At 41.9% G+C, this 72,089-nt stretch overlaps 1 protein-coding gene and 1 long non-coding RNA gene across 13 annotated transcripts; one reads left to right on the forward strand and one right to left on the reverse strand.

Moving 5' to 3' along the window:
- Positions 1-2,057: 2,057 nt before the first annotated feature.
- LOC144313073 (uncharacterized) lies at positions 2,058-40,274 on the reverse strand. 7 transcript variants are annotated; one of them, XM_077896380.1, is made up of 8 exons: positions 39,703-40,274; positions 38,580-38,701; positions 26,386-26,421; positions 22,565-22,724; positions 20,803-20,870; positions 7,568-9,993; positions 4,292-4,447; positions 2,058-2,238 (listed from the first exon to the last, which is right to left on the reverse strand). In XM_077896380.1, the coding sequence occupies exons 1-4, from the start codon at positions 39,750-39,752 to the stop codon at positions 22,660-22,662; spliced, it is 273 nt and encodes a 90-aa protein (XP_077752506.1). In that variant the 5' UTR covers positions 39,753-40,274; the 3' UTR covers positions 2,058-2,238; positions 4,292-4,447; positions 7,568-9,993; positions 20,803-20,870; positions 22,565-22,659. The 7 variants fall into 7 exon arrangements, 5 of the variants coding, with proteins under 5 accessions (XP_077752506.1, XP_077752502.1, XP_077752504.1 ...); XM_077896376.1 differs by lacking the exons at positions 20,803-20,870; positions 38,580-38,701; positions 39,703-40,274 and adding exons at positions 14,278-14,523; positions 29,965-30,127; positions 30,806-32,234 and having other exon boundaries at positions 22,565-25,663; XM_077896378.1 differs by lacking the exon at positions 20,803-20,870 and having other exon boundaries at positions 39,703-40,082.
- LOC144313074 (uncharacterized) lies at positions 39,767-56,444 on the forward strand. 6 transcript variants are annotated; one of them, XR_013378801.1, is made up of 8 exons: positions 39,767-40,466; positions 40,803-41,060; positions 41,583-41,875; positions 42,383-42,626; positions 43,933-44,094; positions 44,516-44,642; positions 45,376-46,997; positions 47,538-48,879. It is a non-coding gene; the product is annotated as an uncharacterized LOC144313074 (long non-coding RNA). The 6 variants fall into 6 exon arrangements; XR_013378796.1 differs by having other exon boundaries at positions 39,772-40,466; positions 40,830-41,060; positions 47,538-48,877; XR_013378802.1 differs by lacking the exons at positions 45,376-46,997; positions 47,538-48,879 and adding exons at positions 55,081-55,772; positions 56,065-56,444 and having other exon boundaries at positions 39,778-40,466; positions 40,830-41,060.
- The last annotated feature ends 15,645 nt before the right edge of the window (positions 56,445-72,089 follow it).

The following is a 72,089-nucleotide window of genomic DNA, read 5'->3' on the forward strand; positions in this document are numbered from 1 at the left end:
GAAAAAGAAAAAGAAAATGGATTGTATAGTCCGGTCAAGGAGCTCAGGTCTAATAATGAACTGCCTTTCTTAGATGTTTGACAGCCACACTGGCAGCAAGACTAATGTGTTGTGAAACCTTATCTTAAAAAGCTGTTATTGCTGTACTTCCCAAAGACCACAGCTCAGTATTGAGATGAACATGGATATTCCCACTCTTTCAACTTCATTGGGTTTTTGTGAATATTGAGTGAAAAACAGATATGAAAGAGTTTTAAAGATTTCCTAAATATAAGATGATTTTGTTGTTAGAACTAAAGATTATGCTTGTTTTCTAATTGTAAGAAACAGGGTTCCATGACAGTGACTCCCACTTGTCCTCCAGAATTGTCCTCCTTCTTCTCTGCATATGGCAGCTCAGCCTCATTTGTAGTTACAAGTATTGCCATGCATTTAAATTTAAGTCCAACTTCCAGACCAAGGTCCCAATTTCATGGATGCACCTCAATCTGCAATCTTGTCTCCTTAGTGGCCCTGGAATCCTTTGTGACCAACTTTGCCCCAGGGAGTTGATGGCTGGCCAAGGGGAGGATGGTATAACAGAATTAGAACCAATCTGGATCCCTGAATAAGGAACAGTGTGGAGCCCAGCCACCTGCCCATCTGGAATGCTCAACTAGGTCTGTTACGTGGTAGATACATAAATATGAACTATTGGATTATACTCTACAGACAGGATTCTCCTATCTGAGTATTAGTTCCAGGTTTGCTGCTAACTGGATGATATCAGACAGGTGGCCTTTTCCTGAATTTCTAAATTGAGAGCATCTGGCCAGATCAGTTTTTAACAATTGTGATTCACAGAACTCCAATTATCACATTTTTAAAATTATTTCAGAGGGCAGTTTGAGTGGAAGAGGGAAGAATAGGGGCCAAAGGAAGAGGAAAGCATGAGAATCACCAGCCTGTTGGTTTACAGATGCCCTCATTAACTCCGTCATCGGCCAGTGCAACTCTCTGTTTTACACATTGGGCATCCAAGGAAACATTTGAGCAAAGAATTCTGCAATTAAAAATATTTATAGAAAACCACTAAGCTATAAAATCCCCCAAATATATTACTTTCTGAAACCCTACGCTTGCGGGTATTTAACATTGTTCCTCATTAGTGGTGATGGCTTTTTCTTTGAAACATCTGTGTGCTTTTCCTCATTTGTCCTTTGTGATCAGTGACATATTTCATAAGTGATCTAAGTTACTCATAGAAGCCATGATTATAAAATGTAATTTTCTTTGTGCAAATTAGCTAGGCTATCCAGGGATCTATGATATGATCTTGACCTCATTAATATTGTACTTGAACCAACTCAGATAAAAAAAGTAACAAGACATATCTTGATGCATGTAATGAGGTCATCAAAATCTGTTTTGGTGTCTTTTATTTTTGTTTTGGAAGAATCCTGGATGAGGGGCAAAACTAATGGTTCCATCATGTATTAATGTCTTTTTGACTCAATCCTCTATCCCATGTCTCTTGTAACGGTGTCCACTGCATGTCAATCTGCTGTATTGGCAAAACCTTTCCTTTACTCATTGATAATCAAAATGTGATCAATCTGGATACCCAAGGTTACTTTCAGGATGTAAGATTTCTTGGGTCCAAATTTCATTCTTCTTGATTACGCAAAATGACACTCACTCATAAACTTATGTCTAAGACTCAGTCTTTACACTCATACACTTCATAAGTAGAAAGTCTTATTTTTAACGACTTCTTAATACTCCTTCTGTCTTTAGACATTCTTAATTATCCTTCAATATATTTCTTTTAAAACTCTAACCCAGAATTGACAACAAAGCTCAATCAAAAATGGCAACTCAAACACCCACAGCACCCCCAGCCAATCCCATAGGATTTAGTCCTTAATGATATACTATTTTGTATCAGATTGTCATTATAAAAAGTCATATAAAAATACAAATACAAAAGCAATGGTGTTCATTTATGTCATGAATTAAATGCCATGGGATTTCATGTTCTTTAGAACAATAAATATCATTTATTTCAGTTGTCATAACTTTGAACTACAAGAATCAGAAAAGTCTATTAATAGTAGATTAATTTAGGGGCTTATTTTCTCAGGAAGCCAGACGTCTGGAATTAGCAGCTCTAGCGTGGGTTCAGCAGCACCATAGGGTCAAGGTTGGCTTCTTTGGACTTCATGCCATTTTCATCCTGGGCACAAGAAGGTGGCTCAACTACAGGCATCACATCCATGTTCAAGGAAAATCAGGGGGTAGAAAGGTCAGTGACAGTGACATGTTCATCTTGTTAGATAAGCTTAAGCGTCCCCGTAAGACCTACAGCAGACACGTACGAGTCTTTAGGAGAAGTACGCCTAAGGACCATCCCAGCCCGGCCAAAACTGCAGCCAAAGGAGTGGCTACATTTTTAGGTTTTCAATATTTCCCTCCGCAGCCCAACATGTTCTCATCCCTCCCAATAAACGAACTGTCGCCAAAGCAATTGAGGTAATTGTGCATCCATTTAGATTTTCTAAAATGCATCTTTATACATATGTCTTCCTTTCACTGCAAATGTTCTCATGATTATCATGAAATGTAACCTCTCAGGAAATCTGTAGCAAACAGAATCCTAAGAGATGACAAGGTGCCTGCCTCCAGACAGCACCGGGCTCAGCCTGCGTGTCACTCCCCTCATGAGGCTAAGAATCCGGTGACAGAGGAAATCCAAAGAGATTCTCTGCACAGGTCTGATCCCATGTGAGCCCTTTAGAAGGGGCTAGGTCTTCCTAAAGTCACAGAGATCCTGAATTTGGGGGGCAGTGTGGGAAGGAGAGTCTCCCTGGCTTCAAAGAAGGGGTCCAGTGCCAGAACTTGAGCCACAGGCTGTAAACCAATAGGTCAGCGGGCTTTCTTTTAAGGTGCTGAGATTGTGGAAATGTGTTACCCATCTGATCTTCACCAGTAAGTTCTCCACATCACGAGAGGAAGAAATGTCTGTGTGTGAGTGTGTGTGTGCATGTGTATAGCACGTGCACATGCATGTGCTCGCCCGTGAATACGGCTCAGTGGAACTACAGCAGCGAGTCTGCCCCCATCACTGCTCCACACCCGCACTGTAGGTCACTGACCCCACAAGCACAGCCTGCCCCCCCCCATCTGCCCACATCAGACAGACAAGACCAGTGCATCACCTCAGGCAAAAGGTAGGGGACACAGGTATGACAGGTGAGCCTCCATCACACTCTTGGTCCCCAGGGCCAGCAACACAGAATTCCTGGGGACTGATTTGGGGGAAAGACATCTGGGGAAGAAGGTGAGCTCAGGAGTCAGAATGGCCCAGAGTTAAGAACAGGCGATGAGGGGGGGTGGGGAGGGTGGTGCTCTGGTGGCTCAGGTCGTGATCCCTGGGTGCCTCCCGCCCAGGTCGTGATCCCACATCCTCCCTGCTCAGCAGGGAGTCTGCTTCTCCCTCTCCCTCTGCCTCTCCACCTGCTTGAGCTCTCTCACTCTTTCTCTCTCCAATAAATAAATAAAATCTTAAAAGAAAAAAAAAGAAAAAGAACAGGTGAAAGGGAAAACTCCACAGGATTTCCTCCTGCTGCCCAGAAAGACAGATAAAAATACTAAAACAGAAAAAGAGAGGAAAGAAAGCAGATAAAGAAGAAGGTCAGAGGATACAAATTCTGATTTGTGTGTGTGTGTGTGTGTGTGTGTGTGTGTGTGAGCCAAGAGCAGCTGGACCACCATGAAGTGGGCTGCAGCTCACTTTTCCCCAGGCAACCATGAAAAGTCTCATCCAGCCCGTGGCTGGCGCAGAGGTGTCCCAGAACACAGCCATCGCCATGTGCTCCATGGCCAAGGTCTTGGTTGGCGACATGTAGGAGGGGCCCTGGACGTGTGTGGGGGGTGGGGGGATGCAGCCCCCACCGCAGCCCGAGCATCCGAGGCAGGAGGTTACTTTGAGGTTATGCTCCGAGGAGCAAATCCCGAGCACCGAGCACAATAAAGACCCTGCTCTTCCTGACCAAGGCCTGGAAGAGTCCGTTGCGAAAGGAGTAAGCACTGCGTGCAGACCTCCTACCCCGAGACTCGGTGCGCTGCGGCTTCTGTATCTCAGGCAGGGATGGATTGACCTGGATTCTGATGTATTTCTGAAAACTGGGATATGAGCCCCCCGAAAAGAGGCACACAGCCTGTTTGATGCCTTGAGTTAGTGCGGGCGCTCCTTAGGCTTGCTGAGCCACCTAAGGTTAGATAACAGTGGAGGCTCAACTTTGGTACTTACCGTTTTGAACATGTGTTTGCTCTGTGTGTTTTGGAAGTCAGCAGCCGTAGCCCACAGGAAATACGTTTGTCAGTTCACAGTTATCATGAAGTCCCAAATCCCAGGGCTCCCCTCCTGTCTTCTGCTGTTCTCCAGACAATGCAGAGGGGCTGACTTCTGGAAGGCAAGATCGGGTTCTTGCTTCAATAAAGAGAAAACACGTAAGCCCAAGAAATGCCCATGGCAGAAGGGGTAAGAATTTTAGAAAAGAAAGGACTTTCTCGCTGCCTTCCACTTCCAAAGTGGAGTGATGGCTCTTTAATTAATAGAAGATAAGCTGTCTTTTATGCTGCTCTTTTATTTCCCCCCAAAGATATAATTTTTGAAGGGTCCCAATGTCATCATCACGTTCCTTTGGTCTGTGAGCTGTCCCATGAGGCTTCTCCAATATTAAGGTAACTTATGAAACTATCACATACGATCAGGACTTAGTTCATTTTCTGAAAGCCTCCCCATCACATATAGTTACGGAGCTTAGCACCCTGATTTTGCCCCCCTCCACAGCAAGCATAAACCTGTCCATTTATAGCTTAAACTTGCCTGCTTTGTGTACAATTTTACCTTCAGTTGGCATAGATCTTAGGTCTTTTGAAGACTGCACCCTAGATGATATGCCTTTTAGTATAGTGGAACTAAATTGCTTGAACTGGTTACATGCTGTGTACTTTTTTTTTTCTTTTTGGGAAGGTGGCGTAGAGTATGAAGCTTATCCAAGAGTGACAGTAAAGTATTCAAAATGACACTGTCAAGTTCAGTCTCTTTATCTGTTAAGCATCGTTTTGCCAAAATAGCGCTAGCTAGAGACCACCTATTTCCTAGAAAGTCTCCAAACGTGCATTATGAGATGGACTTTGAGAAGGGCCATGAAGCCCCAGGGGAGACTTTTATCGGAGACGGCACACAATAAACTATTCACGAGGCCATTCCACAGATTTCTCCAGGAATGGTACCAGATTAGACAGCTTTCCTTTTTGAGAATCACGGGTATACAACATTACACATCAAAAAGTACTGGAATGTGTAAAAATGCTGGGCCTTTTCAGCAAAGCCATCTTTCCCTTCTGAGAAAATAGTGCTGCCATCCTGCTCCTGGGCTGACCTCTGAGAGCTTCATGGGAACTCGCTTCTATCTTCGGTGGTTGAGTCATACTCGGACTTGGCCACACATTGGGACCCCATCATTGCTGTCTGCCAGACGATGACCCCCACCTCCACCTGCTTGGGCTAGTTCTCCTTGCCTCCAGCTTCCAGAAAGCCGTGAGCATAACTTGTCCACCCAGAAAACATCTTCTAAGACTTCGCCTCCACGCCTGGGAGAGGAATGAGCTGAAAGCAACATAAAGATTGAGAGAACTTGAATCCCTTACTTCTTCCCTTGCTCCAGCACTTTATTTCTTGAGACCGTCCTTGCAGCTTCACGGGCTCTTCCAAGAACGATAACCTCCATCTCTCTCCCTGTTTCCTGCTCCCCCGTATTATAACCATTGATGTAGGGAGTTTACAGGATACTATGGTGTGAAATAGAATTTGCGGATTCCTGCTAAAGCCTGACAACCTACCGTAAACCAAACACTAAAACAATTACAGTCTGCGACAGGTCCCAACTTAAAGGCAAAGAATAAATGTAAGAAGAAACAAAATAATATTTTGTGTGGAGGGACTTCGGGCTTCAGAAAGGGAAAAGTGGAGGTTTTTATCCATTCATCATGTGGGCTGCACTGCAGGCCTGTTAGTCTTTTTGCCTGGATTCTGCAATTCGGGGGGCATGTTGAAAAATCAAACTGTCCGAAATAGCACTAGGGATGTCTAAATTATGCTGTGAATGTCAATACAGGTTTGAGGATAAATTTCATATTTTTATTTTGTAATGATAAAGTACTCTTTTATATGACACATGCTCAAGTTCGATACGGAATGATCTTGCGACGCCTGAGAAGCCTGCCTAGACTCATAGAGACGACGGTTTTCCTCCTGCTGCTGAACTTGGGTTTTGATTTCCTTAGGGGATTCTCAGTAAAATGACAAGAATTGAGTGTATCCTGATAGGATATTTTGAGATAAATCCTGGTCCCTATAGAAACACTAGCAATGTCTATCACACAGCATAGATGCTCAGAGAGCCGTAACACAATGGCAGTTATTTTTCAAGTGACTTTGGGGGTGTGACTTTTTCCACTAGTCATACATGAGGCTCCAAGACCATCGAGGCTATCGACCGCCAATGCTACTATTAAGCCAAGGCAAGTCTCAAATGGGCTTCATTGCACACCTTTTCTAGGGGGAGTCGACATCAGAGTTTTCAGAAACATTGGAATCTGGATAAATCCATGGCAGCCTGAGATGTAGAAGCTACACCACATGGAGTCTCAAGGGATAAGTCCTGCAAGCAATAGGACCTTCCTGGCTTTGACCGAGAACATTGTCTTTTTGTGCTTGGTGTTGGGGATTTGCCCCTTGGAGTTTAATCTTGGAAGAGCCTCCCTCAGATTCTTGGGTTGCAGTGGGGGGTGCTTCCCCCCACCTCTTAAAGAAAGAGAGAGAGAAAAAAAAAGAAAGAGAGAGAGAAAGGGGCAAGAAAGGAGGGAGGGGGGAAAAACGAAGGAAGGAAGGAAAGACAGACGTAAGAACTGAAAGAAGGGAGGAAAGGAAGAGAAGAAGGAGTAAGGAAAGTATTGCATGGCTGTTTTCCAAAACTTTAACAACCTTTTTAAAGACCCTTTTAAGATGTATCCTACTACACACTCAAAACTTTTTTCAACAAATACATTTTGAACATTTTTCTACACTCTAGGCATTATGGAGGAAATAGTATAAAAATATGCATACAATTCAAATCCTCCCTTTCTAGAGATCAAAGATCGGGTATTTTGAGCTACTGTGAATTTTTCTATTCTAGTCATAATGAGTCAATAGTGAGAAATTTTCTATTCTAGTTGTTCCTTAGCCCCCATAGCCTTTCAGGAAACCAATCAGTATCTTAATGGTTGTAAGTCCACTGTGCGGAGTATCAAGCTTCTACTTTCTATTTGCTTTGTGCTCTTGCACTGCTGTAATCATAACACAGATATTTAATGAACACATATAGTTGAAAATGTCTAAAGTAGTCAGAGTCCATAAGCTTTTCCCTTTATTTTTACAGAATTTCTTGTTAGGTATAAAATAGGTATCAACAGAAGTTAGAGCACTGTGATGACTCTAAATAAATCCAGGGTTAAAAAAAAAAATCACTGTGCTTACGAAGCTATTTTCATGCCTCCTTTTTTTAGCTCCACAATACGAAGGAAGAAAACTATTTGGAAAAGAGAGTTTCCTTCTTGGTAGAACATAGGGGTCAATGGATTAGAAAGACTCATTCCAACTCTTCATTCTTCTGGATGTGAATTAGTCCTGCTCTTTCCACCTGGAAAGATCAAGACAGAAGAAAATGGAAGAGAAAAAAGAAAATAAGTGAGGAGGGGGACTGAAAAAAAAAAAAAAAAAGGAGATATCCTCTAGAGTAATGGGCATGTTCTTAGAGATGGAAACCCAGAATTTGAACACCGCCCTGAACTCTGTTTCCTCATTCTTCCCACCCAATCCATCCACCTCCTCTAAGCCATGGTATAGAGATCCCTAACAGTGCTGACTGAGCTTTCCCCTGGCTGGTTCATTTTAAAACTCTCTTCCCATCCTTACATAATAAGAATCAGCTGGAGACATCGGCGTCTGCAGGATTTATGCTTAACTCATTTTAGGCATTGGGCATGAGATCCAAGGAGGTGACAATCACAGCATACCAGAAACCCTGTGTGTTTATTCCTAATGGCTTTCATGTTGTTGACTGTAGGATGTATTTATGGCAGATGGCACGGGGGCAGTGACTGTTCTATCACCAATACAACTCCCTGGGATATAAGTAAGACCGATTTAGATGTAATGTCTTGAATAGCTGGTTGACTTTATTTTTTAAATTTCTATTTAGGTAACATTAGTGGGTATTATTAAAAGAGAAAAAATATCACCCAGCTAAAACAAAATTAAGTGGAGGAAAAAGAGACCAACGGATTTTCCAAAATACATCGATGTTTAATTTTTTAACATTTTGGATTACCATTTATTTTTCTAGTATGTATTCAGTGTTCACTGACATTACAATGCTATTCCTCTCTCAGCACATCGCTTTTCCATATAGATATATGATAGATAGATAGATAGAAAGAAATCCATCTTGGACCATGAAAATCAGCTGAAGAAGTTTGTATCTGCAGGGTTTATATAAATATCATATATATGACAATATATGATACATTTCATATATGTAATAAAATAAACCATATATATCAGATGTAAGGTCATTCAGTTCCTACCCATAAATCTGTACCCACATTTTCCCCTACTGTTTTGTCACAATGACACGAATCTATAGGGTATTCTTTGCCCAGGTCCTAAATCCCATATCATCCCAAGGACATCATTCATTTCTATATCTCTCTTCCCACCCCTTTCCTCTCTACTATGTCTATCCCATAAGCAATCAAATGCTGCCCATTGTCTTCTGTCTTGAAAATGAGTTAACTCCACTCTCCGCCTATGTCCCTGTGGCTATTGCTAATTCTCTTCTCACTTAAGAACTGGGCTAAAAAAAAAAAAAAAGAACTGGGCTCCTTCTATAAGAACTTCCATTTTGTTAACTGCTATGCATTCCTAAGTCTTCCAAAATCTTCTTCCCTTCCCATGCCACTGAAACCTCTCTTACGTCTCAGTAACACTTGACAATGTTGACCACTCACTTCCTTCCTTTAAAAAAACCCAAAGTTTTCTTCCTGTGACTTGTGGGCCCCCAAGCCATTCAAGGTTGTTTTCCCTCTCTCGACATACTTCTCAGTCCCTTCCTGAGCTCCTAGTCTTCTTCTTCCAGCTCTCCGAATGGGTGCCAGCGTCCCCAGAGTTCCTCTCTTAACCATCATCTTCACTCCTTTCACTCGTGCTCCTGACAACTTCATTCATTCTTGCCTCTCTATTACTGTCTCTATGCTCATGGATATTCCTTCTTGTTTCTCCTTTTACTTACAGTTCATAAATTTCAAAAAACAAGAAAACACACTCAAAAGAAGAATAAAAGATTATTCCACACACTATAGCTGTGGCCCCAAAGTTGGATTTTTTTTTTGCATTTATTTTGTGTATTTTTCAAAACTTTGTAGCACTTATGCAACTAAAGGTGCAGTACAGGTTTACTAAGAAGGTTTCAACAGAAGCAGAATTCTCACAGTATTTGTGTCTAAAGTTGGAAGTTAGATTATCACCAAAGTGCCTATTATATCTTTATTAATATGGCATTGTTATCTGACATATTCCCCGTGTAGACTAAAATATTCTTCTCGGCATAATCTAAAAATCTATGTTCTGATTCCATCAACTGTCTTGAAAGTGACCTAAAAAAAGGATCCAGTCCAAGGTCACATATTGCATTAATTTCTGCCTCTTCAGTCTCTTTCAGTCTGACAGAGTCCTTCAATCTTTCTTTGTCAGTCAAGACTTTAAAGTTATTGAGTATTACAGACAAGTTATTTTCCAGAACGCCACTCCTCGGGGATTATCCAACATTCCTCCATGAACATTCAGGTTGTATGATACAGTGTCTTCAGGAAGTCGTATCTGGCAGCACGTGATGGCAGTCTGTCCTGGAGAGAAAGAGAAGAATGATGAAGTCGACAACTGGAAAAATGGTATGCAGAAGTCCTTTGTACTAGTCTTACTTTACCAAAAGTTTGAAATCATTTAAAAGAAAATAATTTTTAAAAATGGAGAATGAGGAATGGGTGGTGGCTCAGGTGACAGTGACCTAGGAATTGATAATCATTCAACCTGGATGGTAAATGTGTGGGTGTATGTTATTTCCCTGATATTTTGTTATGTTTCGACTTTCCATTGAAAAAAAAGTTTAATTTTAATTTCTACCCACATGGAGATTGTTCCAATTCACAAAATAAATGCAAAATTTCCAACCCCAAGGAACTGAACTGAAACTTTAACCCAATTCCATAACCTTTCAGTGAGATTAGAGAAACTAAGGGACTTTTTCATGTTTCCTAATTTCTTATCTAAAGGTGCACAAGCTAGAATAATGGAGAACATTTAGGGCAAATATTTTGAATATTACCTACAAAAATGGCAGAGTAAGGAGCATAGTACAAAAACCGTCAATTCCTAAAAACATGTATTTCTGAATCAGCTTTAAAAGGATGATGACTTTGGTTTGCTCTTTGAGGGACATTTATTTTCAGAGTAAAGAATCATTGTGTGCGCATTGCACACCTTCACGTGTATTCCCCGCTGGAACATCCCACATGTTCATATCAGTACAGGTCCATGGAGTGGGCTGAAGGTGAATCCCACAAGATATGTCTAGGTCCTAATCCCCAGAATCTGTGAATATCGCTTTAGACAGCAAAAGACTAAATATAACTTATATGTCAAAAGGTTGATTGAATTCAAGATCTTGAGAGGAAGAGGGTATCCTGGGTTATTCTGATGAACCCTAAATGCAATCCTATGTGTATCCTTATAAGCAAGAGACAGAAGAGGTGTGGAGACTAGTGTAAAAACTCAACTCAAAACACTTCTGGCACCAAATATGTAGGGATCTTCCCCCCACACACACACACACACATATCAATTGATTTTCCAACTCTCCAGACACCAACTAAGCGTCCTACAATTTAATTCAATTCTAACACTAACCACCCAAAGTTAGCACCAGACTCACAGGTTTAAGGGTTCAGTCCCACAAGACTGCCCTCCCTTCAGATGCTAGTTGGCAAATAATAGTTCCCCAGGTACCCACCCCTCTGTTCAACTTGGCTGCAAAGTCACAACTCAACTTCAGGTTCGGTAATTGATGGGACAGCTCACAAAACTCAGGGAAACGTTTACTTACATCCACCAGTTTATTATAAAGCTTATAGGAGAGGTACACAGGATGAGGTCTGGAAGGGTCCCAACCTCAGGAGCTCCCAACTTCAGGAGCTTCCATCCCCATGGAGTTGGGGTGTGCCACCCTCACAGCACATAGATGTGTTCATCAGCCTGGAACTCTCCAAATCCTATAGTTTAGGGACTTTTATAGAGGCTCCATCAAATAGGCATGATTAATTACTAACTCGGTCTCTAGCTTCTCCATCCTGCAGTGATGAAAGTTCCAACCTTCTAATCATGGCTTGATCTCTCTGGTGGCCAGTGTCTACCCTGAAGCCCCATGCAAGAGCCCACCAAGAGTAACCTCATTACAGCAAAAGGTGCTTCTTTCACCCAAGAAACTCCAAGTGATTTATGAGCTCTGTGTCTGATGCTCCCATCACTTCTATCCCTTAGGAAATTACAAGAGTTTTAGGAGCTCTGTGTTGAGAGTAAGGGGCAATGACCAAATATATATTGCCTATTATGTCACACAGAGAGACACACAGAGGAGAGACATACAGAAGAGGTGAAGATGGAGCAGAGAGAAATATAGTCACAAGATGAAGAACCTTGGAACCATCAGAAGTTGAGTGAAGGGCAGGGACTCTGCCCTCGATGTGCTGGTGGCAATGCAGTCCCGCTGGTAACTTGATGTCGGACCTAGTCTTCAGAAATATGAGAAATTAATGCCTGGTGTTTTAAACCACTGTGATGAAACTTTTATGTGTCAATTTGTCTTGGCTAAGGGATGCCCGGAAAACTGGTAAAAGTATGTCTGCGTATATCTGTGAAGGTGTTTCTGGAAGAGATTTGCATTTGAATCAGTAGATTGAGTAAAGAACTCAGCCGTGATCAGTGCTGGCAGGCAGGCCTTGTCCAATCCCTTGAAGACTTGAAGAGAACAAAAAGATGGAGGAAGGGCCAATTTGCTTTCTCTCTTTTCTCGAGCAAAATTTCCATCTTATGCCCTCTGAATTCAGAGCTTCTGGTTCTCAAGCCTTCAGACTCCAGGACTCAACACGGTGCTGTTCCCCCACCTGTTGCTCCCCCACCTGAGCCTCAGACTGGGATTTACACTACTGGCAGATGTGGTTCTCCAGCTTGGAGATGGTATATTATGGGATTTCTCAGGCTCCATAATCACATGGGCCACGTCCCATAATCTACCTTCTCTTATATATCTAAGTCTAGATAGACAGACAGACAGACAGATAGATAAATCAATAAAGATGTATATAGAGGCAGATCCTATTGGTTCTGTTTCTCTGGAGAACCCTGACTAGTATAGACAGCTGGTTTATGACAATCTGTTACAGCAATCCTAATACACTAAAACAATAATGCCTGTATCTTATTCTTCAAAAATGATTCTCTTAAACCTAATCAACATTCTATTAGAATTAAAGAAAATTAGGGTATCTCATCACAAAATGATGGACTAAGAGGAGTCCATCAAGATTTCATTTGCATGGAGTAAAAATATAAGCCTTCGAGGTTTCATAGTCCTCATCATAGTGCCATAAGAACTTACCCTTATTATTTGCAGTCTGTGTCTCAATATGGGGAACAGAGTGAATGCCTGACATCCTCAGATAAAACATTTGATTAAACCCTTGCGATCCATACGGTGCGTGAAGTCTTGTGCTATCACTAGTAATATAATGGAAACCGTTAAAGTGGCTCTGTGAACTTCAGCAACTCAGGATGAAATTTGATGTTAGTTTTGAAACAGGACCACCTCTGTAATTCAAAGGACCAGTGAAAAGTAAAAACACGGGGCTTTTTATTCAGAAATTAAGAATATAAAAATAAGAATTAAACCAAGAATGGGGCCCTGCACAGCTGCACAAGTCAAACACCCACGAAACCAGCCTTGCGTGGAAATAGCTTCTAGTTAAGAGTTCAGCCCAAGAAGAGAGTATATCTTAATGAAAATCTTAGGAGGTTACTTTTCCTAAAAAAAGAAAAAAAAAAAAAAAAGAAGGGCAATGAGCTTCCCCCCTACTTTACAGAAGAGGAAACAAATAAAGCTGGAAGTCGGCGTGCTGATGAGCAGCAGAAGAAGGTAAGTCCTCCTCAGCAACATAATAAAGACTCTCCCTTGAACAAGTATATTCACTGGCAAGGCAAAAAAATTGTGTATATATACATATATATATAAATATACATGTGTATGAATATAGGCACACAGATATATACATACAAATATATATTAGAATATGGCAATAATGACATATCATATTAATACAATATATTGATTTGTATATGCTGATATAACTAATACACTTGTACATATACTAATATATACTTTTAAAATATATAATACATATATTATACATATTATATTAATGAGAGACCTGATGGGAAGCATTAAAGGAAGCATTTGACCAATGAGTTCCTTTCTTTAAAGTTTTTAATTCCAGTTAGTTGACATACACTGCTATTATTAGTTCCAGGTGTACAATAGAGTGATTCAGCACGTCCACACAACACCCACTGCTCATCCCAAGTGCTCTCCTTCATCCCCAACACCTGTTTCACCCAACCCCCCACCCCCTTCTTCTCTGGTACCATCAGCTTGTTCTCTATACCTGAAAGTCTCTTTTTTTGATCTCTCTCTCTTTTCACCTTTGCTTCTTTGTTTTGTTTCTTAAATTCTGCATATGAGCCAAATCATATAGCATTTGTCTTTCCCTGACTGAATTATTTAGCTTAGTATTATACTCTCTAGCTCCATCCGTGTCATTACAAATGACAAGCTCTCATTCTTTTTACGGCTGAATAATATTCCCTGTCTATATACACCACTTCTTCTGTATCCATTCATTTATCAGTGGACCCTTGGGCCGCTTCCATAGTTTGCCTATTGTAAATAATGCTGCTATAAACATAGGGGTGCATGCATCCCTTTGAATTAGTGTTCTTGTATTCTTTGGGTAAATACCCAGTAGTGTGATTGCTGGATTGTAGGGTAGCTCTATTTTTGACTTTTTGAGGAAACCCCTTACTGTTTTCCATAGTGGCTGCACCAGTTTGTACTCGCATTAACGGTGTACAAGTGTTCCTTTTTCTCCACATCCTCGCCAACACCTGTTGGTTCTTGTATTGATTTAAGCCATTCTGGAAGGTGTGGGGGGAAAGCTCACTGTAGTTTTGATTTGCATTTCCCTGCTGATAAGTGATGATGAACATCTTTCCATGTGTCTGTTGGCCATCTGTATATCTTCTTTCCAAACCAATAAATTCTAACATAGCTCAAAAAGAGAAAAACAGTAAGAGAGATCTGTAATCAAGTTCAAAAAACCTTGTAGAACATGAGAAGCAGAATCAAACATAAATCAGAATAGAAATTTTCTGTGCCATATCCAACTGAGAGTTTTTACTAATTCTTTAATTAGGAGGCAATTGGAGTATATTATTACATGCAATAATATTTTAATGTTTGTATAAAATTAAGCTCACACTAACCTTCTAGTAAAATGAACATATTACATGGTGTAATTTAGTCATGCTTAACCAAGCTTTGGGTCATCTTCAAAACACCACAAGTTAAAAGAAAAAAAATGTATTAGCACAGTGACAGAGAACATTCTAATTGCTGTTATATTCTGCTCTAATACTTGCATTTCAAAATAAACAAATCCAGGGTCCTTTATAGAATATTATTATGACCAAAATTTTTTTCCATCTTAGCACTTATATGGTCATGGACCTCACCTCAGGGAGCTTATGCCCCAGGAACCAAACCAAATACAGATGCCTCTAGCAAAAAAAAGGAAAGCAATAAATTCCAATGGAGTCCAAATTTCAGAATAAATAATTTAAGACAGTTCTTGATACCCCAAATTGTCCATTTCCTCATACCCAAGTATTATTGGTTGCCTATGTTCTTTTGTCTGCCACTATATCAATAATTGTCACGATGCAAAATCTCCTGGCTCACCGCAACCCAATTACATTTTCAGTAATTGAAATCCTTTCACCACTAAATCTCTCAAAGGAAATCACCATCATTCTAAGAGCTAATACTGATCAAACACTCTCCTAATTCCTTGCATGAATGATCTCACTTAATACACGTAGTATCTCATTTAATACATATGTGAGGCAGGTATCTTAATGTTCACGTTTTGTAATTGAATCCTCCGAGGTGCACGAGTTTAAGAAATTTGCCCAGAGTCACAAGGTGACAGTAAAGGAGTCAGGGTTCACACCCCAGCAGTCTCTGCTTGTAGCTTGCACTTTTATTCACTCCCCTGTGTTGCCTCCAGACTCCGGTCAGCAAACTCGCTGATAGGCGAACCCCTGCAGCACAGAGATCCATCAGAGGAGCAGGCCCCTTCAGAGCTGGGCCCAACAGACAGCAAATCCTACGTGAGTGCGGCTTGCAATCTTGACACGGCTTTTTTCAGCTCTTCCTTCTCCTCTCTTTTATGTATCTCATGTAATTCCTTTCTCATGCGTATCTGGCCTCAAGATCTGGTTGTTCCACTGCATCATAGGGTTGGCTTTTTTTTTTTTTTCTTTCTTTGTAGAAATTTGATTACTGACTACACATTTTCCCGAGGTTACAATTTAGAACTTGTCACAGAGGCCTGCATCTTTTTTTTCCTGGTAGAACACTTTGTCCTATCTGCCTTTGGGGCTGTGAACCCCCAATCCCCTCCCCTCACTACCCCTCCCAGCCTCCGGATTGGAGGGTTTAATGAGCCCGTGCGCCGGTAGGCAAGTAAAGGAATGACTAATTTAGTCCAGATTGAAAATACATCCCCCTATTTTGTAGAAAGATGTAAATAGTATAGAACATTTTTAAGTACTCCTGGTCTGAAGAATTCTGGAATTATTCGTCTAACCTGTTGTTCTCGACATCATCTAGGTTACATTTAACATGCTTATTTGTTCTTAAAATGAAGGTACGTAGAAATAGTTGCCTAATAGTAAATGATCAAATTAGCTGAAATACGTGCACCCACAAGGACAACATGGATCCTACCTCAGTACATGCACTTAACCCAAGTAAGAGTTAAGATAATCGAAGGAGACCGTGTGAAGTTCTGATATATTGAGGAATTTGTTCCAAGAACGGAACATGGCTTTGGCTCTCACTTAGAAACTATGTGGATTTACAAACAAGAAAACTGCAGAACTAGAACTATCTAAAGACTATAAAAAATAAAGAAGTATGAAAGATGCTTAGCAAATCTATGAGCCAACTCTCCTTTGTCTTTTAATTACATTGTTATGCTTAAGATAGACGTCTCGAACATCTTAGATATTCTTTCTCAAATATCTTTACATGAATACATGCTTTTCATTCAGCTTTCTCATATCCTTCATTTTTATGTTTTCTGATTTTTTTTTTGTTTTTTACCATCACCTTAGGTTATTTCTTTAAATATTTCAATTCATCATGTTTTAAACTCATCTAGTTAAAGATATCCTATCTCCTGGCAGCACATCCCAAAGTAAACCAATACAGACACACATACGCACATATACCAAAATACTAAAGAATGAAAACAAATTCACAAGGCCAATCAATAGCAACACAGACACACTTAAGTACAAATATTTTTACATTCTAGTTCAATCAATGTTCTGCTCACTGAACCATGCTACTTCAGTAGGACATCCAGTACATTGTTACTGATCAGCAATTGCCAAATGTTTAACTACCAGTAAAAACAGCTTTGTGCTCAACCTATGAACGATACCCAGATCAAAGCAAAACTATTCCCAAACACAACAGTATTGTCCCGTCTATTGTTTCCAAATCCTAGGCTGTAGCCAGCCAACAAAATCAGCCTTTCTTGGTGGGCTTAATTACTTTTTTTATCACAGCCATGGCTCCCCCAGTAAGAATAGCAATCCTGACTAAAGCAAATCAGTGTTAACTATTCTAGAAAGAAGGGCTTCAGTGTAGGCAACTACTGGTGCCAGCATCACTTGCCAGGTGAAAACACAGTGTGGTGTCATGGGATTTCCCAACAAAGACACGTTGAGTTCTCTCTTGAAACACAGGGTCAGATGTGACTCGTTAGGTATTTATTAAATTTTACCACTGTTCGTCATTTCCTCTGCATTCAGCAAGCCATCGCTGTCTGGAATTAGCATTATCCACTTGACCCCTAGACCATCAGTCCATAACAGGGTGTATTCACTGAAATGCATGCAATTAAAAGCTTGTTCAAATGCTATACGTTTATTTTGGATGTTTGCGTATGTCCTTGATTCTAGTAACTGTTCTATCTTCCTGACAGCAAGCAAAGAAAGGGCATTTTGAGCAGAAAATAATTCGATATTCATAAAGCTGTGAAGCCATAAGGCCTCAATTCTAAATTTCATAGAACAGAAAACTGAGGTCCAGAGAAGTTCAGAGACTGTCTTAGTTCATTCAAGCCAGACTAATATCTGAAACTGAGGCCTCCAGACTTCATGTAAGCTCATCATTTTCCATCATGTGCTGCTCCTTATTGCCCTACCAGCATCCTATGACTGCTACCTACAAAAAAGACATCAAATGACTTCACATGGGAGTATTGGCTTTTATTCTAATTATTAGCTATTTATGTTATTTATATTGATTGGAAGTATTCTAATAGCTCTTAGAAGTCTATTTTTAAGCACAAAACAAGTGAACAAGTGGAACATTCTTATTAGAGGCTAAATGGAATTATTAGTTACATTCATAAGCAGCATTCCTCACATAGATAATAGCAACCAGAACCCATAGTAATGGATCAGGTTTTACAAAATTAATTTAAAATATTCAAGAAGTCTTTCTTTCACTTTTAATCATTAAGGTACCAGAATAGTAAGTATATGAAACGTCTTTCCATTCCATTATTATTTAGAAAGAAAGTAAATAAATATTGACCTGCTTATGGGATTTAGTCAGTATCACACGAAGTACAGCATGGCACAGTGGTTCTCAACCATAGATGAGTGTTTGAAACATCTGAGAAACTCTTTAAAATCTCATTAGCCAGGCCACAGTGAAGACTGGTTATAAAAAAAAATCTCTGGAGTTGGAACCAGGGCATTGGTATTTTTAAAGCTCTCCAGGAAATTCCAATCTACAGCTAAATTTGAAAATCATTGAAATAGAACACAAGCTTTATATGCAACATATATGGCATTGGGTCCTGTATTGGTCCTTTACTTTATAAACTTGGGCAAATTTCTTTATCACTCTGTGCTTTGGTTTCTAATTCTGTAACATAACAATGATGAGAATGAGAATACCTACCTTGTAATGTGGTTCGGTTGATCAATGTTAATATATATCATTCTACACAGCACATGACAAAGGACAGGTAGTCAACGAATATTAGGTATTAGTTTATGAGGAGGCTCTGTTTCTATCAACAGTGGCATAGCTTGTGTCAGACTAAACTTCCTGTAAATACCAATCAAAAACTCTAGACAAATATTAAAAAAGCAACTGTTGAAGACATCAGTGTACAATCCAAAGCAGGCAGAAACTGGAGAAAATCCAGTCCTTACAGAAAGCACACGAGGCAAGCTCCATAATTAGTTGGCTTTCCCCCTGAGGACACTCTCGGGCTTACTGCAATGCAGGCAGAGAATAGAAATCAACCAGGAAACAGTATCCTATTGTGAAGAGGACACAAAGGATGGAATATGGGACTGCTAGCCGAGCAGTAAATTGAATGAAAAATTCCAAAGAGTAGGGAAACACAGAAGGGATGCCCCTAAATCTGCATGCAGATACCCTGGACTTTGCCTTACATCTGAACTGTCCATGCTCATGGGGAGAATATCAGGAACTCAGCAGAATGCAGCTGCTAGAGAATAAAGAACTGAGAAAGCATTTCAGCAGCTACCTAAAAGTGGAGAGACTTTGTAGTTCAAGACTGGCCAGGTGAATTGGGTTTAACAGATACCTTCACTTTTCATTGAATCTCTAAAGATCCACACATTAGGGGTAAGAACCATGACTAAGTCTGTGTCACAGAATGAAGGATAAAACCAAAGAGATACACAAGCACACACAAACCCTAAAAGCAAACCTCCAAAAGATCGAAGGATTATGTTAGGAACTTATAAGCCATGTATTAGCCTTTCAGAACAAAATTTAACACCCTCTAGAAAAAGATAACATAATCCAGAAGGTTTATCATCCAAAATATTCAGTACCCAATCAAAAATTACTAAACATACTAAAAAGCCTGAAAATATGGCCCAAGCAACAGGAAAAAATTAATTAATAGAAGCAGATCCACCTATAACTTAGATGTCGAAATTAACAAAAACTTTGAAACCATTAATAGAATTCTGCTAAAGAATTTAGAAAAAAGGTAGACCAAATAGATGAATATATAGTATCTCAGCTGAGAAGTTAAAAACAGAAACATAGGCAAGAAAAATACATGGAAATTGCATAACTAAAAATACAATATCAGAAATAAAAAGTTCATTATATTGGCTTAATTGCAGGCTAGGTCTACCAAAGAAAGAGTCAGTTAATTAACCCAAAGGCAGAAAAACAGGGAAAAAAGAAGAAATACACATAATAGCAATTGAAGACCTGTGGGCCAATATTTTATTATCTGGCATACGTGTCCCAGAAGGAGATCTGGAGACAGAAGAAATACTTAAAGAGAAAATAGTTAAAACATTTCCAAACTGATAAAAAAAAAAAAAAAAAAAAGATGCCAACAGACCCTTAAACATTGCAAATTTTCAGCAGGGCAAACACAAAGATAAACATACCCTGGGTATCTTTTGTTCAAACTGGTAAATACCAACGATTAAAAACTTATTAAAAACAATCAGAGAAGAAAAGCAGCACATTACAGTTGGCAACAGCGATATGAATGATGACTAGTTTCTTACAAAAAAATGATGGAAGATGGAGGATAATGAAATTTTCTCTTTAAAATGTTACATGAAAAATCTCTCAACTATTAAGATTACATCAGCAACTATATCCTTAAAGAAATGAAAGCAAATCAAAGCCATTTTGAACAAAGCTGAGAGAATGTATTGCAAGCCAAACTTCAGTACAAGAAATGCTAAAGGGGGACACCTTGGTGGCTCAGTCAGCTAAACCTTTAACTCTTGGGCTCAGGTCATAATCTTAGGATCATGAGATCGAGCCCTGGGTGGGGCTCTGTGCTGAGTATGGAGCCTGCTTAGGATTCCCTCTCTCCCTCTCTCCCTCCCCACTACCCCTGAGCATCTGCTCTTACTCTCTCTGTCTCTATCTAAAAAGAAAAAAAATAGACTAAAAGAAAAAGAAATGCTAAAGGAAGTTCTTCATGCTGAAGAAAATAACAGCAAATGGAAATACAGATCTGCAGGGAGGAATAAAGACTACAAGAAATGGTAAGTATTTGGGTAAATATAAAAAATGATTTTTCCTAAATTATTGAAAAGTTAATTGACCATTGAAAAATGAAAAAAAAATACATACTTTACATACTTTAATATATAGACAGAAGTCTGGAAACATGGAAAGTCCCTGGCAAGAGTGTGTAAATGGAATTCTACAATTCTAATATTCTTACCTATACCTGTGGCAGTAAATATTCACTTAAGCAGCATCTGATAAGTTAGAGGCATATCTTGCAAATGTCTACAGCAAGCAATGAAAAAAATAAAACATCTTAGCAGCTGCTCTATAAATAGAGAACGGAAGCAGAGGAGTAGACGCGGCCCTCACCATTTCACCACCCACCCTCCACTTCGGGACCCCCCAAAATAGACTGACACCTGAAGGTGGGAAGGCAGAGAAGTGAATTCCCTGGAGAGTCTTGAATTGGCTGAAACTATCCTACGGTCTGAGATTTTACTTCTGCAATCCCAGAACAGGGGCTTACAAGAGAAATGACATTTAATGGAAATATGCAGTTACATTTCTTCTACTTCTGAGCTTACAGACTGATATTTTACATTTGTTTTTATGTGCCTGCAACTGTAGGAGACAGAAAAGTGTCTGGAAAGATGTGTACAAAGCTACTTGGTCAATATATCTGAGAAATGGGGCTAGCGAAGCCAGGGGTGAAGGACTTGGACTCTATACTTCATACACTTCTGGGGCATTTCCCCATGTTTATTTTAACACAAAGGAGTGGAAACATATGTAAAACAGCTTTTTAAAAATTCAACAAGCCAGCTTCTCCACTCACTAGCTCTTTGACATAGAGGAGATTACTCAACCTCTCTGGGTTTCCCCATCAGTGTAATGGGGATAACCACTGTACCTAATTTAAGAGCTTGTAGTAAGGTAAAGAGAGCAGTGCTTTTCTGCTTAACCTGGTCCTTCAGGCCTGATTCATTAGGACATTAAAAAGGCAATATGAGCATATGCAATATTTTATGAGACAGCTGAAGCATTCTGTGTCCCCACACAATATTTTTGAGGTAAATGTATGACTATTAAAACTATGTGAGATAAAGACTGTAAAAAAATTAGATTAAGTGTTGCCACCAAATTAGAAAAAATACCACTAGTTTCCCGTTGGTTTTTTATTTTAGAATTGCAGATGGAGGATTAACAAAAGAAGGAACAAGTAAGGGTCTACTGGTTGGCCGGTCCATTGGTGGGCTGCTTAGGTAGTGACACCAGGATCTCGGCACAGTGTGATGCTCACGGGCCGGCCAACAGCCAGAAACAACAGGCTAAGGGATCAGATCTCATTCTCAGGGCAGAGCACGTGCCCACTGAGTGAAATGGAGGGCAAAATTATCCCCTCTGTGTAAATATGTGTTCTCTTTTTCCCTTAGTCAAGCTATAGTTAAATTTTTATATACTAAATGTTGGGAGAATGTGAACCCATTGTGCTGGCACAGACTTAATACTTGGCTTACCCTCAGCAATCATGCGTCCTAGAGATCAGGAAAGTGTTCCTGTATTTATGAAAGATTAAGAATATTGACAGCAAAGAGGGGCACCAGGGTGGCTCAGTTGGTTAAGCGTCTGACTCTTGGTTTCAGCTCAGGTCATGATCTCAGGGTTATGAGACTGAGCCCCACAGAGTATGCTGGACATTCACCCTTCCCCTCTGCCTCTCTCCCTTCTCATGCTCTCCCACTCTCTCTCTAAAATAAATACATATTTTTTTCTAAGAAGAACATTAACAGCAAAGAGAGTAAGGATAAATATTTCTTATAAGTTTCTGTTCCTTCTTCTATTTATTTATTTTTTATTTTTTCCTTTTCTTCACCCCTACAAAGGATAGCATTTACATAGACTGTGCTGAACTGACCTGGTTCAAATTGAAGGACATTAAAATCCCTAATGCAAATGGTTCTCATAATTTAACTTACACAGGAGAAGTGATGTTGGTAACACTCGGTCCCAAGCCAAACTCGGCAATCTTCTTCTCATTTCCTTTTCTGAAACCTTCTTCTTGCCTTGCCTCTCATCTGTGGTTCTTTCCATTGCCAACACCATCATCTTGCCCACCAGCTACCCAAAGTCTTCCATCTTTACAAAGAAAAAATCACGAAAACAAAAAATTATCGTTCTAATCCTTACCTTATTTCAAGGGTTTTTCTCATATTAAAATAATTCATATCTAGTCTGATCAAGAAAAAAAAAACTCACAAAACTTCCTGGAAATAAGTTGTGATTTCAAATAATTTTCTACTCAAAATAATCTTTGCAGTATACAGAGGACTATTCCTGGGTCTTTTGCTTATTGCTTATTGCTACCCCAATACCTCCCATAGGGTTTCCATGCACACCCGTACACACACTCACATTGTGTCTAAAACAGAATAAATAAAAATAGTCATTCTTTCAGGCAGATACAATGGCTGCCTCAATAAACCACAAGTCACAAGTAGCAGGTAAAGAGAACCGTTTAGACTTTATTTCTGGCAAACAATTTGAGCCTGTATCTGAAAAAGTGCCTCCAGTCTGGTATTCCCTGCTAAAATTATCTCAAATAATACATGTAGAGGAAGCTACCAAATCAATTTCTTTTCACCCAGTTTAGGGGTTTTGACCAATTTCTTTATCACTATACAATCAATCACAACTTCCAGATGTCAGACTTTGCCATTATCATAGCTAAGTGGTTCAGTTAATACATTCTCAAATCAATATTTTAGTCGCAAGCCACCACCTCAGGCTTTTATGATCTTATTTTATTTCCTTCCATTGACATCAATGTTTCCTGGTAAGTTTCATAATTCCCCAGAGTTCGAACTTGCCTAAACAGTTGTTCTATTATTAATTGCTGACATTATTAGAGAGGTTTATTCTCCACTATGAAAAATCTAAACAGACAAATAATGAAAGTTAGTAACTAAAGTTGATTTTATAAGATATTAAACACATTGACATGTAGCAGTTTAGTAAATACTTGATGAACGAATTGATCAAAGAGTAAATTAATTGGCAAATATTTCTTAGCTTCCACGTAAAGGATTGATATTCAGAAGGGATTACACCCTTTTCATACTGGAACATTATCAACTACTTTAAAAGTGTCCCTCTGGTTTCTCTTTATTTATACTTACAAATATGTTTCCGTTTTTTTTTAAGAGATTAAATTTCTTTTTTTTAAAGATTTTTATTGATTTATTTGGGAGAGAGAGAGAACGCCAGCAAAAGAGAACAGGAGCTGGAGAGGCGCAGAGGGAGAAGCAGACTCCTCCCTGAGCAGGGAGCCCAATGTGGGGCTCGGTCCAGGACCCTGGGATCATGACCTGAGCTGAAGGCAGACGCTAACCGGCCGAGCCACCCAGGAGCCCCTTGTGTTTCAGTTTTAAACCCTGCCTCAGGAAATGACTTCTCCATTTGTTAAAACACCCTCATCAGAAGAACCTACGTTCTACACACTGCACACAGGCTTTCTCAAAATCAGTTCTGTGCACACCGATGCTGCACACTTAGCTTAACCCTCGAAATCGAGCTTTATTCCTGTACCTGGTACCACACAGCTCAGACCTTGTGCTGAGAGCCTGATCCTTCTTTCCTAATTTTTGGCCAATATTATTTGATCTTTTCTTTACAGACTCATAGGTCCTAGGCTCTTGGTTCTCCAGGCTTCTCTTCTGGGTTTCTGACCCCTATTCCCTGACTTCCATGTTTCTTACCCACTTAGACCTATCGTGCCCACTGGCTCTTCCACAACCCATCAACTACTCCAGACCAGAGATCTTGGAGCTAGTCTGAATTCCAAAACCATCTTCATCCTACTGTGTCCTTTTGCCATGCCCACTTATACTCTATCTAGTTGTACATGGAAGGAAAACCAGAGCAAATGCATTCCGTGTACAAAGCTAGATCCTAAACTAGCCTTTATTTTACTGACAGCCTAGTTTCGACCCTCACAACAATTTCCCAGTCTTCTCGGAGATTTGATTTCTGAGTCTAGTGAAACACTTATTTGGCTCTTCCTGGCCCCCACCAGCCCACTTATTTCCCTACTAAAACTTTGTCCTTAAAAAAAATAATAATAAATAAATAAATAAATAAATAAATAAAACTTTGTCCTCCTTGTACTGGTATAGCAATGAAAAATAATAATGATGATGATGATGATAATAATAATAAATATAGCAAACAAACAATATTGAAAGAAAACAAACATTTTTTCCTTGGATCAAAACATCTCCTACTATAAACTCCCTGGGAATTACTGACCAAGTATGGTGGTTCAAAAGGGATCTCAGGTGTAAAAAATGATAACAATGTCTCTGCTGAAAAAGAGAAGAGATAAGGTAGTGTTAAATATCAACCTCGGTGAAGATGTGATTGCCACCTCTGAACCTAATCTTATGCTAGCGTATGCTACTAGTTCATGCAAATGAAAAAATTTCTCCATCCAAGTGCATGATTCACAAAAAAGACATCCACTCACAAAAAGATACCCAGTTTAATGTCCCACAAATTGATCCAATCCTAGCAAACAGAGCCCTGGCTTCCCTGCTGCACACTAAGCAAAACGCCCCTTAATTATAGTGGCACCATGGAATGGTATTCAGAAAAAGCATAATGTTGTTCTTAAGTACAATGAAGGTTATGGAATATGTTTGTGTGTGGAACAGACCTCCTGAGGCCCTCGCCTCCGTTAATTCTGATTACTGATGATGGCTCCTTGTGGGAGAATATTTTTGGAAAAGGCATAACAATTGTTTCATATTTAATGCAGAAAAAAAATGGTAGGTTGTTGATTTAAAATGTTTATTGCTCTTGTTTTGTTCATCCCATTGCTAACAAAAGACAGACATGGCTGCAAAATGCCATGGAAGACACAGACAGATGCATAGGGATAAAACACGCACGCTGTGGGTTTCGACATGTGTCTAACTGAGCATTTCCAGATGTGAAAGGAAGGAGATAGATTGCAGACTAATCAGAAGGACTTGCTTTCTTTTACATGCTTATAGTTGCTGTGGGTGTTTCCCCTCGAACTAGGAAAAAAAAAAAAAAAAAACCTTCATCAGTGAGAAGTAGGAGGTTGAAGGAAGAGTGTCATAAAAATCCTAGATCACTGACATCAAGTTTTCAATTTTATAGTTTTCCAAACTGTTTGAAACATTTCTCATTTTTATATAGAGCAGACACAAGTCTTTGATTTCTATCCACATTTTAAAAAATAAAGTTTACCCTCCAAACTGATGAGAGAAGAGAGAAGATACTTGTTTGATAAATCAGAAGTCACATGACAACTAGAACAACTCTCACCAAAGACATTATTTAGCTCTACCTCATACTGGACTCGGAACGTATAAATGTCTTGTCCTCCACATACAATCGTGACTGTGGGGAAGTCACTTTCGGAGTTCGGCTCACATTCCATGCTTGGAAGGCTCTCAAAACAAAGTGACCCACGTGACCTCTTCTACATTGTTGAGATAAATACACTAGTCAAAATCCACCCTTGGATTTTGAGAGCCATGACTATCAAGGGACAGATTGAAAAAACAAAATATCTGAGAAAGGCTTCCCTAGAAAATGTGTCAATGACCGAGAGAGGAAAAACCTTAAAATCAAGCATCATCATTAAGGCAAACAAAGGTGTATATGTTTTATAAAACATAAATTATCACTTAATGACATAAACAATTACCTTTTTTTTTTTTTTTTACTGTTTCCATAGTCAGTTTGCATAGTCTTGTAGACTAACACCCACCTTCTGTTTCCTGAATGTGATATGCTGTTCCTTTTTCTGCAAGAGAATTTAATCTTTATATGTTTCAAATTCACACTGTTTACTCCACTTCTATGAGCTCTATGAATATTATTCAGCCTTTCTTCTCCAGATGACATAAAGGAGAGGAAAAGACTAGACATAGGAACCATTAAAAGGAAAATACAAGTCAGAGCAAATACCCAAGGGGAAAAAAAAATCAAATATTCATGCTTGAAATGGTTGAAAAGGAAATGAAATTGGACCCTGGCAGAAATTCCTAAGTAAAAATTATTTCTGAAGTGTCCCAACATAAAAGCTTTCACTTGTAATCAAAATTCATTTAGGTTCAAAGGAGTACAAGGAATCTTCTGGGGGTGATGACAGCGTTTTGTAAATTGGTTGCAATGGTGCTTTTACAGGCATATTCAGCTGTCAATATTCATCAAATTATACACTTTAAATGGATGCGGTTTATTGCACATAAAGTATACCTCAATAAAGCTGACTACAAAACAAGAAGAAAGCAAACATTTATTTATGGTGCTTATATGAGAGCTAAGTATAATACTGAGAATAAATGACCTATGAACAATCATAAGCTTTTGCATTTCCACAAAATCTATTGCTTTGAATGTACTCTAATGCTCCAGTTTCTCAATAAGAAGTTCATAAAATTATAATTTATAATAAATGTGAGGTTTCACAGACATAAGACAAAGTGGATATTCTAGTCAATTTTTTGTTATTTGGCTACAACTTCGAGTTCTATCCTGTTAATGCTGAAAAAGTTGAGATGTTTCAGATTTTACAGTGGAATATAGAGTCTATGAAGTGGTAGATAGGAATCTGAAATATGCTGTCAGGAACTATGAGGGACCTGAAAATTCACCTTACTTGCAAGGTAACATTGCCAAATATATCACGGTTGCTAGTGGAAGACACAAGACTCCTGAGTCAGAGAGAAGGACAGTTTACTACTCAGAGCAATAGCAACAGCCAGATTATCAGTATTTTGGTGCCAGTTCCCCACACCCTATTGTAAGAGGATGCAATGAGGACCGAGTGACATCTGCACATACAGTGGGTCATGTTATAGGAGAGGGACCCTGAATTTAAGGAACCTGAATCTCTTTTTAGCAGGCAGTAAGCATTTTTAATTTTTCCTCCAGAGGGGGACACTTCTTAGCTCTTGAAAAGTTGTTCACAATACACAGATCCATCCAAAGATAGTCCAGACCACAGGGCAGTCAATTCCTCACTCACCACATTTGCAGAAATACTAAACATCCACAGAGAATTGCTTCTCAGTAATAACAATTCTAGTGTTAGAGGAAACACTTCAAGGTTCCTTGAATTCTTTAAGTAAAATTATGACTCATTTATTAAAAAATCTCTAGTTCCCCAGATCCCATTTTTATATTCATAGGCTTATTAAAACTGTGTAGCCATGTGCTCAGTTTGAGTCAGAATACCAAAAACAGCACCACAAAATGCGTATTAATTAATAGTCCAAAAACAGACAGAGCAGGGGTCAGTCCACTATGTAAGGTACACAATCAACTTCCTTGTTAACAACCTGTGCAATCAATGGCAGACCTGACTGCTAATACTTCTTTCAGATGATGAGCTGCTGATCCATGGAATTCATTTCTTATTTGCCAAGGTAACAGAGGTAGAAATTAACCTGGTCTTCAAATTGGCTGCTCATAATCCCAAGACATTAATTAACATTTCATTAATATGTTAAAGGAACCAGAATTGAGGATTTTTATTTGACTTCCATCTTGCCACTCCTATATAGATAGGAGGCCAATATATCCCATTTGAAAACAATTATACCCCTCATCAGATTCATAACTGAACCCAGGAATCTGTACATCTTCCTAGATTCCAATTTCTCTTTACCCTCCCCATATGTAAGCAGTTGCCCACATCCCCACCTTTATTCAAGAAATAGTTATTCTATCTGCTTGTGAGCAGAGACTGTGCCTTTTATCTAGTACCGTAGCACTTCCCGTTATGTCACACACGTAGTAGGTACATGATAAAAGTTTGTGGAATGAATAGATCTGCTGCTTTATCCATACCACAAGAAGCAATGCACAGAGAAGAATTTAGAAAAAAAAAAAAAAGATTTTCCTAGCAAACATGTTCTACCTACTAAATAATTATAGATACTTTCACATAACTGCTAACCCAAGTATATGTTGTGTTTAATGGTAATCACAAAATCAATTTAAAAATGTCAAAATTGGGCAGCCCGGGTGGCTCACTGGCTTAGCGCCACCTTCAATCCAGGGTGTGATCCCAGAGACCCGGGTTGGAGTCAGGCTCTCTGCATGGAGCCTGCTTCTCCCTCTGCCTGTGTCTCTGCCTCTGTGTGTGTGTGTGTCTCTACGAGTAAATAAATAAAATCTTTAAAAAATAATAATAATAAAATAAAACATAAAAATGGCAAAATTCTTTTCTGGCCCTTAATTACATTATCTGGCTGCATACCTGCGTAGACTTAAGTTTTGGGGGGTTTGTTTGTTTTTAGGAAAGAAAGCACTATCACTTCAATGTGCAGCAACTGGAATGATCTATGTATACATATGTAACTATATATGAACCTGGGATCTGAGCTGCGGGGCTCTGGTGGCATTCTTGGCTCAGACGATTTGACACTGTAAGGTCTAACGTCAAACTGGAAAAGAGCATTTAGTGGAAAGTCTTTGTGTTTATGTAGGGCTAGTTTGCTTGTAACCAGGTGGTTACCCTCAAAATGTACAGCTTCGGTCGGGAGGGATATGAGGAGAAAAATCAAAAAAATGAATCTCCAGATCTCATGGAAAAAATTTTAACAGTAAGTTCTCCCTGTTAAAAAAAATATATATATGTTTAAAAACATGTTTTAATGAAAAGATAAGATCCAGGCGTATTTTGACAATTAAACCATTTTAACATGCTATAACTGTTTTTGCAACATAAATACAGTATCTGCTCCCCAGGGGGACAAAGACTTGAGAGGGCATTTCAGGAAGCACTTCTGGTAACTGATTTGTACAGAATTAACCTCAGGTACCCCCAAGTCTACACAAGGCGTGTTCCTGCTACCTTCCTGACTACGGAGCTTACTCGAGGGCAAGAAGCAATGTTTTAAGGATACAAGTAAGTCAAGACCCTACACCAAAAATAACCAAGTAAATTTGTATCTTAAAATAACCTACAATATCTATAAATCATCTTACTCAACTTGCTTCTTTTTTTTAAGGTTTATTTATTTATTCATGAGAGACCCCGAGAGAGAGGCAGAGACACAGGCAGAGGGAGAAGCAGGCTCCCTGCAGGGAACCCAATGTGGGACTCAATCCCAGGACCCCGGGGTCAAGCCCTGAGCCAAAGGCAGACGCTCAACCACTGAGCCACCCAGGTGCTCTCAACTTGCTTCTTGAACTAAAGCATCCATCCTATAAAGTGTGAACTGGAGAATGTTTTCAGGTCAAATAAGAAAAAAAAGAAAAGAAACACAGTTAAAGTGGCAGCTATCAGAAAGCTTATCCAGAAACCTGGCTATATTCACAATTCTAATCATACTACCTTAGTCTGCTCAGTCTTTCATGACAAAATACCACAAGCTGGCGGCTTACACACCAGACATTTATTTCTCACAGTTCTGCAGCCTGGAAGTGCAAGATCAGGGTGCCGGCTGGTCTGGTGAGAGCCTCTTCCTGGCTTGCCGACTGCTGTCTTCTTGCGGTGCCTTCGGAATGTGGGGAGAAAGGGAGACAGGCATCGAGAGAACACTCCAGTGTCTCGTCTTACAAGGACACTGATCCTACAAGCTCAGGGACCCACCCTGAGACCTCATTTAACTTTCATTACTTCCTAGAGTCTCTATCTCCAAATACAGTCACATTATGGGTCAGGGCTTCAAGCTATACATTTCAAGGGGACACATAGCATTTGTCCATAGCATTTGTCATAAAGGGTTTTTAAATCTATTTTTCAGGTTTTGATACACTTTTTTAAAATATAAATTTGGTTTTTATATTTTAAATCACACAAGTATTCGAGAAACAAATTCTCATTCTGAAAAATCTTGATAAAATAACTTTTCAATTTATCCACACTCATCGCACACCCCTGAGCGCTTGTTTCCACACATTCACCTGGAAAGCACCTATGCCGAATTATTTTTTTCAGTAGAGCCACCCGAAGTGAAGTGTCCTGGATTAGAAGATCACGATGTACCTGTTGCTGGAAGTTTGTTAGCAGGTACTTGACTGCAATTTGAGAGGAATGTTACAAAAGAAATTCAAAATTTGGAGGAATGCTGAGGGTGAGTCTTAAGGAGGTCTATTCTTACGTTACTCTACATTCTAACCCAGAATTATCTCGAAGTTATCACACACACACACACACACACACACGCTCTTACCTTCACCAACACTCACTTTCCCCTGAGGGTCCTGCTTCTTCTCTTCAGCGGGTAGTAGGAGCTGTGTTTTCTCTCAACCCTCAGGGTCAGAAGTGCAACTGGTACAATGTCTTTCTGACTAACCCATGCCACTTCCAGACAAATGGTTGCTCTCTCTTTTGTAAGCTGCTCCTTTGAGCAGCTGGTTATAGCTTCCTCTTCTTTCTATGGTCATTGCTTAGCCACTTGGTCACTCATTAAAGAGCTTAGGATCACCTTAGTCTTCTTTTCATTTTAAGCCTACCATCACGCTGGGCATCTCCAGTGTTATGCGGATGCATCATCCTCACCTTGGCTAGTGGTCCATCAACTTGATGCCCATTGATCTTTTCCATCATTCCACCTGAAATGCCAACTTCCAAGTCACACCAAGAATTTGGTCATCATTAAAAACTGCACTCCAGTTAATTCCACAATAACACACACACACACACACACACACACACACACACACACACACCACCTTTAACCTCTTCTATTGACAACTGCCTTGCTGCAGTATTCTCTTTGCTTCTTCTTGCAAGAACTACTATCCAGTAACACTTCCACTTTACCACACCTGCCTCCTCAACTGTCCACACTTTCCCGACAGTACAACAGTGGGCCGCCTCCTTCTCTCATTTCTACTCCCAGCTCCTGGGCTCCATAATTTCATCTGCTCTGTTTCTACTCATCCTAAGGTTTCGTACTAAGTATCACTTTCTTGGGAAGGGTTATCCTGACTTCTAGCTACACGAAATCTCCCTGTTAAATCATCTTATAAGTTCTGTGTACTTTGCCTTCCTTCAAATACAATAATTATCATATTGTAATTATGTCATTGTGGATTCAAACATGGGAGGTCTGTTTTATCCACATTGTAAATTGGTTGAGGGCAGAGACCATGACTGTTATTCTCAACCATATGTCAACTAGCATTATGCCTGGCACATAGACAGTACTCAAGAAATATGTACAGAGTAACACACATGCACTCACACAGGCAAAGTTTCCTTCCAGTAAATCAAAATCTGTGCTATGCAAGCAGTGTTGAATCAAAAAGAATATTTGGGGTTTTCTTTGCAGCCTAACAACAAAACTAACTGTAGCCACTTTTTGAAAAATGCGATAACTTGTAAACAATCTCTTCCTGATTTGCAGAGTAGAAAGGTCTCCAGTGTCTTTTGGCTTTTCATTGGCAGAGAGATGCCTGCCAAGAGGCTCACTGCTTCTATAGCAGAAAGTGTAAAAAGAAGCAGAAGGGACAAAAGAATATGTGGAGGGGAACTACAGTCAAAGGGCCCTTGCAATTCAAAGATGCCAAAAATAAATTTGCAATCAGAGGCTGTGTCACACCGGAGAGAGGAAGGAGATTCTAGTTTTATCACAGAGAGCAGAACTCTTTAAAGATAGCCATCTTACATTACCAATTAGTGCTCAAAGATGGTAGAAATGCAAATACTTCCCCCTCGTCCAGGCTATGTGCCTACAGAATCGTTTCTCTAGACCAGGAAGATGGAGAATCTTTATTTCTCTATCTTCCAAATGCATCTCTCACCCAATTCCTGATTCCCCAAGGGGGTTAACTCTATACCCAGCAACACACTACAAATCACTGTTCATGGCATTATCAGTAGATACCTCCATTTAATGCTTGGTGGTGGTCTAAAAGAAAAGAAAGAAGAAAGGATGGGGGAAAGACGAGTTCAAAGTATTTTGGGAGCTATAAAAAAAATCAATTCATACCAATGTCCATGGAGAAATAAATAACAGAAATCACCATAGCAATGGTTTCTTCATCACTCCTTCAACTGACCAGGCCCCAAAAAATATGTGAGCAACCTGGGCAACCATATACTTTGGCACACCTTTGCCAGGTAAAGATATCTTCAACATTTATTTAGAGAAGAGCCTGAGAATTGCATGGGGTGGAATTAGGAGGATGTAGAAAATAGGGATGCTTCGCAGAGTGCTCAGCAGCATGGCCATTGCCTGAGCTTTAGCCCTAAAGTTGTGTGTCCAACTCAGAAGCTCTGTGAGTGATAAACACCTCCTCCCTTTTCCCAGAAGCAAGTTAGCCTATTTCTTTGGGATCTCAGCCCCACCCCCAAGTGGTTTGAAGAACTCTCCGTTTATATACAGTGCTCCCTTTGAAAACAGTCATGATAGATTTTTATCCAATTTTACAAATTGGCAAACTGGGGTTCAAAGGCCCATATAATTATCAGATAGTTGGGTCTACATATTTTCAAGTAATAGAATCAAAACATACAATCTTATGAAAGTATGGACGGGTACAGGCCAAACAGCTGAATGATTTAAAATGAGTTGTTGTTGTCGTTGTTTTTAATCAGCAAACTAAATACTTCTTAATTCAGTTTCTTTAGCAAGATTCAAACAAAATCTTTGAAACTACAACACATTGTAGGAATGTAAATACCACAGCAGTTCTCTTGGCAAAGAAGGTTACAAATAAATCTCCCGATAGCCCAGGTGTAAAGAAGTGTCCTAACAAGATCCACTTGCACAAAATCAAATCAACGGACTCAGGCATCTGATCTCTTACTATTTACTTAGAGCAACAGATATGAAGAAAACCGGGCTTTGGACTTACTTATATTAAGCCTCTGCCGCAGGAAGGTAAAAGAGGAAGAAATACAATGTAATTTGATGGTGGATGTATTTTCAAGCAAAGGAGTCCAAAAAAGAAAGAATATGTTGATCCAACTCTCATGGTTTACTTTTTAAAGCTGTGGCAAAACTTTCTATTTTGGTAGATTTTTGTTCTAAAAAAATCAAATTAAAAATAACAATATCCAATCATCTCTAAATTAGTCCAACTAAAAACATCACCAAAGGACTTACAATGTTTTTTTAAAAAACCTTATTCTCATAATTTCTTTCTTGGCCCTGAAAATAATGGTTTTGAATAACTTGATTTGTGTGTTTCCTTTATTGCCTTTCTACACATACATTTTGAAATGCTTACTTATGGGAAAAGCCATTGCATGCTTAGCTTTCATCATTTATGAAATCTCTGTACTTTCTGCATCTCAAACTGGCATGCTCCGTTTCCAGCAACAGGGAAAACTTTCCAAAAGGAAAATTCCTTGCTAAAAGACATGTTTAAGACTTAGCTAAACGTGTTTTTAAAATACATAACTGAGTTCCCGAGAGAGAAAGGGAACTCAGATGCCAGAAACAAGGAAAAGATTGAAAGGCAAACCTGGAGAGCTGTGAGCTGGCCCAGGGGCAGCTCTAAGTAGGGCAAAACACTAGTGTTAACTCACCAATACTATACCCCTAATGACACCTGCATTCGGAGCTGTGGTACCCAGGGTAATCTTCACATAGCTGCAAGCATTTGACTAATCTATTATGTCTTCAAGTGAGAATGAAGTCATGACTGAACTGAACTATTCATTATATTAGAATCAGGGCATTGTACCTACAAAGCACGCATGTGCAGAACTTACATGATCAACAATTGTTGTTTCAAAACAGAAAAGAAGGAACTGCAAAATATATTTGATTGGACCATATGGAATTGCTGATATTTGGGGAGAAAGGTGGCCAATCTGTGACTGAAGTTGAGATAGAAGGAAACTGGATAGAACACGGACCTCGCTGGGGTGGTTCACCTCCCAGACCATCAACTGGCTCTCACTTCCAGAAATGGTCAGCTCACACCATATGATGCTGACAGTTTCTATATCTTTGTCTGCTTTGAGTTGAGTTATGTGAGTCCCGCTTCTGTTCTGTAAGCTTGTTGAGTGCCAGGCCCCAGAAAGGAAGTTAGGGGAGAGGGTAAAAATTCCTTCCACATTTATTTGTGTGGAATCTTCGTTTTTCAACTATATACCAGATGTAAAGAAGTTTTCTTGCTCTAGTGCCATCTGTCATCTCAGAGTTAGGATCAATTCACATGATATACTAGAAGAAGAAGGAGGAGGAGGAGGAGAAAGAGAAGAAGAAGAAGAAGAAGAAGAAGAAGAAGAAGAAGAAGAAGAAGAAGAAGAAGAAGAAGTAGTAAAAGGATCCAGCTTTAAATCTTGTCTCTGCTGTAATTGTGCTCAACTTCTTGGCCTATGGCTTCCTTGCCTATAAAGCAGAACTTAAGCCATGCCTAGTTACATAAGTTCATCGTACAGATCAAATAAAATAAAGTCCGTCAACTGGTTTAAAATGCCAAGATCCTGTGAAATGATCAGAGAAACTTACACAGCAGGGTTGGGATATCATGGTGGAAGAAAAAAACAGAGAAATCCAGAGTGGGCGAGTGAAGAATTCCAGCAGTTTAATTCCAGAAGGAATATTTATTTAGGACCTACAAAAGGGTCTAATGAAGTCGCAAACACAGCCACCATGCTTAAGGATGACTATAGCCACCTCCCTAGATGCCCGTCCCCTGATTTAGAGGATATTCCCCAGATCCAGCGCTCTCCAGGTTGCCGAGAAGGTAATATCACCTGCTGCACTGATGCCTGCGGGGGGGAAGCTCCGTGGGCAGCCAGATATCTCTCAGCACACCTGTACTCCCTCTACCCCACGTAGAGAAAAAAGGAGAGTCAAGCCTTTCATGTGGGTCGGCCCCCTGCCAAGACCTTTCAGGTCCTATTAATATTAAGACTTGCAAAATTCATTTTCAAACGTTGCAATATTTCCCCATATGACAATCACCTTAACAAACATTTCCCATACTGAAAACAAAATTGAGTGATAAATTTGGTGATTGCAGAGCATCTGGGTGGCTCAGTGGTTGAGCATCTGCCTTTGGCTCAGGTCGTGATCCCAGGGTCCTGGGATTGAGCCTCTCATTAGGCTCCATACAGGGAGCCTGCTTCTCCCTCTGCCTGTGTCTCTGCCCCTCTCTCTCTCTCTCTCTCTCTCTGTGTCTCTCATAAAGAAACAAAATCTTTAAAAAAAATAAAATTAATAAATTTGGTGATTGCCATTCAGTCTTTATTACAGTGTATGACAGGACTGTAACTTGCTAGAGAATATATTTCCACTTGAACTTTGACATACAAATTTAATGTTCAAACTCTGTTTGCCACATGCATCTATGCTTTTCTTTGTGACAGTCTCACCCGATGTTCCTGGAAAAATAGGTGAAGATCATTTTATAGGCTATTAGGTTAGGAAGGACATAGCTGCCACAAATTTTTTAATAGTTGACCTCAAGGGGACTTCTGGTTATAGGTAAATTGCAATTGATGCAGCAGAGCACATTCCTGCCAGACCGACTACAGAATACAAATTGACCAAAAATCACATTTCGAAAGAGCAGAGAACTGTGGAACCAAACAGAATGAAATGAACTAAAATTCCCAAGAGCAGAGAGCTTTACTTGGGTGAGCTCTTTCATGGGTGGTTTTCTTCCCTGAGGCGTCTGCTGATGATCAGACTTGGTCCATGTAGAAGGAATATAGGAGGCCAACGGAAACCAGCCAAGTTCTTGCCATTCATAGAAGAGACCGCAATGATTTGGAAACTAAAATCTCCCCCAGCTGCTCAGCCGAGTTCCCCCCACCTCATACCATTATGGAATTCTGAGGCTGAGCTCGAGGTTAAGTAGCCTCCGGAAGGGAAGCTAAGATCTCCAGCAATCCCATGGTAACTGGGAGAGCCTAGCTCAGAATCGTGGCTGGTTTCCCAGGATGTTCACCAATTTTGGAAATACCTACAGTGTGTGGCAAGATGCTAACATAGTCTTTCAGGGCCCTCAGTCAGAAGTGTAGGAGAGACAGGCCCAAGGAAGAAAGACAAAACTCAACAATTAAGCTGAAAGTAGACCAGAACTAAAATGTCTATGGTTCTGATCCTGTTAAGGCCCCACAGATTGAGATGATCAGCTTCTCACCTACTGGCTTCACCAGAGAAAGCAGAGCCCTGTCTGGTAGAAGCAGCATCACGCAGAGCTTTGACTCCTGTCTTGTACATAATATTCAGCATATAACGACAAATTACTAACATGAAAAGAGGTAGGAAAATGTGAGCAATAACCAAGTGGAACAAACAATGTAAGCAGATACCAAAAAAATGGATATTGTGGTTAGCATCCAAAGACTTTAATAAAATGATCAAAACATCTTAAAAAACTGGAAGAAAATATGGACAAAAATGACAAAAGGATGTGAAAGTTCATCAAAGATTAGAATTCACTAGAAAAATATTCAAAGACTGAAAAATACAATATCTGAAATTAAGCCCTCATTGGATGAGTTTAACAGCACAGCTGAAGATTCATTAAATGCTCCCAAAGACAAACCAGGATAAAATATTTGACTAATGTGGTGAGAGAACAAAATAATACATATTATCAATCATGTGCTGGTCATAGTGCAAAACCCTACATCCTTATTATTAGAATTAACTAAAGAGGAAGAAAAAGGAGGAAGATGTATAGAAGGAGAAGAAAAAGAAAGGAAAAAAAATAAAAGAGCAGGGCAGAATATGTATATAAGGAAAACTTGCTTAAGGATTTCCCAAAGTTCTTAGAGACAGCAAACCTCATATTTAAGAATCTCAGCTAACCCCAACTACAGTGGGTACAAAGAAAATCCTAACCGGGAGCATCACAATCAAACCATTGAAAACAAAAGATTCGCTCTGATTCTGACAGTACTGACTGTGCCGTACTCTTAATTTTAAACCCAAGTGGAATATGCTATAAATTATTTTTTGGATGCTGCTTATTTTACAGAGAAATTAACTTCCATAACTTCAAGGACAAGTGGAAGATGCATAAATGTGTTTATTGTTCGAAGCTTTCAGATGCTTTTCAAAAATAATAGAAACCATCGGTTTCCAATCGTCCTGTAATCAAGATAAAGCCAAATGCAGTAAGAATCTCCGAGCCTGATGAATATGAGTACAGTGAAACACGGAGAAAGCAACTCCAACGAGGAAGAGTCAGGGAGATGAAGCCTTAACTCTTCCTTCGTGTATTTGCTTTAGAAAGCTCGGCTGAGGTTGTTCATGACCCTGGAATTATGGAAATTGTAGGTGGAGTCAGAGGTAAAGAGCCAACATTGACTGAGCCCTTAGCAGGTGCCGGGCATTATTCTAAACTCCTTCCAGGGAGCATCATGGATGTGAAGTGGACTTCACGTGGATCATGCGTGGATGTGAAGACGAACTCATTCGTAACCTGAAGCTCCACAGTGTAAGTTGCTTCACACGGTTCAATGTCTTCAATTCCATTTCGACTCCTTTTTCCTTCCATTTAGGGATCAACACTCATTCTAGCTGTAAGCTTCTGGGTGTTGCCTGGAAGGTCGCAGATGCGAATGGAATCCGCCTGGGTTCCCACTGACTTCTTACTCGGGGCCCAGGCCTGGTCTCCCCTCCCCGCACCCCTCCTCTCAGAAACCATCAGCCCCTCTCCCTTCCCCTCCTTACACCACCGCCTCCCCAACCACAAGCTGGCATGTGAAACAGGATATGGTCCCCTGGCTTTTCTCTTCCCTTCTAGCACATACATCCATTTCCTCCTGAATTGTTCCTGCTAATCATTTTGGGAAACAGGAATAATTAAAATCATAAACATGAAGGAACTTAAAAACTCATAATACTCTCGGAGCCTAGCTTCCCGAAGCTCTCCTTTCTCTGCATCTGAAATTACAACCAAGCTCAGCTGGGACCCTGCTCCCCACCATTGGTCACTGAATTTCCTTCTAGGCCGTATCCTTTGATTAAATTAAACCCTGCTGATGTCATGAAAGCATCTGGTGTCTCAGCCCTAAGTGCTCACTTGACAACTTGGAGGTCCCTCGGAAGACTCCTCTCCTCTGATTCTCGTTATTTCCTCCAAAACGTGGGGCTCTCTGAGGTAAATGGCCCGTTAGCACCCAGTACTTTCCCATTCCCTGGCCCCTTGGAGGAAAAAGAAAAGACAAAACTTGAAAATGAAAGGTTCTCAAAATCTAATGGAGTGACATTCTGCTCTGGTCCCTTCAGACAGACTCACGGACCCTCTCCCAGAAGTAAACCTACACAAGAAAAATTTCACCATCAAGTAAGACATTCCTAATTTTCAAACCAACCATGCCTGACTCTCCCACTTCACCGAGTTGAGTCATTATCTTTCCAAGCTGGACACAAGAGTTTATCTTTCCCTCTGGCCTTATTTTTTCTGTCCTATAAGGCAATTACTTATTCTGTTACATGTTTCACATGACAGAGTCATTCTTCCCTCATGACTGAGTCTTGTTTCACTGAACGTAAGTACTTACTAGTTATACGTTGTCCCTCGCAACTATCTTGGAAGAAACGGACACCAGCTGATGTTTGAAAGATTTATACGGTTTTCTGTACGGCTCTCTAATCCCAAGGATGTTAAGGATTGCTCATTCCATGCTTTTAGGTTAATACGTAGTTCTCATGGCTTAAGCAACGTTACTTCCCACTGGATAGAGGTTTTCCAGCATTTCCTGTTTAACTCTTTACAAGCACAACCCAACAGGTACCTTACATGTACCTGCCACTCTTCCAGCTTGATTCTGGCCGTTTCAGCACCAAAGCAAGTGCCTAGAGCAGCACAGCAGCTGACACCTTTCAGCACATCTTATTCTTTCTCCCTCTTACTGAATCTGCCTAAAGAGCATATCGCTGCTGGGAGATGTCAGCACTCAGAAAGGAAGTTTAAAACTATGTAAGAAATGAGCTCAGTGACCTCCGTTTCCTTGCCTGTGTGGTAAATAATTTGTGGTTTTCTGAAACTGGAAGCATATTTTAGAGTTCAAGCAAGCTTGGCAGTAAATTGTCCTAAGGCTCATAAAAATGTGCACACAGGGCTTTACAGACACCAAATCAAATAATTAAAGTGAAGTGAAACCAAATCAGAGCTGATGCCTGTGTGCTCACAGCATACGTACCCCAGTCCCAGACCTGCACCCACCGTGGTCTGTCCTCTACCATGACCCATAAATTCTGGAACGTTGAATTGTTCCGTGGTTAGGTAGGTTGCTGGAATTGCCTTTATTGACTTTTAGAATACCTCCGCGTGGGCTCAGTTTTGACTACTTTTATGAAAGACAGAGGGTACGGCTTGCAACCTAGAACTCCAGAGCAACTCAGGACCTAGCAAGGACATTGTCCATCCACCACCTCTTATCTTTTGCATATTCCAAAGAAGGTTGGGAAGAGAAGTTGGTGCTGACCGTAAAAGCACTACGAGGATGGAGGCGGGGCAAAGCAGAGGCACACACTCTGGCATTGGGAAAAGAAACAAAAACTAACCTGGAAGACTGTAGCAGTCCACAAATCGTACAGAGTAAGAGGAATTTGGCTCAAACACATACCATCTGTTCAGTTTTATTTCCCTTTCTATTGAAACATGAAGTGATTGTCCAAAGGGCCCCCTCAACAACACGGAGAAAGAGTCCCAACTAGAATAAGAACTTGAGACCGTAAGTCCAGTGCTCATTGGACGTCCACCTCGTTCACAAATTCCTACAGCTAGGATCCCCTGTACCCACCCATGCTCTCCTACTATTTTTTCTCAAGACCTCTGCGACAGTAGTCTTTTTAAAAAGAAGCTAAATAACAAATCACTTTCACTTCTCTATTCAAACCACCCAACGGATCTTGATATCACACAGAGAAAAAGGTGCAGTCCTTACGGGTCATCCACCATCTGGTGAGCCTACACCTTCCCCCAACCCCTCCCACCCTAACACGGGTCATCTCGGATCTTGCCTCCCACAGGACCCCTTTCTCACTCCGTTCTAACCACATGGGCCTCCCTGATGCCTCAGTGCCTTTGCACTTTTTATTCTCCTGCTGTTCCCCCAGATGCTGCCGTGACTTGTTCTCTCACCTCCTGCAAGTCTAGGCCCAAATATCACCTTCCCAGGAAGGCCTTTCTGACCATCTTATCTAAACTTAGAAAATAAGCCTCCCCGAGCTCCTTATCCCTCCCGATCCAACTCTGTTTTTTTCTACACCTTCCTTATCACCTTCTTATATTTTATAGAACACAATTGTTTGTCTCCCTCACCAGAATGTAAGCTCTACAAAGCGAAGAGGTTTTTCTCCTTTTGCTCACTGCTGAATGCCTCCATCAAAAATAAAGCTTACTCTACAGAAAGAGTCGACAACTATTTCTAGAACAAATGAGCAAAACAGAAAGACAATTAACACTCTCTTCATACTCCGCGTCATAACTCACCGGCTTTCTGATCTTAGGCCGATCACTGACATCTTACCTAACTAACCTTCTGACCTTCAACAAGTAATTATTCTGCGCTACTATCTTTCATTCGAAGTTAATCATTAATCGCATGAGATTATTATAAATGTATTATAAAATAATACAGTATTATAGTATAGTATTATAAAATAAATGTATTATGAAAACACTGTAAAAAGTATTAAATGCTACATAATGTAAAGTTATTATTAGAAAACGTATTGGTTTCGTTAGCAACGTCTCATAAATGAACAATACAGCTCATCCAAAAGAAAGAACATAACTCTGTGTATAGATAAATACAGATGACATGTCTATGTCTGTCTCTACCTATATCCATGTATCTCTCTATGTATTTATCTCTCTATATGGAGAGAGAGACAGAGACAGACAGAGAGACAGAAGGAGAAGGAGAAAACAAACATCCATGGCAAAATTTGAGAATTGATTTGTGTAATGACCATTGTTTCCCCAGTTAAGAAGTTAATTAAAGAAACGTGAACTGACAAAAACAAATACAAAGCACCGTCTTATACTTAATTAAGGTTTTCTCTTTTAATTTAGTGGCCAAAATTATTATGGCTTCCTCTTATGGAATATATTATTTGGCAAAATGCAAGTTCCTTGGGGACCAGGAATTTTGAAACGTTCATCAGGATGTCCTCTGGGGCTCGTAGAAAGTTGTTTGCTCGGTGCTCCAGGGAATGGGTAACCAGCAGAAGCAGCGAACAACCACAGCTGAAAAACAGGGCGTTTTCAGGATACAGACTGGCTGGGATCAGAAGCGGAACTGCTTATCGAGAAGCCATCTCTTCCCCAACTTGTGACTTTAAGGATGAGTGGGCATTTTTGCAAAGGTACATGATGATTCCATTGCACTTGAGCAGAAGTCACCCAGACTCAGGGTGTTCTAGACACAGGGAGCCAAGAGTGGGTGGTGGGGAGGTGGGGGGTGAGCAGTAATAACCATCAGGGTGCTTCGTAATTACGGTTTGATCCAGCACATTCTAAAGGGTTGGTATTTCACTGCCTACTTAATCATTTAAATCCTCATGGGCATTTGACCTGACCTGCTCAACCTGAACTTTAAGCCACAAAAGAGAACAAAGGGGAGAGGGGTTGTGGAACGAGAGACTCTTCATATAACTGCCTTTAAAAACAAAACAAACCAAAATTAAAGACGACTTAAAATTAACCTACGAATATTGACATTTCTCAAATAAAAAAAAAAAAATTAGCTTTAAAGCGACTGAATAGGGAGTGGAAGGGAGACCAAGTGTTCTCGTTTGATCTTTTCACTGCCCCAACTTTATTTTAATAACGTGTCCAAAGACTGATTCAACCTCTCTCTCACTTTAATAAAGGTTCATTAGTGGATTAGGAGAGATTTGAAACTGAGCCCAGTGGAGTCAGCAGAGACAAGTTCCAAACAGCCACTCAGCGCATTTTGAAAAGTACCAAGCTAGCAACCTGGAAAAGATCCACCAGTAAAATTTGGTTGTACTTGTGTGCGTGGAGCCCCACTGGACTGACAAAACATCCACTTCTAGATGGACGGGAGCGGCAACATGGCCCCAAACCAACAACGCAAAAGCTGTTGTGTTCCATGTGAGCCCATTGCCACAACATTAACACAACCCGTCAGCGGGGAAAATAATAAGGGGAACAGTAACCATCCAGCATATATTATTAGGATAACAAGAAGCAAGAAGAAGGCCATCTAGGGACACCTGCGTGGCTCAATGGTTTGGCGTCGAGGTGGCTCAGGGCGTGACCCCGGGATCCCTGCATGGAGCCTGCGTCTCCCTCTGCCTGTGTCTCTGCCTCTGTCTCTGTGGCTCTCATGAATAAATAAATAAAATCTTTAAAATAAATAAATAAATAAAAAGGGCCCTCTATAAACTAGGAGGCCTATCCACACTGGCACGCTCATCTCAGACCTCTAGCCTCCAAAACTGTGAGAAGTAAATCTTTGTTGTTGAAGCCACCCAGTCTGTGGTAATTAGTTAAAGCAGCCCACACTAAGACATATAGACTGTCAGACAGACAGACAGATTGACGGACAGATAGATACAGTTTTTTCTAGACGTGATTCGTTACCCCTACATACTTCAGAGTCTATTTCCTAAGTAAAGGAATATTCTCTCGTGTGACCATTGTATAGTTATCAATTTCATCAAATTTAGACTGATACAACAATTTTATATATATAATCTACCATTATCTAATTTTGTTGATTGACTTAATAATGCTCTTTATAGAATTTTCTCCCTCCAGTTCAGATTTGGGGTGGCTTCCTTATAAGAGCACTTTTCATTATCATTTGTTGTTGTTTATATATTAGTCCAAGTTTTTGGTGAATCCACGGATGTCACTTCTCCGACTTGCAAGAACAGTTCTCACTTTACGTAATCTCTCCCATACCTATCCTCTGTTCTTTTTTTTTTTTTTTTTTTCTTTTCACTTCTTTTTGACCCAGGTAAACTCAGCTCCTGCCTGGGTCCCTCTACTTCAGAGGACCCAAACTTCCCTGTGCCTTCCATGAGATTTTCTAAGACTCCTTCCCCCCACATCTCTGGTGCCCGGGCCTGGCTGGAGCTGAAAATGTTATCTGGGCAGGTTCCCTGAGCTTGGGTGGGGGCCAGCATGTCCTCAGTCTCTATTTGAACCCTTTCGCATTCTCTCCAACCCTCGGCCTTGTGCTGGGGTTAGGGACAGGGGACCCAATGTCCTGAAGAGCCCCCATACTTGTGCCTTTATTTTTTTTTCTTGTTTGAAAAAATTTTACTTGATTAACTGAACTGCACGTGAGTAACATCAAGAGCTAATAACTTAAAAGAAAAAAATTGATTCTCTCTTTAAATTCTTGGATGTTCATCTTCTTCTTTGAAAAACGAAAATATTTTCTTCCCAGAATCCACCCCAGCAGGGCTTGCCCCAAGTGGAGAGAAGCAGACTGCCTGGGGCACACCTGTTGCTGGAGCTCATCTGACATGTGGACACAGGAGCTGGCAGTGGTGTTCACAGGACCGATGCACTGACTATGGTCTCCGGGAAATGCCAATGGTGAAGTTAAGTATATCTTGAGATTTAGTGTTCATTTTAAAGAAAACACCCAATGTACTGGCATGAAGTGCAGATTACTAACAGAAAAGAAGCAGCACAGTTCTGCTATGTATGTGTAAGGAAGGGAAGGGGTTAATCCCAAAGGCAATTTAAATAATGGTATTTTATTTTTTTATATATAAACAAATGTTCTGAGAAATCTCAGACTTTAGTGCATTGTTGTAAAAAATTAGTAAAATATGTAAAAATTCCTGGGGCTGGGTCACTCTGGGGCCCTGGGTCTGGGCTTCAGTTCCAGAAAAGCAGCCTGGCGAGACGGTCAATTCTGCTGACAGGCACAGTATTGTTTCCACTGTGTGGTATGAGAATGGGCTATTGGAATGGTGCTGACACGCTGATATTGACGTTCTCACTCACTTGGACACAGGAAGAGTTCAGGCCCCTGGGCTTCCTGTAAGCCACGGCCAACCCTTGAGTTTGAGCTGCATGTGTGGTCTCCTGCATCCTCGGTCGCCATCATGGTCCACCGAGGTGCTGCTCCTAGTCTACAACAAGCAGGTATCATTTACCCTGTGCCTTCCCCTTCCCCACTACCTACACCTCATCCCTCTGCAGGCTCTGCACCACATGTAATACAGTCCTCAGGAGCGGCCCCACCTACGTCCTCCAGGGGCTTTCTATGCCATTGCTCTGCAACATCAAAGGGCCTTCCATTTACTTCCTCTCTTGCCTCCAGTTGACGTGATGACTCTGTGCTCTCCCAGACTTAGCCACATCAAATGAGGGTCAGGGTCACTTGCATGAATAGAATCACTGTTCTTGCTCTACCTACGGATCCCTCCCCTATCCTCCGCACTGGTGATGGTGGGTAGAAACCAGGGGTGCAATCAACAGTGAAAAAGATCACATTTTAGGAATGTTGTGATTATAGCCTTGAGAGTTCCAGAGAAGATATAGTTGGAAAATGTGTTGCTCTATATTTAGGCCATAAAATTCCAAATGATAAATTTAACATGCCCATAAAATAAATTATTGTCCATGTTTTCCTGCACACTGTGTGCATTTGTGGTCATCTTCAAAGAAGAAAGGGAACAACTGTTGAAAGCCATCAGAAGCTCTGCACAGACAGCGAGACGGATGATACAGCATCATGAATAATGATGTGACCAGCATGAAACAAATGGCATTAGGGCACTTCAGAGTCAGGAAGAGCTGTACTGTCTCAACCCAGACAGGTTCTGACGAGCTATAGGACTTGAATAATAAGAGCACTGTTACCTTTTTCTCACAGTGGGAGATATGAAATTACTCAAGAACAGCACATTTGACGACAAAGGATTTGAGGAGATGATGCCTGGATCTAAACCGAAAGAAACAATACCTGGATACTATAAACGACCAAGTGCTCCAACTGACCCACAAGCCGATATATTGATGTTTCTTCTCTATGTCAGTCTTTATCTTTGACAATAAATCACTATGCCTCATAAGCATTCACGAATTTAGGAAAGTAGTTTTAAATGAAAATGATTGTATAAACAAGGGATCCACCCAAAAATGACTTATCCAGGGTCCCACATGCTCTAAGGGATGGCCTTGAAGCCAGAAGTGGAGCGTATGTAATCATTTTGTCCCAGTCCTAAACTGTGCTTCACAAAGGATAACATCACAATGATGACTCTGACTTTTTCTGATATCTTGACCAATTTCCACTTCTTTTTAAGACCCATGGGGAATGGAAAAATTGCAATTGAAAACTTTGTCTGAAATAGAAATCTTAGGTTTTATAAGAAGCAGAAATGCACGTTGAAGTTTAAGGCCAACATAGCAGGGACTCTGACTTCAGCCCAAAAGGGTAAAGTCGCAAGGCCACATATATGCCCTTTGACCAAAGAGGAAAGACTAGGGGAAATAGGACTTTGCAGTCATACAACCTAAAGAAATGGCATGTAAGGGATAGGCTGCCCATCTAACCAGAGAATGAAGTGTACGGTGTAGCATTACTGCAGGCTAAGGAGGAGAAGCACAATTATCATGAAAAAAAAAAAAAGTTTCCTGAGCAATGTCTAAGGAGTTGCAATGGTTTTATTCATTACTAAAACATAACTTGGAGAAGTCAATCTGTTCTTGAGGCTGTGGAGTCCTAGTTCCCTGTTCTTTGGCAACTGCCTCCTTTTCTCTCCCCTCCTCTGTACTTACACAGACAACAGATTCCTTGGACCCTGAGTCCACTGGTTTGTAATGTGAGATGTCAGCCAAACGCAGATATCTGTTCCTCACTCACAGCAACACTTGCACACTCAGAAACGCCAGGCTATACGTGGATTCTTCTACCATTGGCTTCATTGTTTTGAAGCAACTTACTCCCTTCTTTGCTTGGCCATAATTATTCCAGTTGCTCTCCCCACTCATTTTTCCAAAAAGTGGAGAGAAATGCATAATCCCACAATACACAACCCACTGCTACTTCATTTCCTGTGGAGTCCTTCGCCTAGATCAGACTTCACTGTCTGTATTATTATTCTGTTAGGAAGAATAAGTAAAATAAGTTCGACTTTGCAATGGAACTCTAATCTCAACCATCACTGGAAACCACAATTAATTCAAACAAAAGGTATATGCGGCGAACCTAACACTTAGAAAAGCCAAGTAATGTCATCTTTTCTTTATTTAGCAAAGCGTACTCTTGTAAAGGCTCACTAATCCCTTCCCGTCTATCATGACTGTGGTAGCCTGACAGATGATGCAACGTCTTCTGGCAAACTTCAGACATAGCAGGGAGAAGAAAAAGATTCAAGAAAATAGAGTATGGTACAAGGAGAGTCAACGGGAGAGAGGAAAAGCAAAAATAGAGAAAAAGAAGTGCATCCGATCGGAGGAAGCGGGGCACACCAGCAACAGTCCATCTATTAGGTAGAAACCACCGAGGCAAAGGCAACTCAGGAGTTGTGTGTGTGTGTGTGTGTGTGTGTGTGTGTGTACATGCATATACATATAGATCTATATTAGGTGCATATAATAACAAAACAAAGGCAGAGGTTGTGTCTTGAAAATGAGTTGGCTAAGGAGGATTGCCTATCCTGCTCAACACATCTGTAAAATTCCAAGGCTAATTGTTACAAATGAGTACTATTTTCCACTGTTGCATTTCACCATCCCTCTTTAAATCGTGGTGAAGTCTGTGGTGCAGTGAAAATGAAGCCTGGGTTCACTTAGCATGATATCCATTGTTCTGACAATCCTATTAATACAACAATAATTGTGCCAAATGCCATAAGACAGATGCCACACAGAAGGCTTTGACTACAGTGTTGCCATTTTGCCTTTACGAGGACGTTGGTATAGGAGGAGATCTCCCTGTTTCAATCATTTTTCTGAAATCTGTAAATAATAGCTGCCATTGAATGAGTGTTTAAATGGAAACTTTATGACAGTCCTACTCTCACTTTGCAGATGAGGAAAGTGAGGTCAGAGAGACTAAGCAACCGTCCTCAAGTGTCACCGCTAGTAAATGATGAAGCACGGCTATAACAAGAAAGCAGTGTGTTCAAAGACACTTTTGAACTCAAAGAGACTTCAAAACATTAAATAAATTAGCGTCATCTAGAGGGAAAAAAAATGACTTCTGGATTTGGTTCTACTTACAGCATCAGCAATTAATGTCATTCATCCACAAAATAAATATACTTCTTCACTCTCCTGATTTTTAGAGTACTCAGGCCACCTCAAGATAGACCACCGTGGCATGCACTTTATTTTGAATTAAAAGCGATCGAACCCCAGCAGATTTAGGAAAAACTCTTTACCTCCCGCCCCCCGCCCCCACAACTGCCTGCTTGTACCAGGAGGAGAGTCACTAACAGGACTCCCATCTATCTAGGAAACTTAATTGCACAATAGGGCAATGTTTGTTTTCCAAGCACCTTCTCTCACCTTCCTGCTAAAACGTCTTTCTCTCCTCTGTATCCTCCGACGTCTACCTCGCTCCTTAGCTCGTATAAGCTTTGTGTTGCTTCACAGCCTTTGAAATTTCCATGTCTGCAGGGATTTCCCAGTGTGGACTCTGTCTTGTGTCCATTTGATTCTTAGGTCAGCTAGAAGGGTCTTGAAAGGCAGAGTAAGTTCTTCCTCCCCAACACCTGGATCTGGAAAAAAGCTGAATGTTCATCCAGGAAGTACATAACTTGCAGGATCTATTCTCACTGCCATGAATAGTTTAGTAATTGTTGAGAAACCACAATATTTTCAGAACTGGACAGAATGTGAGAGAATACTGTTCCCATCCCATCTTTTTCAAAAGACTGAGTGCCCCAAAGAAAAATCAACAGAGCTTTCTGCTGCCTGTATCAGGTAGCAAATCATATGCTACTGGTGAGGTATGTCCATCTGCACATGCAGGGTTTCATTTTTCATTTTGTGCCCCACAACAAAAGCCAGCGGAAGGGGAAATTTCCTAAGAGAAGCAGCCCCACACTAGTTTTATGGTGGGGCTGCAGAAGTGTGGGGTGCACAACTTACTGAATTCTGGGAAACATAATGGAACCTGACCCTACAAAATAAAGCCTCTAGGTCAACAACACCTTTCCATCTTCCAACCTTTAATTACTTAGATCATTCACACTTTTATAATGTAATTATGTGCTAATACCACATTTGCACACAAACTTCACCCAGGCAGTAAAATGGGCATCAATCAATTATAACAGCCTGAAAATCCAAAGACGTATTTCCTAGGTAGCTACTTACCCATATGCTTCTTTAGAAAAACTCCTCCTCCCTTTTAGTGTGTCTCCAGGGCTAATAGTCTACCCCAAAATACGGACCATCCCATCATTTCCATGCCCATTGTTTTTGCTAAGGAGACCTCGAACCATTTTTTTTGATAAATTTATTTTTATTGGTGTTCAATTTGCCAACATACAGAATAACACCCAGTGCTCATCCCATCAAGTGCCCCCCTCAGTGCCCGTCACCCAGTCACCCCCACCCCCCCGCTCTCCTCCCCTTCCATCACCCCTAGTTCGTTTCCCAGAGTTAGGCTGAATGAAGTAAGTCAATTGGAGAAGGACAAACATTGTATGTTCTCATTCATTTGTGGAATATAAATAATAGTGAAAGGGAATATAAGGGAAGGGAGAAGAAATGTGTGGGGAAATCAGAAAGGGAGACAGAACATAAAGACTCCTAACTCTGAGACCTCTAATCTTAATTTGAAAACTTTTTCTCAAAAAAAAATTCTCTGAACAGTAGTATTCAAATAAATGTGGAAATATTTTAATATTAATAACCAATCTTGGATGGGTTTTTGAGTTTGCAAAGCACTATTTCACACATTATTCTCCAACATAAGACTCCAAACAACACTGTGAAAATTCAGGCCATGTGATCACCGACGCTTTCTACATATAAAAATTGTGAGCTGAGAGAGAGGACAAAACATGAGGACTGTTCACATGGCTAAGAGATACTGCCCTTAAGATTCAAACCCAGGTTTTCTGGGGTTGAAATGTTTAGCAGAATTCCACTTTACTATAAATCAGCCCATATTCACACAAATCTTACTAAACAAAAATCAAGAAAATATTCCAAAGACAGACTGTAAGTGTTCCCCTGAGGTACTTGCTATGAATGCAAGCAATCCTGCAGCTCACCATCACATAAAAGACAAAAGAGCAAGACCAGACTCAGGATGAAAACCAACAGAGCTGTTTTTACTGCCCACACTGTATAAAAGGCAAGAGGAGGAAAAAGCCAGATCAAATGACAAAGAACTTTCTAAATCTGTCACTTAGTAACATATTGCCAAATTCTTGGTGTTTTTATTCCAAGAAGTTTAAATTCCGCTTTCTACTACTGGAGGGTTCGTACTCTCTCATTCTCTCTCCCTCTCCCTCCCTCCCCCTCCCTCTCTCTCTCTTCCTCTCTCTCTCCCACCTTAGGCACAATGGGAGAACGACAGTCTGACTGATTAATACATGTATCATTCAGAAAAGTAAAGAGAACTGCTTCCCTATCTTTGACGTTCTTTGTTTTCCTCCTATTTTTACTGATTTTCTGAGGGCGACATTGTCTAAGGAAGACACAGAGGACTGCAGAGCCAGATAAGACACAAAGGACATAACTTACGCCGGGAGAGATGCATATGTACACACAAAAACCCACCCTGAGCTCTTTCCTTCCCTGTATCTGCATTTCAGACCACCCATAAAACATTTGTGGGCAGCTGGCAATTCACTCCAAAACCATATTTAACCTTCTGAAGTCACATTAGCTGACAGGGCTTCGGCGTCTGTTGCCTAGAAAACAGATCAATATACTCTATATTTTGAAGGGCATCAAATTCTCCCTGTCAGGAGCAGGGAGGCTGTGGGGCGGGAGGAGAGCCCGTAGCAATCAAGCCTCACTGCACGGCCTCCCTCCCCGACCCCGACCCCGACCCCGACCCCGACCCCTACGGAAGGGGAAGGAGCCCCTTCCTGAGGCTCCTGTGCACCGCTCCCTGGCAGAGGTGGAGGTGGGGCACTGGGCCCTCAGAGGTCATCAACTTGGCCAACAAATCATGGCCAAAGTCCAAACTGATCACAGCCTCGGGGGTGGTCTGGGCCATCCCAGCAGCAACCCCATGGTTGAACATCGGGGGCTCTGAAGTGTCGGTAGATAGAACACGTTGCAGCTGCTCATCCTCTAGCATCTAAATCCTTGAACAAACTATTGGGCAAGATTACAGGAGGTTTTCCCCTGCCATAGTACGTGTTTCTATAACAGAAACTGGGCCTCTTAAAACAATAGGCAGATACCTTTCTTATCAGAAAAAATAAGATGCTTAAAAATTACCCCAACTCAATATTCCTCCTAGTGATAGCTGTAACTTGAGTACACAAATGAAAAGCATCTTGCTTCTATTTGAATTGAGTCGGACAATCCAAGACTGAGATGCTTCCAAGGCCTGCTAGGAATGAACACCAATTTATCCGCAACGATCTCACTGTGAAAGAGGGGATCAGTTTTGTCGACATCTTCGGACGTGTTTCTAGGTTGTAGATCACAAAGGCTGTGCCGAACACAACCATGAGTAACATGACAATATGTGGGTGAGTAAAATGTGCAATCGCACACTGTTAGGGGCTGAATTGCATCCCCAAAAGTTGTAGTGTTGAAGCTCTAACACCTAGTACCTCAGAATGTGACTGTATTTGGACATAGTGCCTTTCAAAAAATAAGGTGGGGGCGCCTAGGTGGCTCCGTAGGTTGAGCGCCTGACACTTAGATTTGGTTCAGGTCCTGGTCTCTGGGTCCTGGGATCCAGCCTTGGGCTCCGCACCCAGCAGGGAGTCCACTTGGGATTCTCTCTCTCCCTCTGCCCCCACCCCATCCCCACATGCACTTGTGCATGCACTCTCTCTCTCAAATAAAAAAAATAAATATATATTTTTTTAAAGCAAGGTGAAATGGAGTCATAGGGGTGGGCCCTAATCCACTCTGACTAGTGTCCTTAAAAGAAGAGATTAATAAACAGATACACGTGGAGGAAAGATAGTGTGACAAACGGAGAGAAGGAGGGAAGGAGAGGCCTCAGAAGAAACTGCCCTGCCAACACCTTGATCTCGGGCTTCTAGCATCTGGAAATGTGGGAAAGTTAATTTCTGTTGTTTAAGCCACTCTGTGGTATTCATTATGGCAGCCCTAACAAAGTAGTGACACACACCGAATGTGAATCTTTTTATTAAAGAGGGTGAACATTCTGAGTCAATTCTAGACATGTCTTCAATAAGTTGAAAATCAATCCAACACACTAATTTTTTTTATATATAAATGAAACACACCACATCCTACGTCTATTTCATCAAAAAAATGTTCTAGAACATGCCTTCAAAGACCATCCAGTGCCTAAGCGCTGCTCACCACATCCATTGTATAAAACCAGCCCTAGACATTATCTCGCTCCTGAAATGCAGACTCGGCATGGACCTGATACGGTGGTGCTCCCTCAAAGTGTATTCACAACACATGAGCCTCTGAAAACATGTCAGATCATGTTACTCCTCTGTCCGATACCCCGCAATAGCTCCCTAGTCCCCTCCGAGGGAAAGCCAAAGCCCTTGTAAATGGCCCTCGTGACCTACTTGAGTTGACCCCAGTTAGAGTTCTCTCCTCATCCCTGGGACCCAGCACAGTGGGTGACCTCCACCACACCTTTGCTCTAGCTTCTCGCTCTGGGGGAAAGTCTCCCCTCCAGGTCTCTGCGGAGCTACATCTCTCACCTCCTTCAGCTCTTTGCTCCAATTGCCTACCAGTGAGGCCTTCCCAGACCACCCCATTCAGAATCATGCCCACTCCTTTCTTCCCTCCTCCACTATCCTACTCTACTGTTTCTATAGCATTTAGTCACTTCTGAAATATCGCATTAATTACTAATGTATTAGTCTTTGTTCATTTGGTTCACTCATATATTTCAAATCACCTGGAGCCATGCCTGACCCATGGTAGGAGCTCAGTAAATATATGATTAGTTAATGTCGAATGAAAGGGTGATTGGATATGGAAGCTAGAACTCTCCTTTTAAGCTCTGTAAGTTTTCAAACATTCTCCAATTTAGAAGCCCTTACCATCATAATCCATTGTGAATGTTAAGAATTTCCTTTTTCTGACTTGCGGTCCTTCATATTGATTTACTTTTCAAAGAAAAATCCCCAAAGGAACAAAAGAAGTTTAACTCTTCTCTTTCTACTCCAACCCAAAGTCAGGCTTTTCGGGAAGACAAAATGGAAAGCGGGCCCCTATAGCACATGAACTTCAAAATGTTCAATTGTGCATGAATGTTTACGTAGGTGTATGTGTTGCTGGAATGGCCTCATAAATTGTGACAGCAAATCAGACAAAAATAAGCGGGAGATCCAAAATTCAACCTGGATATCATTTCTTTCTTTTTTTTTTTTTTTCGGATATCATTTCAAATATCCATCAAACTCCTAAAGTTTTAATATTATAAAAGAATGCAGAATCACATCAAGCTTTAAAAGATCTTATAATTTAACAGAAAATATACTTTTAAATATCTTGAAATTCCATCAAGGTCATTGGTCTCAAGAAACTGAAGGGAGATACATTTCTAGATCTTAGCAGCCACAGAAATGTCGAGTTCTATCAAGCGATCAACCTGGATGGAATCTAAAGACTTCTGTGAATAAAGACAAGAATTAGGGCATGTGTACATGACTTGAAGCCAGAGATGCGGGCTCCTGGACCAAAGAGACCTACCTTTTTGAAGTTTTTAAAGCCCATGACATAGGAGATGCAACATAGGGCCCCACAAGCCACGTGTCGGAGGGAACAGTTTGCAGATATGAATTTGAAAACGTGAATATCGACCACACAAATTTGAAAATGCCAGTACTGTTATAGGAACATGAACACGAAGCTTAGAACAGCAGTCCTCACACCTGGGCACGCAGCAAACTCCCATGAGGTCCTGCTGAGTACAGATGTCTGGGCCCCGCCTCCAGGCTCCCGTTCAGGAGGTCTTGGACGCAGCTGGAGAATCTGGCTTTCTAATAAGCTCCCAGGTGATGCTGATGCTGCTGGACCAGGGACCGCACTTTGAGAACCAGTGGAATAGACAATTAAGATAGTTCTGTGTTCGATTAACTTATAAAATGGGAATAATGCGTTGTCTGGAGCCATAAAGACCAGGTGCCTGTGGTCGGTACCTGTTCGTGAAGGGGGTCTTCTGTGTTCACTTAGAGGAGCAGCCCTCCAGAGGACGGTACCGCTTCCCAAGCCTTTTTGGGAAAGGGCATCACCTCCCTTGGGGGTAGGAAAGCATCCACGGCGTCCCCTCTCCTCTGCTACTGCTGAGGCCGCCTGGTGGCGGAGCGGCTGCCCAGTGGGCACGTGTTAGAAGTAAACCGTGCTGAACAGGCTCCCAGCTGCTGCAGAGTCAGAGTCTTTTAACATTCCTGGTTTGAGACAAAACATCCGGGTCCTCTCTGGTGGGTCCAAGAGATGCTGGCCCGGGAAGGGCCACGCTGGAGGTGTGCAGAGGCAGAAGGAGCTGGCTGCGGGGCCGTGCAAGGCTGGCTGCTTTGCAAGTGGGTCCCTTGGGACGCTGGCCCTGGGTGGTACAGCTGGCTGTCCATCTGTCCGGCCTCAGTGCAATCTGTGGATAGAGTAGTGGGCTGCTCTGAAGGCCAAGCCTCGGTGATTCTGTTCTCCTCTTTTTTTTCACCAGCTACCCATGGTTGGCAAAGAGATTAAAAGCAGCAGATTTTAGACCTCCCTTTTGATCTGAGCAGCAATGAATACAGGGAAAAAAAGTATTTTACGAGAACTACAAATAGCTGTCGGATAATCGTACTCGCTTAACTTGGACAGTGAACCTGCTGTATTTACTATGGACTCCCAAGGGGTAGTTTTTCCTTGCTTGTCCTTTATTTGCCCTATTTTTTTTTTTTAATGAAGTTTGTCATTTGGAGTTCGGGAGGGAAGTAAATATGAAATATTGAGACTCATATTAGTTTTTCCTCTAGATAACTTTTTAATTTAAAAAATTGATCTAATAGCCTGTTTGATAGCTAATGTTTCGAGGAAGTACAAAAAAAAAAAAAAGGAAAGAAATTTTTCCATTATCCTGGGAAAATTATGAGGCATATTAGGTTAACTTATTTCTTTTATAGGCGACCTAGCTTCTATGTAAAATTTGACTTAGGTTATATGCTTTTTTCTTAAGATAAATGTGCCCAGTAATCAGACTGAATTAAGCAGAGAATCATGAGCTTCTGTGTCTCCAAATGGTGCTCTCTTGAGTCTTCAACATAAGCAAGAGTCTTCAAAGGGAATATTTATGAAAATCGTTTTCTCTTGAAGGAGCCAATGTTGCAAAAATGGTTGGCCGGATTCTTGAAGAGGACCCAGCGTTCAGATACCCTTTAGTATTGTCATATTCTGTGTGCCCATTCTTGTTTTTTTTTGTTTGTTTGTTTGTTTGTTTGTTTTTTAGACAAGATGGTTTTCTGGCAAAGGCAGAGACAGGCCTCGCACTGCATCGTGGAGGACACAGAGGGCGACAGGTTTGCTGCCTTGCTCGGAGCGACAGGGTGGGGGTGAATAGCAACCAGAGCTCCGGACTCCTGCCCAGGGGTTCGTTCCTGCATCATGAACGTGTCTCCCCTTCCTGAGGTTCCTCCGTGGAACCTCGCTCTGGGCCACCTCGGCAACCAGCCCTTTCCCTGTTAAGAGAGAAGTGGGCTGGCGTGGGGGCCAGGGGAGCAGAGCTCCCTCCGTTCGTCTCCACTTCCAAGGCCACAAAAGCCTGTGTGATTTTATCATTATTTTCGAGGTTTCTAGGCGACAGGAGGTAAACCTGATGATGCCGCCGCGCCTGGTATTTCGATAGTATCCGTGATCCCTGTGCCCTTTTCCCTCTTCAAATCTGAATCTCGTGCAGCTACACACCAAGGGAAGCTGGGAAGCTCTGATCTGCCCACACGAGAGGTGCGAAACCAGGCCAGCTTCCCTCTCAGTTCCGTGCAGGGGCTGCTGGACGGACGAGCATGAGGCCTCTGAATGCTGCCTGGGAGCTGCCAGGGGAGCTCAGCCTGCCCCTGGGCGGACGGCCCTGGCCTGTCTCCACGGAGCTGTTCTCTGGCCTCCCTCTCCCTGAGACATGCGGAGCTGGCTGCAGGGGTTGAGGTGAACCTCAGTCTCTCTCTCCTCACCCCAAATCAGCTAGGGTTCCAAGGTGAAGCCAGGGTCCTTGACCCCCACGCCACGTCGGGTGGGTCACCCTCCCGGGCACTGTCCAAGAAAGGAGGCCGGTCTGTGTCGCGGCCTCCTTGACTTCCCCGAGCCGGCTCCGTCAGGCCCTCAGTCCAAGGGGGCCCCTGGAGACCAGTGTCACCAATTCGGGAGTTGCTCCCCGGCTCCCTCTGTGTCCCTACTAAGCAATCCTTTCTTGCACGTGTCTCCATCCATGGTGTCCAAGATGCAGACGCAGAGATGGTGCCATCCACTGGAGAGTCTGCTGGGGAGGGGGAGACACCTGCGGAAGAGAAAGGGAGAGGGACCAGCGAGACTGTGGAGAGTCCCCCGCTGAGCTGCAGTCCTCAGCCCGGGCCAGACGGGGCACCTGGCAGAGGAGCCCGAGCGCCAGCGAGCTCTGAGGACACGTGTCCAGGCCCCCGGTGCGCCCGGGCCCAGCCGACCCAGGGAAAGAGCCTCCCCCTGAGCAGAGCGGCTTGGGGGGATTGCCCGGCACCGTCCCTCGTGGCACCGCCCACGGGCTTCTTCCCCTTGTCATGTGGTCGGTTCCAGAATAAAGTGTCCCCACGTGAGAGGGAACAACCGTGCATCTCAAGGAGGAAATAGCCTGAGCACTCGAGGGTGTCGGCGTCCTGGTCCTACGGTTTCCTTTTGTGGCTGAGAAAATGACTCTTGTCATGAAATAAGAATATCCTATTTCTTTCACACAATTATTGTATTTTAGGGATAAAAAGGGGCTTTAGAAATAGTCGAGAGTTTGTGTATGAGATCCGATTTCCCCTGAACAGGCTTTCTCTCCTGCCTCTCAGCCCCTTACGTTCTGGAGCAGGGCCCTGACTCTTCCTTCCAAAGCTCTCCTCCAGCCCCCAGGCATCCAGGTGGTGGGCCTGACCGCCCAGGTACCCTGCTCAGGGGAATTCCAGAACCGGACTCATTCTGGCTCAATTCTAGCAGAGGCTTACACATGCCTTTGGCCTCCAGGGGATCACTCCGGGTCTCACTTAAATGACCCCACCTCCTAGAATTCCCCTCAACTACACATATTTTCTAGAGACAAACCGACCTCCTCTTTGCCCTGCCTTGCAAATGCTCACGACATGGTCCCTTCCCTTCTCTCCCTTTCAGTTAAAATCCGCCCTCGTCCTTCGCCTGCCTGCACTGCTCTGGGTACGGCTCATATTGGCTTGAGTGCTGCATGTTTGAAATAGCCCAGAGTATATATGTTTTCCAAGTACTTTGATCCTCTAAACTTGGCTGCAGGGTTTTTTCAAAGCTCAGCAACGTGATTCAAATTGCCTAGAAAGCTTTGAGTGGTGGCTTGTTTCTAAGGCACTCTAACACTAAATATGTTCAGCACTCCGTGATGAACACTGGAAAGGCCGTTCCTGCTTTTTTTGGCACAGGGTAACTGGGACAATCAGATCATGTATTGTGTTGGCACGGCATCAGAACGGGTCTGCTTCCTTGACCTAGAAAAAGAAATAGGAATATCACACTCATTGACCTGAAAGCTGGAACATGTGTTCGTTCCCTATGTTAGATAGGATTCTCATTGTTCGTGTAGAGCCCGAGACACCACCTATGCATAGAATATTAAGTTTCAGAACAAGGACAAGTCATTACAAAAATCCCCTAACTGGTCCTCACTTGCTTGCTTGTCTATTTTAGTCGAATATACCTATTGAACTTTGAACTTTGCTTTTTCTCCATCAAACTTTCACTTTTTCCTTAGGGTTTTCAGGTAGTTGGAAAACCATTGAGTCCTTTCTGGATACAAGGTTCTGCATGTTAGGTGTTGTACGTACACTGGCAAACAGGGTGTTTTACTTTGTATTAAACGTAGGTTCTGTGAGAGTAAGGATTTTTGCTTTGTTCATTACTGCTCCTTCCATACTATGGAGAAGTGCTACTTTGAACCAGAAAACTTATCATCATCCTGTCCAGCAGTGATTGTGGGTTGGAAGCAATTCTAGTCAGATATCTAGGTAATGATGGCTGGCACATTAATTGAGGGTTTATTACCTTGACAGCTTCTCATATTTTTATATATTTTTAGCCATGTTGGTCGATATTCACTGATATCTACGTGTACCTGTTTAGGTATATACATTTATCGATCCATATATCTATGTCCCTATGTATGTGCACATATACAATCAATTATCCTGATTCATAGTTTTATATTCTATAAAGTCACCACAAACATTAATTAGCAAATACTGAACCACCGCTCCTGGAGGAAATAGAGCATTAGGGTCCTACAAGCATCTAGTCACAACATTTTCATCAACTGATCAATACATAACCTGGTTTCTGTTTAAAGACACCTTGTTTCCGGCACCTGAGGAGCTCAGTGGTTAAGCATCTGCCTTGGGCCCAGGGCGTGATCCTGGGGTCCTGGGATCAAGTCCCACGTTGGGTTCCCCATAGGGAGCCTGCTTCTCCCCCTGCCTGTGTCTCTGCCTCTCTCTCTGTGTCTCTCACAAATAAATAAATAAAATATTTTTTAAAAATAAAGACACCTTATTTAATCTATGCTGTCGATTCATTAACATGAAGCCCACAGCTAACAGCACCAAAACTCATGACTGAACCAAGTATACCTAACACGTGTATTTTTCCCAAAAGGCACATTGAAGTCTCCTTGCACTTAGGAAGAATGTTAGTACTGCCCTTGGGGACCGTTCCAAATAGCAAAATCACCAACTGAAAGCACAGAAGTGTGAAAAATGTGGCATTAAATTAGTTGAGAAAAGGATATATGTTTATATTACGAAAGCTGAAAGAAGGCGGAGGGTCACGTTGGTCAAGCTCCCTGGGAACATGGGCATCAGGTGATTCAATGTTCTGCTACACCGCGCGTGCCTGCAAATGGCCACGATAAGTCCCATGAGTACTGTTTTGGAGGTTACCAATAAGCCCTAGCAAGTAGGCAAGTTCCCGAACACGGAATCCACGCATAATGAGGGCTGACTCTATACGTAAGCACATACACACGTATATTCATATGTGCGCGTGAGACGGGAGCTAGGCGGGTTTCCTTCCTTCCAGAGTCTGTCCTCCAGCGCTGCTCCTCGCCGGCTGTTCTCCAGTGATCTCCTCCTGGAGAAGAAGCATCCCGCTATGCTGGAAACACATCAAACCAAGATTCAAGAGACCTTGAACCATTGCTTTAATTCTCACACATGCAGTTGGACAAGTCACAGACTCCTTGTCCTCATATTGCTTTTTGCACAACTGAGGAGAGAATTCCCTTTTGTCCTCATAAATTCGTCCAGTTGTGGTTACAGACACAGGTTCTCTGGACTTAGTTCAAATCCCATCACTGCCACTCACCAGCTGTATGAACCTAGACAGCTGGACCCCCTTCAGCCTTAACATTCTCATCTATAAGGTAAGGATCATAGTAGGGCCCACATCCTTGAATTTTTATGATGATTATACAACAGGATACATAAAGGTGTGCAGCATCTGACACTGACACAGCCAATATGTGTCAGAGGTAAAGAATAAAAAAGGCAATAATATGCCTGCCGTTGGAAGTACAGTGGTTCAGAACATCACCTCTCTCAGGTAAGTCTTGGTTGGACCACACAAAGATTTCCTCTGGATTTCTCCTTTTTCTGCTTTTACGGCTTCTCAATCCACCTGTTGGAAACATTTTCCTTAAATATATGGGTACAGTTGGGTCCCCTGGGTGGCTCAGCGGTGGAGCGTCTGCCTTTGGTTCAGGGTGTGATCATGGAGACCCGGGATCGAGTCCCACATCGGGCTTCCCGCAGGGAGCCTGCTTCTCCCTCTGCCTGTGTCTCTGCCTCTGTGTGTGTGTCTTTCGTGAATAAATACATAAAATATTTTTTAAATCAAAAATCAAAATAAATAAATATATGGGTACAATTAATTAACTCAGAGAGTGGAGTCTAAACTAGCTTAAGAGTCATTTTGCCCTTAGTGAAGATCTATGCAAATTTCTACTCTGCTCCCTTATAGCCCAGCTTTGCAGTGTATTCCAAGGGCCCTCTTGTTTGTCCTAATGCCACATTTTTAAGAGACACACCATAATTCCCGGTTTTAGTTATGTGCTCAAACTAGAGAATCTCTGTGGTTTCTCTGAGAACATAAAGAATGCTACTTTTAGATTTCAATTATATACATACCAAATATCTACAAATAGATCTTTAAAACTTGATCTGTAAAAAGAGATAAATTAACTAAAGAAAATGATGGACTGGGCTGTCACCACTAAAAATTGATGAAAATACTAAGCACACCCATACCTTTGTAGACAAAGGCAGGTAAAAATGGAAGGTGTCATTATGGGCCTTTATTCAGTAGGTTAATTGTCTATATGTCATATATATTATAAAAATACGCCTTGGTTCAACCATGGCTTTTTATATGTACTTTACTTTCACAGTAAAATGCTTTTTTTCTTAAAGAACCAAAGTAAGCTAATGGGATACAGACAACGTTGGCAGGCAATCATGAGCTTCTTTAATATGCATCCTCTCTCCCATGTGAGTGTTCACATGCCAAATTTCCATCAACTGTGTGATTTTACAAACTTTACAAACTGTTCTGTTTTCTTATTGGCAGTCATTCTGAAATGTGGACAACACACAGAAATATTTAAACACCTATATAACAACCACTAGTAAGCAAAAATTAGAATGTTGAAAAAAATTAGAATGTTAGTAATAAATCAAGCCCCACCCCAGGAGCTCTTTCCCACTCAACAAGACTGTGGAATCTGCAAAAGGTTAATATAAATTATCCTCTTATAAAGATCAGTAAATATAATTTGATGATCAGTAACTTGCCTGAAGTCATAGTGAGGTAAACAGACATTCAATGACAAGGGAAACAGAAGGTAAAAAGGGAAATTCATTCCCAGAACTTGTTAGACCGAACCACGAGCAGGGTAGTCTGGAGAGATGAGGGAAATGGGGCTTTAAATAAGAGTAGGGCAAGTCTTCATAATGGGTAGCGTATGCTATTACTTCATAGTATCTGTATTTATTTCCCAAATTATAACCATGTGGAAAGACAGCAAGGCCAGAAAAACACTGGGCTTTGAATCTTAAAACCTGGGTTTAAATATCTGCTATTACTTACTAATCAAAAGTGAGGTTGGGAATGAGTCAGAAAAATGTGAAAATGTATCATTTGGAATTCGGCTGCCAATAGGAGCTTGAGTGACTACCTCAGAGATGTGGAAACCAGGAGGGAGTAGTTCCAAATCTGGCAAGGTAACAAGGTGATGTCCTCAGAGATGTTGATTCGTTTCTTTTCCCTTCCCTTCTTCCTATCCTTTTGGTCTTTTCTCTATCTTCCACCATCCAAAATAAGATGGCCCTTTGTCCCCAAGCTTTTTGTCTCACGACCCCAGTGAAGATGGCTACCCTGGGTCCAACTCTCGTTTTCTCACATAACCACCTTCAGGGCAGGAAGACAGAAGGCACGGAGCCAGGGAGCTCTCTTCTTGCACTTGACCCTTTCGTGGGAAAACAAAATCTTTCGTCCAGGCTACCAAGTGGAATTTGAATAATCTCATTGGCCAGAACGTGTCATTCTCTCACACGGTTACCTTCACAGCAAGGGGAGTCGGTTTTTAATCCTCAAGAACATTTCAAAGAAAGAGAGTGAATGAGTCAATTGCTGGATACTCAAGTTAACAGTGCTCATCAAGGATAAATCTTGTCATAAATGTAATGTAATTGTGTTAATTTATGATCTACCTATACATGTTTATGTACAGTCACACAAAATAACCGAGATCCTTGCACCCTTTCTGCAGCTCAATGGAACAAAGTCGATATGATCAAAGGGAGCTTTCTACCCTTCCCAAGGAAACAAAAAAAATGACGTATTTAAGATTACTTTAAAAATTAATTTGCTAATAAAAAATTACTCTGAAATGTTTCTTAGATTTGTGCTTAAAAATAATAAAACTATAATTTATAAACTATAAATAACAAAACTATAAATCACACTTTTAGTCATGTGGGTCTTCACAAAATGTGTAACAATCCCTAGAGTTTTACTCTACCTGCAATTAAAGCCACTTTTGGTTTTATTTTTAAAACTCTCGTTAAGTGTTTTCGTTGTTACTATTAAAATTTCTTAGAGGAAATGTAGACCCCTTTTTAAAGGCAGTTTGGGGTGGAACCTGAACGTCTTTCTCATTCCAACGTAGACAGTTTGTTGCTAGGAAGGAAATTAATACAAAATTATCAAAAAGGTAAACAGCTAATAAGCTCAATTTCTTCTTGGAATGAGTAAAATCCTCTTCTCCCTATGAAAGAGAAAAAATCTACACCTCTGCCAGGAGTCACAGAGGTACACAGACACTAGCCTAAGTAGTGACTAAAGACCATTTGTAAAGAAATATGAGACCCAGAAAGAGAAAACAGAAAGATGGGTGAAGACAAACCGTTGGTTGTATTAAACATTGAAGAAAAAAAAAAAAAAAAACATTGAAGAAATACATGAAAAGAGGGATCCCTGGGTGGCGCTGCGGTTTAGCGCCTGCCTTTGGCCCAGGGCGCGATCCTGGAGACCCGGGATCGAATCCCACGTCGGGCTCCCGGTGCATGGAGCCTGCTTCTCCCTCTGCCTGTGTCTCTGCCTCTCTCTCTCTCTCTCTGTGTGACTATCATAAATAAATAAAAAAATTAAAAAAAAAAAAAAAGAAGAAGAAATACATGAAAAGAGAAACTCAACAACTAAACAAAGTAACGATGAATGCCCTATTGCTTAGGGATCTATGACTCTGCTTCTAAAATATCTAACACATTCTAAGACTCAAGAACAAAGTGTAAACACAGGTTAGATTAAGCAACGGCTGATAGTGGTTAAGGATTAATGGTCACACGTAGACATCCATTTATTTACAGCTTGCACCACACATTCATCTTTTAAGATAACGAACTATAAGGTTGCCATAAAAAGTGGCTCATTTCTTTTGTTGGTTTTTAAAGGAAAATTACAAGTTAAGCATTAAAAAAGAATCTTACTAACAACCCACACCTTCCTGGAACCTAAGGGCCAGGAGAAGAGGGAAAAGTGTCTAATTTGTTTGCTTTTATATCTCCAGCAAATAGCACTCAGTAAATGTTGGTAAGTGAGGGAACTTACCAACTTACCAAGCGACATCACGAAACGCAACGTATAGTTTACTCGAAGGCAAATTGATGGAGTAAACTTTCGCTGGGAGAAGTGGACATACTAACGTGTAAAGGAACATTGCAAACATCTCGGAAGGCCAGGAAGAGCCAAAAGACGTGGAGTCATCAGGGCCTGTTTCCCCAGAGAGCAGTAGCTCTTAATGCAAGGTTTAGTAACCGTTTCCTGAGCAACTACTCACCTGATACTTTCAGAATCCTTACATGAGAATTCCACAGGGTCTCTCCCCTTAAACTTTTGACATAACTCAACCCTCTCAAGAGGAGACGGCCGGGCCTCCCACTCTGTCTCCATATGCACAGAATTTAGGAGAAAGAGAGTCTCCCTGCTGCCTTCCCACTTCCCCTCCAAACCACGCCTCCCCCACCAGGAAACAAGAACAGCTTAGCTTTATCAGGCGCTTCCATCACACTCCTTCTTCCCTCCATTACTGGTTGAGGGGTTGGATTTCTAGCTGCTAGTTTTTCTTTTCTACCTGTGTTCCCCAAAACACTATGTGTGACACCCATGTCTTACGATAGGTGATTGATCTCGTACCTGGCGTTGAACACTTTATACCCTGCATCTCTTCCGCTGCAAAGATCTTTCTCCCTAAACCCAATTAGCCACCCCATTTCATGGCAACCACTGGGCTTTGTCTTTACTTCAAAATCTTTAATTTGCCTTCTGTTTCCACCTCTATACTTAAACTTCTTCACTAATTTGTCCTAGATTTTAAGACCTAGTTTAAGCTCTCATCTTGGCTCCTGGAGCCCTCCACAACCACTCACCACCTGCTTCGCTTTCGTCCTTCTCACCACACACTAATAGGCTTTCATCTCTGCAGACACCGGGGAAGACTTGTGTTTCCAATGTGCTTTCAAGCTTCTTAGGTGGTGTACACTCTGCCCTGCCTTTTTTTTCCTTTAGTTTACTCCTGCTCGGTCCCCCAAAACTGACCTGAAGCCCGTATTCCTGTGAAAAGCCTTTCCGTACCACACCTGTCCTGTGTTCGCTCGCTCTGCCTCCTGGTTCCCAGAAGATCTTTGTATAACCCTAGCATGCAGTTCCTAAGCGGGGAGCTCCATGTGCACCCACATGTAATTGCGACATCTGAGAGAACGTTAGGAATCTAGGCACCAGTTCAAGCCTTGACGACGCTCTCCATAAAATGTTGAGAACTGACACGAGAGAAACTGGAAAGCAGGACTAGCTCCACGTTTAAATGTTTCCTACGATAGCTTCATATTGGTCTGCCAATCCCTTTAGGTATTATTCTCCTCTGGATAGAGGTTGCGTTGTATTCTCTTACCGAAGATAAAGGCTGTATTGCCATCACTCAGTGGTGACAGACAATATTTAAAAGTTGCATAAAGTTAATCAGACAAGACTAAAAGCTTTCAAACTGAAAGAGAAGGGAAAACGGAAGAAAGTCAACATTCCTATGAACTTTAAAAGTCAACAAACTTAACTATTTCTGTGTCAAAGGGGGGTTCTGCGAGATGTCAGGAGGCTCACCACTTGGTTAAAATCTCAGCGATCAACCAAATTATTTAAAGCAAGAAATTCGATCTTGGTTTCATTTTCACACCAGAAGCAAAACAGGTCTTCAGAATGATCGTATGATAATAATACAAGAAAAAAAGAATTTATCGATATCATCCAATCCATATGTAACTACACTTCTATTAAATAGATATCACACACAAATATGGGTGGTTGCTGCCATGTGAGCATTGGTACTGTGAAAGAGGATTATGGGTAGTCCGTGCAACACGTGGAGCCCTCTCCATATCTCGGTCCCCCTTTACAACCACCACTAGCACTCCGGGTGTCAAAGATTAGAGTTGCAGTTCAATCTGTGCCATTAACCATGGAATCCCCATTTAGTCAATTAAATTTCTTGGTCTCAGTTTCCTCCTTTGTAATATGAGGAGAGATTAGATGAGTAGTATTTCAAACATTTTGTTCATGGACACAGCTCCCTTTTTTCCCAAAGGAAATCTGACTGAGAATTCTAACATGGAAAATCTGAAACATAACAGCTTCGGTAGAGGCAAGATGAAGATTCGGTCTTCCCCTTTCTTCCTCCAAGCACCTCGCCCCTGCCCCCCACCCCCCAGCTTGGAGCCTAAGAGTGGACAAGCTAGTTGTGCAGGATGACCTATTGGGTTTTGGGTCTTTTCCAACAATTCTGACAGGTCCTTGGGTGGTCTGGTGAGTGGCGATGAAACCGGGACAGGTTCGCTCAGCTGAGCACCCACCTGGAAAATAATACATTTTTCCTACTTCTGACTCAGAAAGTCAAATGGGAGATTGGTCCCGAAGTGGCCTGGGAACTCTCCGTTCCCACTTCCCTGAGTATAATGTTGAGTTCTGGAAAGGCCTCTCCGACTGCTCATCTGCCCTGCTCCTTCATAATCTCCCCAATGGGCGCGGTGGCCTGAGCCCACATGGCCCCATCCTCCTCCATCCCAAGGCTCTCAACACCTGCAGCAGATGGCTCTGATTCAAGAAACCTGGATTATTGGCACCCGGGGTCTCGGATTCCTTCGGGACAATGGAAGGAACCTTACAACAAATGACCTGCCAGGCCCTCTACGGCCTGAAATTTCTAAATCTCCTTCTGTGTCTAGCTCAGTCAGTTCAAGTAACCCAGGGCTTGGCTTTTGCTCTCACCCCCACCCGAAGATCCAGCATGGATGGTACGCAGTTTCCTTCGCGCTCAATCCCGAAGACAACGTGAGAAAGTGCTTTCGAACTGAACTCTAAATTTGGCTCATTTTAACTCTTTGGGAAAGAAAGAGCGAGAGAGCGAGAGAGAGAGAGAGAAAACTTCACTTGGCTGCTTCTACTTGTTTCAAAATTTGCAAAGGAATTCCCACAGAACACTTGCAGCTAAAAGAATCTATTAGCCCACAAAATGCCCACAGTCGGCAGCTGGTGCCACATGGATGGCCTATTATTCATCCACACTGGGATTCACTTGTAAAACCCTCGCACACACAAATAAACAAAGTGTCAGAGAGCCAAACACAGCTCCCTCCAAGCTCAAGGAATTACGATTCTCGAGACGTTATCTGCCCTCTGTCTAAATGTTTACCTGTTCCCTCAACGTTCGGGCATCCCAGGCATGTGCTCCACGAGCCTGTGTTTTAAAAGTGAGAGAAGCCAAGCGTTCACTCCAGCGGCCTGCTAGGTGACCCCCATCCAGCCCCACCGCAGCGGCCTTGACCCCCGGCAACTGCTCTTGCTCCTTCACAAGGACCGTCTCCCGGGACTCAGCAGTCTGTCCGTCCAACGGGCCCGGAGATGAGAGGATGCTGAACTCCACATCCTGGGCCTCCTGTCCTTACGAGGTCTGGGGGTGTCCATCTAGTTAGTGGACAGGTGTGGGGGGCCGTCAGCCTGCTGGCCGAGATTGTGAAATAACAGACTCTTCCTCACTGACTTCCCCTTGCTACAGTGACAGCTCACCGCAGACTCACGCACTGCCTCTTGGGGATGGAAGAAGGATCTGCTTGTCAATAATGCATGGGCACAGAAAGCCCTAGAAATGTGCACTTTGAGCCGACCCAAAGGAGAGGAAGAGTGGGATAACTCGCTCGGTGAGGTGAATCAGATAAAATGGGTTTCTCAGAACCTACGTACGGTCTGCTAAGAGTTTCCATTACATTACACGCTGTCCTCCTACTAGTTCCTCCACCTTCTGGGTAGATTTTGTGCTCAGAAATCCTGACACAGAGAGTCACAAATACAGCCCTTTCTGTAAAGAGGCAGGGGAGGGAGAAGAATAAATGTGTGTGTATGGATGTGTGTGAATGTGTATGAGTGTGTGTGTGTGTGTGTGTGTGTGTTTTAGGACATCGTCATTATTATTCCTTTCATTCTATAGTGTTTGTCTCACAAGCTGCCCCCCCCCGCCCTGATAATAATTTCAAGGCCACGAATTGTTTTCTTTGCAATGTAATTTCCGATCCTTTTATCTCAATTAGGTACAATGCAACTTCCACGTCAATTTTCCAACATCTCAGGGAATCAACGGTTCTCCAGGACACATTCACAGGCACAGGTCACTGCACTTAACCCTTTCACCAAAACTTGAGTTTTCAAACGCATCACTTATTGCGAACTTCTTTCTCTTCTTTAGTAAACTATACAGGCATAATTCAAACCTTCCTGATAGCTAAAGATCATAATTACGAGCGAGTATTTTATCATGCCGCGGTACAATCAGCTCCCACTGGGCCAAGATGTGAAGTGGGTGAGTCTCTATGCAGCAAGATGGTGCAGCTTGCCTCCACCCACCCCACCGCGGCCTGGCAACAGCAATTCACCCCATCGCTGCGGCTGGTGCCCTGAGCCCCCGTGCAAAGGCTCCTGCCCCCCGCGGGTCAGCCGCACTCCCGGGCCGGGCCTCTCCACCAGCCCCGGCCTCCCTTAGTCGCCTTTATTTTGCATTGCCTTCTTTTAGTCTCCCTCTGCCCTCCCTCCCCTGCAAGCTTCTTGTCCACCCTTCTGTCCAGCTCCTGAGCTGGCCTCTGAGCACGCTGCGTGGTCCTCCTCACAGGAGCGACAAGCTCGCTGCACCGTGACTTGTACTTTTCTCCAACTTATCCGAGCTCATTTGCTGTTGGGAATGCTCTCTCCTCTTTCCTGGGTGTCTTCCAACTTAAGGTTTGGTGCCATTGGGAGAAGGGAGGATCGCCTCCACACTGCCCTGCGGATGAGCCAGACTGCAGTCATTTCCAAAGAGGGGATAAGGACTTGACAGTTGGAGAAATCAGGGCCGGAGGCTCTTTCCTTAAAAATAAACCACCCACAAGAAACAATGGAACAGGCACGCTTGGGGATGAATGGGAGGCTTTGCTCTAAAAATGAAAGGCCTAATACGAAATGTAAGAAGTGCATTCAGCAGAACCTGGGCTCCACAAGCCTGAAAGTCGCATCTGGTCCGCTAGCTGGGAACCCTCCATCAAGGGGTGATGCACACAGTGCACGTCTGACGATCTCTGGCTTCGGGACCAGACTGTGCTCACCTCCCGGTTGCGGGGTGCCAGCCTCCCCCGCCGCACCCTGTGCTCTGTCTTCCTTTAGAGGAAGAACATGCCCAGGGCCTGCTTTGCCCTCCACAACCCTCAAGACACCCAAACTGTGTTTGACAACGGTTTGTTGAAAATAGACAAAAATGCCGCCTTTTCAGGGGCCTCCTCAAATGTCCAAGATACCATCTTAGGGGAATTTTAGTTTCAATTACATTTAAGTTAAACTTTAGGGTGGGGGAGGAGGGGTGAACCAATGAATTGTTCGTTCATTTCCACATTTCAGTTCCCTTAAATGCTACAGAGACATAATGATAGTCCCGCTTCCCGAGACCACCATCAGGCGTGCCTAGGAAATAAGCTGAACATTCTGGAGGAGGACAAGCATGTGACAACACCTTTCTGGTGGATGGGTTTCAACAGACGAATTTTGGCAGGGTAGAGATCAATCCCTAACATCTGTTCTAGGAAGAGATGCTAAGGTCCAAGAGAGGGGGCAGTGACGCAAATTGTGCTAGAAACCCATTCGCCAGCTAGTCACTGAGTGTGCGGAGACACAGCCTTTCTAGGACTTAATTTTCAGATGACTTTAAGGAGTACAACCACTCACTGCCTCGTTTCTCCACCCCTCAGGCCATCACTTAAGTAATCCTATCATGGAAAGTGGACACATCTCGTCCCTGAATGAGGTGAGGACCATTTGCCATAGCCCACTAGGTGCCAGGCACAGCTGTGTGAAATTATACACACCCTCACCCTTCTGAGGCTGGGGTAGACCCAGAGCCCCCGGAGCCCCGGTGGTTGAGCAGCACAAGGCTGAGCCAGGGAAAGGCACGATCTGGATTCATACGCAAAACGCATAAGCCTTTTCAACTCAATTGCTAAATAAACAACCGCATTTCACTGTTCCTTCCAGGTAATGCCGCTTTACCAGAAAGGAAAAAACATGCGGCTCACCTCCCCTGTGACCAGGCAGAAGGCAGAGCTGAAGCTTCAACCATTGGTTCAACCCTTATGAAGTGGGCAGGAATGGGACTACCGAAGCTGGCATTGGTTCGTCACCCCAACGGTGCCCGCAGATGGAAAGCTAGCAGGCTTTGAAGGCTTGGGAAGGCAAACAAACACCTGGTCTATCGTCAGAATTATGTCAACATGATCCACACCATGAAACCATCCTAAATGAACCTCTGTACCAGTGTCGCATTGTGAAGCGCTTGTAGTAAAGGAGAGGTTCCTGCAGAGTCTATGACCAAGACGAGGCTTCCCAACCCACCACCCTCTGAGCCACAAAAGCTAAGTTATTCAGTCCAGCTTCGACGATCTACTCTATTAGTTTCCCCGGGTGCTGTAACTAAGCACCGCCAACCAGGTGGCTTAGAATAATGGAAATTTATTGTCTCACACATCTGAGAGATAGAAATTTCAAGATCAAGGTGGTGGTGGGGTTGGTTCCTCTAAGGCTGAGAAAAAAAATGTGTTCTATGCCCCTTGAGTAGCTTCTGGTATTTGCTGGCAATTTTTGGTGTTGTTTGGTTGTAGAGGCCTTGCCCCAATCTCCGCCTTAATCTTCACGTACCCTTCTCTCTGTGCTTGTATCTCTGTGACCAAATTGCCCCCTTTTTTATAGGGACACCAGTCATATAGGATTAGGGCCTCCCCTCGTAACCTCATCTTACTAAGTACAAATCTGTTTCTAAGTGAGGTCACATTCAGAAGTTCTGGGGGTTAGGGTTTCAACAGATGAATTTTGGCAAGATAGAAATCAGTCCCTAACATCTGTTCTAGGAATAGATGCTAAGGTCCAAGAGAGGGGGCAGTGATGCAAATTGCACTAGAAACCCATTTGTCAGCTAGTCACGGAGTGTGCGGAGACACAGTTGAAACTGAGACCTACGTGGAGCCATGTGGACCTTGTCATATCCAAACTCTGATCTAAAAATCAATGAGGTTATTTATTCCATGTTTAGAATTCAGCTTCATGTCACCTAGAGATGAAAACACACTCAAAAGAATCTGCAAATCTCCCTCCACTCACTTCCGCCATGATCCCACGTAGGTCAATACGGTTGGACATCTTAGACGAAAGCCTCAAGACTGTCAACGTAGCGTCTGACACACTCAAGACAGAGACAAATAAGAAAGTTTACACTCAGGACTTTGTGTCTAGTTTTCTCTTTCATCACACATACAAAACACAGGTCCATTGAGGATACAATCCTTAGTATAAAATATTATCAAAATACGATTTGGGGGCAGCCTGGGTGGCTCAGCAGTTTAGTGCCACCTTGAGCCCGGGGCGTGACCCTGGGGACCTGGGATGGAGTCCCATGTCGGGCTCCCTGCATGGAGCCTGCTTCTCCCTCTGCCTGTCTCTCTCTCTCTCTCTCTCTCTCTCATGAATAAATAAATAAAATCTAAAAAAACAAAATACGATTTTGAATTCCAAATAATATATGCAAATATACTCTCCTCCAGGAGGTGGAGCTTAATCCCTCCACTCTGCCGAGTGTGTGCTGAACTTAGTGACTCATTTCCAAAGAAAGGGGAAAATGGTGACTTTACAGAGTAGAAACCTGGTAAGCCTGATCTTAACCAAATGACCAAGTTAACATCCCCAATGACAGATCACGTGGGCACCATGTAACTCTGATACTTTGTGATGAGAAGGGTACTTCCTCTCTGTGGTTTTCTGCCCCCACCCTAGTCCAATCATGAGATAAGCATCAGGCAAGCCCAAATTGAGGAACATTTTATAAAATAACTGACCGACATTCTCAAAACTGTCAAGTTAATAAAAAACAAGAAAAGACTGAGAAAACCATCAGAGAACAGAAGAGACTAAGGAGACATGACAGCAAAGTACAGCATGGCGACCTGGCTGACATCCCGGAGCAGAAAGGGGGTATTAGGGAAAGACTGGAGGGGTCTCTAAGTGGGCTGGATTTTAGTTAATAGGGACGTAGCAACGCTGATTACTGAGTTTAACAAATGTGCCATAGCAGTGTAAGATAACCAGAGAGGAAGTCGAATTTGGGGGCAAGATATACAAGACGATACTATCTTTGTAACTTCTCTGTAAACCCCGAATTATTTCAGAATAAAAAGTTGACTACAAAAGTATATAGGTATTGAAATGCATCATTATGAAATAGAACATCAAGCCTTATTTCCTGCGATATTCATGAAGCCTAAGATAAAACCACATTTAAAACCCTGAAATGTGATCCTTCAAACTGGAACAGAAAGCAACAGAATGCTGTTATTTGTTTACCTTATCAAGCCTTAAAAGTTTTCTTGTGTCCCAGAATGTGAAAGGGCCCAGGACCACGTCATGTAGGATTTTTCGTGACACAAAATATATTGAAACTCCCCGCTCATAAATCTGAAGCTCTTATTCTTGAGATATTTCAAAAGATATATCTGGGGTTTTCTGCCCCAGATCCTGAGAGAATCTCCATTGAATGACTTACCAGCTTTGGGACAAGGAACCCGCATTAGGGTTTGCATGTATTTTCCGTTGAATCTCTGGTAGTCAATTTTCTCACAGTTACTCAAAATTTAAAGCTCTAGTTGTTTAGATTCAGCAGAACAGTTTGTTTACACATATATAAAGAACACTACATAAAAATAATTTATTTCAAAGTTCATGGAATTTAAAAAAAAATAAAACAGACGTCCACTGTAAAGTCACTGTGTCAACAACCAACATAGCCTCCCGCTCAGACCAGAGGGAAATATCATTTTGACACTGAAGACATACAGAGGGTGGCGCGGCGGGGAGCAGGGGAGCCCTTCTGTGGATAATCTACTCTATTGTCTGTCCCATGCAACATACTTTGAAAAACATTTCAAGATGATTCCCACGAGCAATCTAGCCTTGCCTAACCCTACAGTCCAGTTGCCTATTTAGGAACTTGAACTTGCTTCCTTCAACTCAGATCTTCCCTCACAAATAATGCAAGTTATGGTGTTAGATGTTCCACCTCCTTCCCAATCAGCATCACTCACATACTTCAATTCCCGCGGGTATCTCCTACGTTCC

Source organism: Canis aureus, chromosome 4, assembly GCF_053574225.1.
Source record: "Canis aureus isolate CA01 chromosome 4, VMU_Caureus_v.1.0, whole genome shotgun sequence".
NCBI classification, from domain to species: Eukaryota; Metazoa; Chordata; class Mammalia; order Carnivora; family Canidae; genus Canis; species Canis aureus.

Coding starts and splice junctions, on each gene's coding strand:
- LOC144313073 (XM_077896376.1), bottom strand. CDS start 22,694: ATGATGGTGTTGGCAATGGAAAGAACCACAGATGAGAGGCAAGGCAAG. Junction 14,524..22,564: donor ACCAACATCACTTCTCCTGT/GTAAGTTAAATT, acceptor TCTCTTTTTGAG/CTATGTTAGAATTTATTGGT. Junction 9,994..14,277: donor TGCAGCCACTATGGAAAACA/GTAAGGGGTTTC, acceptor CTTTCTCTCCAG/GACAGACTGCCATCACGTGC.